Below are 71,934 nucleotides of genomic sequence, written 5' to 3'. Positions count from 1 at the left end.
AGATCATTAGAATTCAGCTACGACTCTATAACTCGTTGACTGGTTAACTAATATTGACTGCCGGTAGTCTATAGAGAGGCGTGTAGTCCACCGTGAATAATATCCTTATCAGTTTTACAATTTATGAAACGCACCTACCCTCGGCGCTGTGACCCAACACATTTTGGCTATTGCGACGAGCTAGGTGTTCTGGAGAGGTTGCTTCCCCTGCAAGCTTTTTCAAAGCCCATGCGCTTTGGCGCGATGTAGGAAAGTTAAGCAGGGTAATAGGAGTGAGGCAATCCGCGCCAAGTTTCACTCAGCATGTGAAAGTTTTTACTGTGGGAATCTCGACTAAAAGGTCCTGTGCTAAGAGCGCTGGAATTTCTTACTGGGATCAAAATACAGTATTAAACTGGAGAGCGGGAGCACTAATTTCATTCCACCTGTGGTGGCAAAATTCTTAGATTCGCCCCTGCCTTGTATTTCATTATTATTCAGTGTTCGAAATGCGTCAATGTCTACAAATGCGAGGCGTACGTTCCGTACGCCTGCCCGAACAGCGCCACTTTACGCCGGGCGTAGTAGAAAAAGACGCAGATATCTCCCCGTGTTTCGTGCTGGCTAGCTCCCGTGTTCTGATTTCACACCGCCAAGAAAAGAGCAGCTGTGGCAGCTGCAGTCAGAGAAACCGGAAGCTGCAGGAGCCGCGTTCTCCGGTTGCTGTACGCCAGCTACGCCGGTGCGTCCTGCTCGCGTCTCCTACACACACGAGTTCCGGCAAATGCGCGAGCACGTAGGCCTGCTATGCGTACGCCTTGAAACCGTCTTCGGAGTCGTTGCTTGAGGTGGAAAGGAAAGAAAACGACGTGCAATTTAGTGTGGTTAGGGTAAATGCGAATTAAGTGAGCTAGCACATCGGTTTGTGGTTTGGTTCGAATCTCGGTTTTAAAGGTCAAGCAAGATTCAGAAAAAGAACGGCGAAATCGACGAGTAGGGGTCTCAGAGCTAGCGCACTAAAACTGCCGGGGTAACTTATGCTCGGTCTTGAGGGTATGATCCGATGGCATTAATGGGTTAATGGCGATATATCTGGAATTGGTCATTCTAATTCGTCATACCACTACGGGCGCAGTGGTGCATCGGTTAAGCGGTGCGCCACTACTCTGATATATGACAAGTGCTGCCACCGGTGGGGCCACGTTCTTCTTTCCAAAGCGACCTATGGCGACCAATCATTAACGGAACTCTCACATTCCCCTGTAGGTAGTTTGATCACAATCGGGTGGGCAGCTTGTGACGTCACTACAGTCAAGTGACGGAGGTGGCCCTCCCAGTCAGCTAGAGGGACAGATGGGTCAACTTAGCCAGGCAGACAGTGGCGAAATCGGTGAGTGGGGGCTCTTAGTGCTTGCGTACTAAAAAAAAACGCTTTTTTAAAAAGAATGGGCCCGTCCGGGATTTGAACCCGGGACCCCTCGCACCCAAAGCGAGAATCATACCCCTAGACCAACGGGCCCCACGCGGTACGTAAGCACTCAAACTGCATATAATGGCGCACTTGCGTAAGAACTCTATATCCGGTATTGAGGCTTCTATTTGTTTTTATCACAGAGCAGCAATTCAATTCGTATCCACTAAGCCCTCTGTTGCTGCTCATTAATATTCTAGAGCCTTGGTTGTAGTTCCAGCGCACTACACTGTTCACCTGCGTTATACCGAGCGTGTGAGCGAATCCCGTCGCTAATTCTTCATCGAAAGCTGCAGTGGCTTAGCTCAAGGCAAGCACAAATTAGCCGCTAGAGCGTCAGCCATGTAGCGAATTAGCATCCCGCCTGTCGCATGGTCTAGCCTGTGGTAGCAGTGGTGTGGAGGAAAGCTTTTTGTTTCTCACTGCGCGATTCAAGTGTCAACGTACAGAGAGAGCCAGTTATGCGCCTTTCGTTTCCTCAAAATCAAGAGAATGTTTACACCCCGAATGATATGAGATGGTCTAGTTCCCAGTCTAGCCTTATTCGAAGTATATACCTGCTTCTAGAAGTCATTGAGGCCCTCGGCTTGATCTGAAGAAAGGAAAGACGAATAACTGGCTTGCTTGCCCGTGGACACTTCAACCGCGCCGTGAGTGAGTGAGTGAGTGGTGAGTGAGTGAGTGAGTGGGTGAGTGAGTGAGTGAGTGAGTGAGTGAGTGAGTGAGTGAGTGAGTGAGTGAGTGAGTGAGTGAGTGAGTGAGTGAGTGAAAAACATTATTGAACCCGAGCAATTCTCCCGGAAAAGGTGGGGCCGTCTTGCGAGCTCTGTCGATCAGTTTGAGCAGTTCTTGATGCTTCGAGCAAGACAGCGCAACATCGCATTGCTCCATTGTTAGTTTGTTTTTGGAGGTGGCTCTATTTTTTGAGAAGGCCATGCAACATGGTAAAGCGTACCCCTTCCCCATAAAGTCCTTAGTAGAGAGCAGTCGGTCGCCTGGAGACAACTGCAGACTAATACATACCCCAATCTGAGTCTACTGAGTAAGATCTATCCTTAACATGTGTGAGTAAATGCCCGCTATGCCTGGAACGCCTAACGCCGTGAGAGAAAAACATAAACCCCGACTACAAGCTCCTTTCCAGCTAGCGTTCGTGTTTCTCTTTTAAGGTGTGGGTGAGGTTTCGACCAGCAAAGTGAGCCTATCATGCTATATTATTTCCTCAAATCCAGAGGAGGCGCTATAACTCTTCAATGACCCTGTTCTAAACTGCGAAGAAGGCTAGAGTGTGAACTACGCTGGGTAGTTTGCTTCGCGCAAGCTGGCTGTGGACTGCGCCCGGGAGAATTTAAAGAGGCAGTCCATTATGCAGAACAACGATATAAACCAAGCGTGCGTCTCTCGTTGTGCACAGCGCTTTCTTGTTGCGTCCTGCTCTCCACCAGCACGTAACGCTAGGTCAGTTCCGGCAGCGGCATCCGAGTTATAAGGCGAAATGTGATCAAACTGATATGCTTCTGTTCTTGTTCGCAACCATGCTTTCTCTGCGGGTTACCTTAACCTTCCCGTGTGTTTATTCAAAACTAGACTTTTTGAGGCACAAAGAAGGGTTTTGCGGCGTAGTAATGCCAGTGCTGACGGACGTACGACTGAAAGAAAGGTTAATCGTGTTAACTAGTAAGCTAGTTGAATAATTCATAATAGCCATTTTTCTAATACTATAATTAGGGCCCGGGTTGATATTCGAGATTTGGCACAGCACAGATCTGATATAGAAGATCATGTGACACGCGCGCCACCGAGTGACGTGTACGGTAGTCGTTCCTAACATTTCTACACTGGCGCGTTTTTCAAATGCCGCATGAGATGGCCTAAATTTGTTGGGCCACAGCACCCAGGACAATTGCATTTTCGAAATTCTAAAAACTGATATGAGTATTACTAACGGCCAGCCACAAATCTCTAATTGCAACCAGGCGCCCAGATGTTACAGCCAAAAATTTAATTGTTTGAACCCGCCAATGTGGGTATTACTATGCCGCTAAACCATGTTTACGACTAAAAACGACCGTCATTAAAGATTATTTATTTATTTGTTATTTATTTAGTACATACTGAGGACCCTTGACTCCAAGCAGAGGGGCATTAGGAATACATGAAAAATATTAATGACCAAATCGTGAAAAAGCAAGAACAAAATTACAAAATTTTTTATCACACTATGTAGCTGTCAGTAATTCATCGTTCCAGTTCAGTACTTTGTAAGGAAAGAGAAAACTTAAGCATATCTGTTCGAGCGTAGTAGGCTGTCAGTGAATCGGGATGCTATGTCACGTGTGGCGTGTTATTGCTAGTGTGATATAAGGCGACTGGTTTATTTCAAGCATATAGTTAGAAAGCACGGATAGAAATTCAAGCCTCAGCTGTTTACGGCATGATTCAAGGGTAGGTATAGAATTTTTCGTGATGATTTTAGAGCGGTAGTCCAGTCTATTGAATCGATTAAATATAAACCTTAATGTCTTCCTTTATATTTATTTGTTTATTAAAATTACTCAGAGGCTCCTTTACATTGGAGCATTGTGTGAGTGGGGCAGTGCATAGAAGTTACAGAACAGCGCAAAAAAAAGTCAACGACAGAAGAGAAATGTTATACAATAGTTAGCAAGAGGCACTCAGTAGAATACAAATAAAGTAATACAATACAGAATAATTGCATAAGTTTCAAAATGTGGCAACGTGGAAATGGAACACGATTTGACAGTGAGGCTAAAAAGTGCACAAGATAGTTCACACTAAGCAGCAATAAAAGAGATTTTTCGCAAGAACACAGACAACTGAGACACTAGGCGAGGATTGCGGTTACTTTATCACGAAACGTAGCAGGATTTCTGGTATTAGTAGCATCGTCATGAAGGCTGTTCCAATAGTTTATGGCACGTGGGAGAGCAGACATGTTGAATGCTTTTGTATGACCAAAATACGCGTAAAGCTGCTGTGATTATGGAGGTGATGAGATGTGCGACATGGCCGTCTTTCGAGACGCTTAATATTTAGCATAGTGCAAGGATCCCTTGCAATGCATACATACTCTAGCTTCTGTCTAACAAATGAATAATTAAAGAGTAATTTTACATCAGGAGGGGCATTTTGGAGTTTGTGTCTGAGGAAGCAGAGTTCACGAAAAGCGGAAGAACAAATTGTACTGATATGCAGGTTCCCCGATCATGTACGAGCTAGGTAACACCCAAGTATTTGTAGTTCTTAGTTTCGGCAGTGGTGAAGAATCTTGTGCGCAGGAAAAATTAAGTGAGGTTTTCTACAATTCATACAGAGAAATACTGATTTCTGAGCGTTAATATGCATGCCCCATTCACCGCACCACGTAAGAATGCTGTTTAGATTTCTTTCTAGGACAATATGATCATTAGGACAAGTTACATCGCTATACAAAACACAGTCGTCAGCAAACAATGTGACTTGCACATTTTAGTGGCCAAGTGTGCGGTCCTTTTCACAGAAAGGTCGAAGAGCGCCACCATATTCAGCACCGGGCTTTAGAACTGCTAACATCTGCTTGTGAAACAGAAAGCTCCCACACACTATTCCTACATGCCAAAGGCAATCAGCCCGAGGGTTGTGGAGAGTTCCATGGAACTTCACCAAAGTTATGTCATGTAAGTTTAACGTCTTTAACATCTTGCCAACGAAGGTCACGTAACGGCACAGACACAAAGGCATCAAAACACCTGACACGCGTAAGGTGAGATCAACAGCTTACTTCATTTGGAAAAGACGTTTGTGTTTGGAAGTTGTACAGCTTTATCCGAGCCTTGGAAAGAAGGAGTAAACAAGTAGCGGTAATGTCCACGCTGTTGATTAAATAACAGAACAATACAGACGATAAGCCTAGCGACGAGTCAACTATATTTGCTGCAGCCGACCCAGGTTTTCAGTCCATACTAAGAACGGGTGGGTCAAGAACCGGCCACGAAGGAAATTGGCGCACTTTTTTCAATTACGAAGTAGTCCACGGCACTTCAACAAGTCCACATTACCAATGCCCAAAGAAAAATTTGAATAACCTCTGTGACGACCAGGAGAGCTCTCGGAGACGAAAAACACGGCCTATTAGACTGCATCACTAAACTTACAGTACAAGGAAACTCTAATAAACCAAGTGACTCACGTGCTGAGGGCGCTGCAGTCGAAACCGAACAAGGTCATAATCCTTTTATCAAACATTTAGGAGTATTACTTGCGCGGATACTAAAAAGAAAAATTCGAAAATGCTTGCGCGGATCAGCTAGTTGAACTCTTAGAAGAACTGTCTAATTTCAGCAGGGGAAGAGAGTATCCCGGCCAGATATGAGCATTCATGATTTTACATTCGCGTTACAAATACTGCACGTTATCAAGAGGGTCAGTAATAAGCAGAACAATCACAGCGTACCGGTGGTGGCAAATATGAAGGCTGCCTTTGGTATCCTCACTTGCGAAGCGTTAATTCCAGCAAGCGCATCCTAACAAAAGGAAACTCCCGTTCCAAAAGCTCTCCTCGGCTATCAGACCCTGAAAACACGATCTGGCGACAATGCTGTAACTTCACTGGAGCGGTAGTAATGAACGGTAGTGAGGGGTGGTTGCTGTGGTGACGCTGGTGGTAACGATTGATGAATAATTCTAAATTCTCTTGAGAGGTAAATCTTCACTGTACTGCCTCCCATTTGTTACTGCGTCAGAACAACCTAAATGCAATTAGCACCTTACAACTTACATCTTTTGTTAGTTATAAAACTGATCTGCACGGCGACAACTAGTAACCCTATAGATGGACACCATTATTAAAGAAAGCGGATGATTCTTCCATCGCAGATAATATTCTCCGAAAGAAACCAAAAAGTGTTTTTTTTTTTTTTGTGAAACCGCTGCGCTTTGTCTACTATGATCGAACTCGGAACCGTGGAGGCAGGAGTTGCTCTTGGATGCAAAAATCTTCCTGAACTTTGCTGAACAAACATCGAACATAGAGATTTAAAAATTAAGGGGCCCGTCCGGGATTTGAACCCGGGACCTCTCGCACCCAAAGCGAGAATCATACCCCTAGACCAACGGGCCACGTGCCTTGACGGTTTAGAAACACGTTCTTGCGTAAGATACACAGAATACCGGTTTAAAGATCTCGTTCGGTTTTATTCCGCACCACAGAGTCATCTTCGTATTCACGAAGCGTTCCGCTACAGCTAGCTAAAATTCCATAGGCATTGCCTTTGTTTTATAGGACTGTGGTATTCAGGTACCTTTTTTTTTTTTTCGAGGATTGCGCAACCGTTACATCGCACAAGGAATGCCATAAGGATGTGGAGAAAGCAAGGCACACAAGGACACTAATAGAAAGATATTTAAACTGCATGCGTAAGTAAGACGGAGAATACAGCGCGCCTCACTCAGAAGCGACAGAGACATTCGGAGTGAATGCCTGAGTACAACGGGCCCGACAATCTGTGAAAAGAAAACTTGGCCCTCCTCTTGGAGGGGCAAAGGTGCAAAGAGCGAAAGCGACTGTTCCTAAGGAGGGAAGTAACATTCCTGACTAAAACAAAATGTCGCTACTACAAAACTATATGTATTTCAATAGCTGGGGCCAAAAGTTCATTATGGATGCAAAAAGTAGTACGAAAGATGGCTGTTTGCTTGTTCGGGGGAGTCGACTCTATATTTCAGCGCCACTAGAAAAATAATCCGCCCTGTCGTTGCGCTCTACCGTAAGGATACAGAAGGCGCCGCTCGATCTGCGCCCATTGTTCGCGGCGTCTGGCAGAGGGAGGGTATTGGACATGATCAATGCCAAGTGAGGTAATCCGGGCCATGTCTCAGCATGTGACATTGTTGGACACGAGAACCTCGGCATAAAGCTCCTGTGCTATGAGTGGTTGAATTTCACAATTAGATGAAAATATTGCATCAAGAGGGAGATCAGGAGCGGTAAATTTCGGTTCGTCTATGCTGGCAAAATTACTTGATTCGGCCATTGTATGGATTCAATGATTCATCAGCGTTCGGAATACGTCAGGGCCCCCTAAACATGCCAGGCTTAGCTCCACGCGCCTATACCCACTCAGAGCACTCCGCGCGAGGCGCAGTATAGCATAGGGACAGACGCATCTCTAGTGGACTTTGTTGTTGGGCTAGATGATACTGTAAATTTAAGTTCATAGTTTTCCAGGTCTGCGATGTTTATGACCTTCTTTTCGCCCTTCTTCTTCCCTTCTTCTTCCCCTCTTTGGCCTTGCGGTGTAGCGCTGGGAAACTACGAACTTTTGACAAGCATCTCCATGTGCATAGTGCTGGACGCACTCCTTCTGGCGCTCATTTCACACCGCGAAGAAAAGAGCAGCTGTGGCAGCTGCAGTCAGCTCAAGGACTCGATAGGTATTTCGCAGCAGCCGCGTACTCTGATTGGTGAACCACAGCCACGACAGCGCTCGCGTATCCAGCAGCGCGCCCACAGACGAGCTCCGGCATAAGCGCGAGCGTGTAGGCTTTAGACGGGAATGCCTCGAAAGTATCCCTGGAATCGGCTAGAGGTGCAAAGAAAAAAAAAAGTAAACGGGCCCGTCCGGGATTTGAACCCGGGACCTCTCGCACCCAAAGCGAGAATCATACCCCTAGACCAACGGGCCGCACTCTTGAGGTGTGCATTCAACCCGCATACACAAAGCGCATTGACGTAAGAAATACAAGATCAGAATTGAGGCTTTTTTTTTGGTCTCATTACCAGGCCGCAACTCATTTCATATCATGAAAGCCCTCTGGTGCTGCCGATTAATAAATTAGAGACTTTGCATCAGTTCTAGCGCACTACACCATTGGTCTTCTTTACGCCCAGTGTGTCAGCGAAGCCCGCCACTAATTTTTAAATAGTCTCCATGAGGCAAAGAGATGGCTTTTGTGGCATAGTAAGAGCAGTGTTGACGGAGCTACGAAAAAAGATGAATCATGTTAACTGGCAAACTGGTTAACAAATTTTTTCAAGTTATCTTTTGAAGTGCTGCAATGAGTGCCCTGGTGCACAGAGGTGCTAGAGAAGGTCAAGTGACGCGTAAGCCCTGGAGTCACGTGTACAGGTGACAGTTCCTGAGCGCGCTACACCGACGCGTGCTTTTCGAATGGCGCACTAGAAGGTCTAAATTTGTTGAGCCACAGCTCCGAGGGCAGTCGCGCATTCGAAATTTTAAAAGCCGATAAGGGTATTACTAATGCCCATCCTTAAACCTCTGTACCAGTTGTGCCGGTACCGGTTGTTGTACCGGTTTTTTTTTGCGCATGCCTTAAAATTTTCTATATATTTGCTGGCTTTGCAGTAAATAAAATCAGACGAAGTTAGCGCACGTCCTGTGTCAGTCTTTCTTGTGTACGACTTGCTGTAGGGCTATTACCATTTCTGTCTCAAACAATGCGCCATCTAGCCTAAATTGACGTTCTTCTAAACCATAAACCTCTAGCACAGTTCAGTGTTTAGATTCCGCTAACTCTGTTTTGAAATGCCGATAAACAAATGTTTAGGCCATATAAAGCCTACCACTAAAAAATAGTGGCGGCTTCGCTTAAACACCTGCTGTAGAGTCATTTGACAGAGGGGTCGAAGAGTGCCACCATGTTCGGCATCGGGCTGTGGGGAGCTGCCGTCAACATCTTGTGGAACACGAAGCTCTCACACATTCTTCCCAGAGCCCAAAGATCCCTTGCCAGAGGGTCGTAGAAAGTTCTGTAAAACTTCCCGATATTTATGTGATGCAAAATGCTATTCACATATAGTAGACGAAGGACCCACAACGACATAACTGCAAAGGTAATAAAAAAATGATTTCCATCAGGTGAGATGAACACCATGCTTCATTTGGAAAAAAAGCAGTTGTTCGGACGTTGTGCGGCTTTATCCGAGCCATAGAAGGTAGGAGTAAACAAGTAGAGATAGCGAGCATGCTGTTCATTGGATAACAGGACAAAAAAAGAAGATGAACCTGGCTGCGGGCCAACCATATTTCCTCCAGCTGACCCAGGTTTTCAGCCCTACAACGAAGGCCCTGCTTAAGAACAAGCCACAAAGGGCATTGAAGCCCTTTTTACAATTACGAGGCAGTCCACTGCACTTCAGTCAGTCCGCATTAAGGATATGCCAAGAAAAGTTATGGTAGCTGACATAGCTGACATGACACCGCCGCATGGTCGCAAGTTGGGATCGCATTGGTAAACTCTACACCGAGACGAATCATCAAATATCTTACTGTCGTGTATGAGAGAGGGTGTGGTTGATGGTCCTTTGCGATCACAAAAATGAACAAGGGAGAGGAAAACCTCAGGTTGCTGGAGCCAACGTTTCGACAAGGGGACTTGTCTTCGTCTGGGCAAAGCGTTCATCATTGGCAGGGATTAAATAGGGCCTTCGCTCCGAGGAGGAAGGCCCCGGGGGTGGGGAAGGAAAGTGGTGTGAGAGGGGATGCGTGTCAGGAAGGGGAGGGAGGTGAACCTTGATTCGTTAAGCTGCAATAGTGGGAAAACTTATATCCGGGGGGTGTGTAATGAACAAAGGCTTTGAAGGGGCTGCGACGGGGGGAGGCGCTGTAGGACCTGAGGTAGGTCCTACAGCGCCTCCCCCCGTCGCAGCCCCTTCAAAGCCTTTTAGAGAGGTATGAAGTCAAAGACAGGTTTTTTTCCTCCTTCTTCTTCTTCCTCCTAAAACATGGCTTCGTCCACGTCTTCATCTTTTTCGAAGCTCATCTACGTCTTTACCTTTTCAGAAGCTCCAACACGAACGACATTCGAACTTCTCCACATTCCATTGTGCACGTACAGAAGCCCCACGGACGTGACCGACACCCAGTTTCCATGACTATAGAGGAGAAATTCATCGGTGCATTGAAATTAATCGCATGCTCAGGAATATTGGCGCTTCCATGCGCACCCGCGAAAGGAACGAGAAGGAGGAGAAAGAATCTCCGGAGGGTCAGCTGCTCGAGCTGCACGAGACATCGAACGGACGCCATCTTTTCTTTAGAACCATTCCTTCTCGGGGCATCGCGAATTTGTGGGCGTCCACCCAGTCCATCCTTACCTGTCCTCTGCTAAGCTCCTTTAAAGTGCCCGCGGGCTTCAGGTTCCCATGCAGAATGATCTTGGACACGAAGCTGACAGCTGCCGGGAGTGCTGTGGGACAAGCGCAGCCCATGCCATGCGCTCACATGGCCAGCCACCGGTCGCTCAGCTCGCCGCGCGGTTCGTGGCCTCGGGACCACGCAGCTCCAGCGCCATCCGAAGAGGAACCGCTGACGACTACCAGCACCGTCGCGGTCGAGGCCAAGGGGCGCTTAAGCTGCGAGAAAGGCCTGCGGCTGAGTACGCCCAGCTGGGCACAGCAAGCAGACGTCACCCCACCGACCTGCGAGCTCGTCAGTCTACTTCTAAGCCTTCTCTGGTGGGTTGCTTTGGTGCACTGGCTGGATTTTCCTGTAAGGTTCTTCTCCCAACTATGTATTCAAGGCAATCGATTAATACATGTTTTCGGAACGACCGGCTGCTGCTCAATTCGCACCTGTAGTAGCTGAGAATTTTCGGTATTGTAATGTCTGCGGATAGCGTTCATGGCCAACGTTTTATTTTCGCGACATGTGCTCGGAAGCAGCACCTTGCTGCCAGTAAGTTTTTCAGAAGGTAGCACGCAAAGGATAGTCGGCAGCTGGTGTTTAGTTGCGGAGGGCTGCTGGTGGCAGTGGCCGTCTCCTCATTTGAAAGAACAAGAGGTACTTCAACCGTAACTAAGCCGTGGACTTTGCATGGTTTTACAGCGAAAGCTGTAATAGGTTTGCTCAATCCAAGCACAAGATAGGAGGTACAAGGGCGCCGTGTAACGCATCAGCATCACACGCGTAATACGGTCCAGTCTGGGTAGCAGCACAAGAAGGAAGCATTTTTTCTGTTCGCACTGCGTGGTTCAAGGGACCACCTAGGAAGTGAGCCAGTCATGCGCCTTTCCTTTACTCAAAAGCAAAAGTGTTCAAAGTTCAAACCACGAAAACGATTAGGCAGCCTAGTTCCCAGTCTAGCTTTTTTCGCAGATTAGATACTCCTACAGATATTAGGCAAGGCATATTCCTGGCTCACTTTGCTGGTGGGCGCCTCAGCACCGCCGTGAGAGAAAAGCACGAACGCCAGCTAAAAACTTGTTTCCAGCTGGCGTTGGTGTTTTCTTCTTACAGCGCGGTTGAGGTGTACATTTGCAAAGTGAGTCAGTTATGCTCTTGCCCTTTCATCAAATCCGGCGGAGGGTCATGACCAATCTAGCATCGTGTTCTAAACTACACCAATCAGATTATACTGGGAACAAGATGTCTAATTAGCTTCGTGCAAGCGGGCGGTGCACTAAGGCGGGATGGAATTCTTGAAAGGGGCACTCCATGATGAAGAACAACGATATATTAATAAGGCATGCGTCTCTCGCGGTTCATACCGCCATCTATTGGCGCCCTGCACTCCAACAGGGCGCAGCGCCAGGTCATTGCCGCGTTTTAAAGCGAAATGTGATCAAACTGACCTGCTTGTGCTTGTGCTGTTGCTGAAGTATACCTTAACCTTCCCATATATATATATATATATATATAAGAAGGGGGTGAAGATCGGATGGATCCGGTAGAACATAAACGTAATTCGGTTGACACACGGTAGAAAAACAACAACTTTATTCTAACGTTTCGACCAGGGTCGACCAGAGTGACGAAGGCCAGACCCTGGTCGAAACGTTAGAATAAAGTTGTTGTTTTTCTACCGTGTGTCAACCGAATTACGTTTATATATATATATATATATATATATATATATATATATATATATATATATATATATTAGAAAACTGGACAGGTGTTTTTCGCCGCTTTTTTTTTCTTCAAAAGCAGTGTTGTCCGGTAAGTTCCATGGTGACCCATGTACGAGTGGTGATTATGGGCGAAAAAAATTCTCAGCATTTCCAAAATGAGTAATTAAGCAAAGAGAGGAAATTCCTTCCTCCTTGGGGCTCAAGATGTGCACTGTTGGTTATAGTTGGTTCGCTGGTCTTCTGTTGACCGTAACACATAGAAAATATTCCTTCAATATTGCCATATTAGATCTCGAGATTGTCAGTCTCTCTGTGGTAGTTGTGTGTGTGTGTGTGCGTACGTGTGTGTGTGTGTGTGTACGTGTGTGTGTGTGTACGTGTGTGTGTGTGCGTGTTTGTGTGTGTGTGTGTGTGTGTGTGTGTGTGTGTGTGTGTGTGTGTGTGTGTGTGTGTGTGTGTGTGCGTGCGTGCGCGCGCACGCGCCCGTACAAACTGGCTCGTTGCGTCTTTTCGTTTACGTGAGTATTGTTGTGCACGTCTTCTCGGGCGCAGGCAGCGACGCCGGTCGACAATTTGGCGGAGACTACTTGGGCGGCAGCGCCGACTGGCGTCGTCTTCACCATGACAGCTGAGCCGCTGAGCTTGGAGTGATCCTTGCCGAGGGACTGCTGCGGCTGCTGGCAGCCGCTGCCGTAAGTTGCGCCTCACAGACGCTGGCTTACTGCTCCTCGTTGCGGCGTTCCGCGTACAATCGTGCACAAAACTCGCCACCTGAAGCAAATGATAGCTGATGTGCTATGCATCTGCAGTGTCTATAGAGACGCGCCTGGCTTCGTGACAACACAATTAGGGAAGCGCTTCGCACTTCTACTTCTATGCAGGGCGGTCGCGAGCTGATAGCAAATAACCAAGCCACATGTCACAAGATGAAATCGTACACCTAAGGAAATGGTATACGTGCGGTATACATGACGACCAGGGTAAGCAGAGGCTGTAGATCCGGACCCCTTAGGAAAACAGGAGAATAACAATGGGCTTGAGTGGACACTCACAGACTATGAACAACAGCTTACCAGTGCCCCTCAAAAGCAGACCACAAGAGGAAAGAATTCAATGGCTGTATCTTGTCATTACTCAGCTATGGAAAATAGCATGGAGGCTAACGGAGAGTGCAGCCGGCTATGGAAAGGAACAAGATAGAAGAAATAGGTGGCAGAGAGAGCAGCGTGGCCAAAGGGACAGATGGATGTTAATGATACCCTAGATGAGATCAAGGGGAAGTAGGCATGGTAGGCAGCTAAAAATCCGACGTACTATAGAGTGACGGAGTGGATTCCAGGAGAAGAGGTACGTAGCTGGATGCGGCAGCGCCATGGGGACAGATCAGGTTAGGAACTTTGCGGCGCACAGTGGCTGTTGCTGGGATGATGGTACTGATGATGATGATGATGATTTCACTGCTTTCACTGATACATTGCGGGGCTTTGACTGATATATACCCGGTGTTTCAGGGAACACAATTATGATTTTGAGGTAATAATGAGTTTTTCAGGCCAGTTTTACCAGTGCTGGCGGACACCAGGAATCCTGTGAATCTGTTGAAGGAGTTTGCTGGTTAACTAATTTTTTAAAACTAACTTTTAACTATAAGAGTTAGGCGCACAGTTGCAATTAGCTATTTGTAGCGCTCGTTAGTAACAGCCATATCAGTTTTTATGATTTTTAAAATGTGATTACCTTTGGCGCTGTAGCTCGACAAAATTTGGCGTTTTTGATTATTTACGTGCACAGCAAAGGTTGCTTTGCCTGCATACTTTTCGAGAGCGCATGTATTTTGGAGCGATGTAGCCAGATTGTTTCGATCCACAGCGCCGAATATGATCTCGTGTTCGAAATTCTAAAAACTCTTAAGGCTATTAGTAACGACCGGCTACAAATCTTTACTTGCAATCAGTTGCATAGCTTTAATAGATAAAAAGTTATTTATCAGAAATTAGTTAACCAGTTCAGAACTAAGGACACCTCATCGTCCTTCCGGTGGCCGCCAACATTGGTAATACAATGCCACAAGTGGCACATGTTAACCCCAAAACTCCTATTTTTGAAACTTACTTAGTCTTCCCTGAAACACCTGGTATATGGACACAAACAAAAAGTAATTTTTGCTGACCGACCTCGCCTATTGCGTTCATTATACTTGGCACCATGGCGACATGGGCTTTAGAAAAGGTGACAGTTGAAACCAAACATTAGATGCCATGTGTTGGCAAAAACAAATGCCATGTGGGAAATTCGATGAAGTAAGGCATACAGACTACATGTGTTGGCAGTCCTATAAGCTTGTCTTCTGTTTGGCACAGGAGCAGCACATGTCCCAGTTCTTCTGGAGCGTTCGACTTAGTCTGTTGAACTGGAAAACAGTCGCAGCACGAAGCGAAAAGCTGTACAAAATCGAAACAGTTTCGCACAACTGTTTATTCCGCTTCAGGATCAGATGTTCGACCAGTGGCCCTTTATAATTGACGTCAGCTAAAGTGCGCACTCAACAGAAGGCATTGACCGGCAGTTCGCGCGAAGAAGCTGCGACTTGCGAACAAGGTCTAGCCATTTCTCCGCATCTCTTGTCGGATTACCCCTCGTCACCACTCCAAAGGGTAATACGCACACTTTATTAGGGTATGATCACTGCTGTCATGCTGGATTCGGACTGCCATGCATTTGGCGAGCAGATTGCTTATTTTCCTCAGAATTTCTTGTCGGATACCGATAGGGTAGAAACTTAGTCAGTTATAATAAAGCAAAAGGAGAAGTTAATATGAGACCTAAAACGAAAGGAAACGTAGTTGAACCCGTTTGCAAGGAAGACGAAGGGATCCTGTGAATTCATCGTTGAAGCCGTTGTTTCCTTACAGCCGTACGTGACCTCGGCCGCAGATATCGCGTGCTAACGTCCATATTTATCATTTTGCAGACAAAGGACAACACACATGGGGTTCAGTCTGCAGTTGATGTGTATTGACGTTGTTGTGGCCTGCTTGTTCGTCTGTCCTGTGAAACCATCCAAAACGGGTACTGGCAATAGAGTCGCCGCTGCTCGCCCTCTATTACCGCGGCCCTTATCAGCTTCAATATCTGTAAACGGGAGCTGAATAGGCCTCTCCCCGTCGTCTACGGCACTAATACTCCAGGACTCGTTTTGAAGGCGTTGAAACCTATGCGGGCCGCGGAAAAAACGCCCACTCGCTGTCTAGGCTAACATGTTCGGGGTGCTAATCCGTATTTGGAAGCGTCGGGGACGCTGTGTGCGCTCGTTTAACGCTGTCTTTTTGAAATAAGATTGATGGCATCAGGGAGAGGTGTCTTGCGAGTTTTTTACTGCGACTGCTTTAAGCCTCCCGTTGTGCAGAAAATCCCCGGAGAAGCAACTTGGGCGGCCAACCTCGGTCACGTGACATTGTGACGTAATTCAAACATGCCCACCGGCTTGTGAACAAACTGAACACCGCGGCAGGTGTAAGTTTAATTAATGATGTGTCGCGAGGCGTTGCCCAAGAGGAGCAATCTGGGTCGCACAAGCCGCACCTGCGGTAGCACCTGCCGTCGCGGGGCCATCGCTCAACTGCTGCACCACTGCGCCAGGAGTGGTACGAGGACTCCCAGGGATTTATGACTGTAAAGTGGAGAATGACCAATCTGCAGAGATGGGCGTTAACCCGCTAAAGGTACCCCGTCATACCCAAGTGTGCCCTCCAATTTTCCCGCCTACTTTAGCGCTGAGGCCGACACGGACCACGGTAAAAACGGACTAGTGGGTGGCCGTCTCAACGCGAGTACCCATTTTTTTTTAGGGCTTCTCCGCATCATTCAAACACACGCGGCTCACAACAGCACCACTACACCGCTTCAACGCATGACAGAACTCGGCAGAGAAACTGGCTGCAAGCATCGCCTGCTTCTCTCAACAGTTATTTAACGGGCGCGTAAAGTACCGGTCAAATTACGGCAACATGTAAAGAAGAAACCGTGTTCGAAACGTACAGAGGGCAAAACGCATGTCTAGAACACGTTCTGTGCGTGTTTCGGGCTGAACACACGATAACTAGCGATATCATTTGGTTAAAAATTGTCTGGATGTAAACATGTGCATTTAAACTCATAAAATTTAATCGTCCTTTTTTGCCTTCTTGGTCACAGCGGCTTTGGGAGGGGCGAAACACAGAGTTTGGTTGTTCTAGGCATGTGTTTTGCCCTCTGTACGAATAGGTTTCTTCCTTGTGTGCGCAGAGTGCAAAAGCAAAGACTGTGACTGCAGAAACCTCTTCATTTGTCGCATTATGGTGGAGTGTCACCGAAGGAGCAGGCGGCATTTGAGGGTGCGTCACTCTGAAAGGAACTGACCTCAGTGTCTCGATTAGTATGACGCTGCATGGACACAGCGTTCACTGGGAAATAATTTGCTGCGTTGCACTCGATTTCCTAGTGACCGCTTTTTGTCTTCCTGGTTGATTCGCTACCCTCATTCCCTCTTCTCTCGACTACGCAGGCTGCTACAGCTCATACTGGCGGGCATCCTGGGCCTGGTGCGAGAGCTCCGAGCAGCCACGGAGGGAGCGGGCGGATGTTAGAGATTTTATTTTTTTAAATATTTTTCGTTATTTATGAATTGGACACACTTAACAATAGTGTTATAATTTAATAAATGAAAAGAATGCAATAGCCGTCTCCTCATTCCTTTAGCATCCTAGAAGCGCTCTGTGAGCGTTTATCCATCGCTCTTCACTGAGGGGTTGTCCACTCTTAACAAGCGGGTAAAACTGGAGATAGAACGGCACCGAAAGTGCTTTCGGGAGCTATAACAAAGGCTGAGTCCGTACGACACACTGTGGAGAAAGCATTCAATGGAAGCGAGTTCAGAGGAGGGAGAGTGATTATACTGACAAATTAGGCCATGTAACCATAGGTGGTACGCTCTCGGCACCGCCGACTTTACGCTTAAACTTCCCTCAAAGGGAGGTCTGCCGTGACAACACGTTATCCCTCAGGAAGGTGGTGCGGCAGTTTTCGCTCAGGACGCTCTATGCTAACGGCACTGAATAGTCCTGGTTTGCAGTTGGCACTTGTGGAGCGAAAATAACTACATATGAGAAAAGTGGCTGTGCGTGTGAATGCGGCTGTGCTGGAATACCGCACCGCAATACATTGCGCGTCCTAATACGGTTACCTGAGGACAGCTGCTGAAATTGTGCAGGATTGCTGCAACAGTGGTTTGCAAAGCTCTCGAATTTAGGGGACAAGCAAAGCTGTCGTTGAGCCGTTCCAGTGCCACTTGAAATCCCAAATGCATATGTAAAGGCAGCATGTTGCCCACAATGTATGGGAAGTTATTGTCAGTGAAGTACGGCAATGCAATAAATGCAAGAGTGCTCAAAATAAAACCTGTGACTTGTGATGACGTGGGATATGTGGTAAATTGCGGGCAAAACCCAGCTGCCCTGCACTTTCACACAAACAGCCCAGGTCAGTGTGTACAATTCTGGTTGTTTTTTACCGCAACGGAAGCAATTTTCCTCCATTGCTTTTCGCCGCAGCGGTGGCTCAGTGGTTACGGCACTTGTCTGTTGACCCAAAAGACGAGACACGGGTTCGATGCCGGCCGCGGTGGTAGAATTTCGATGGAGGAGAAATTCTAGAGCCCCGTGTACTGTGCGTTGTCAGTGCACATTAACCCTTTCGGCCCTGGCGGTGTCAATTGACACCACAACACAAATATTCCGTTCACGCCTCAGTAACAGAAGAAAATACTACTAAATTTTAATAGAGTAGTTCCTTTGGGATCCCTGTTGCTATCGGCATCGCTGTTCACGCCCTTCAATGGAGCTGTGCGGTCTAAGGAAGAAGAAGCAGCAGCATGGGAGGCATGGAGTGAAGAAGCCGAGGTGTAGCAAATTTGTGGATTTGTATCTCACTAACCTTTTGTTCTTCTGCGCTCAGATTTTTTTATGTTGTGTGAAACGCCTATGCAAGCTGACATCCGCGTCTTAAATATTATTGAATGCGTAGACGCTGCGTTGGAACACATTTTTGACATGTGCGATTTTGACACCATCAGGGCTCAACGGTTGCCAGCGGTGGCCATTGAGTGATGATAGCTGACTTTTGTAGAAAAGAATCTGCTAGTATTTTAGCGGATGAACCTATACCAATGGCGTTTTTGGAATGCTCACATGAATGTTCATCGCAGAAAATGGACGAACGAATAAAATTATATTTTTGGAGAAATTTTCGCTATCATACAAGGTGAACATTCGGATCGAGCCTGGAAATGACCATGCGGATGTCGCGAACAGCAACCGGATTAAAGGAATAGCGAGAATTAATGCACGCCTGACCTAGCGCTTTTATTCCCTTTTTTTACCGCTCTCCTCCTGTGAGCATCGACTCTGAGCTGCAAGAAGCGACCGGGGTATTCACACTGCAACTCGCGCACCACCGCTCGTGCAGCAAGTGCGGCGCACCCTCGATGCTAGGATCAATGCAGAGTGTTTGGCTATGTTTTCTTGTGAAAGCGCATTTGGTGTGCTGATAAACAGCTTCTGCTTTCTCCCCGGCCGAGAGGTATCCTCAACTCATAACCCTATGGATGAGATGGAATTTATTGTCACCTGTAGGGAACAGCATTCGCTGAAGAGACAGACAGGACGAGATTTTCTTCCATTTTATGAATCCTTCTATAGCAAACAGCTGGTTTGAAAACAGATGCAAACCAGATGCATTATGTTTCCGCAAACTTAAGACATAGATGTGCAGAGCTCCGCGCTGGGCCTGATGGAAGCGCTTCATAAAGCTCGATAGAGGTGGGCGTTACAGATTAGAGGAAAGCCTTGATCGTGTCCCCCGTCGCCTTCCAGGAAGGCTAGGCAAGTTTTTAACATCTGTATTGTTATGTGACGCTCACAAGCTAGAAGACAAGCCTGTCAGCAAAAAAAAAAAAAAATGAGCTGATACAAAACAAAGGGTAAATAGGAGCGACCGGCGTCTTTTGTGGCAACTGCAAGATCCATGTATCCCTTACAAATTAAATAAAGCTCCACAAAGCAAAAAAAAAGAAATTTTTGCGTTCATTTCTGTCTTGTCGGTTGCGATTACCAAAACGGTCCCTTTCTCATTTTACACCCATTGAGCCCTGATGTGCGATTTTGACACCATATCTCTAAATCAGTTAATACTCGCACCACGAGCTTTAAATTTTTACTGCGTGGTTATGGGGCCTTAGGCATTGTAAAAACGCTGAGCAAAAAGATCTACGACCGAAATAAAAAATCCAGGGCCGAAAGGGTTAAAGGCCCCAGGTGATCGAAAATCCCGGAGCCCTTCACTACAGCGTCCCTTATAGACTGAGTCTCTTTGGGACGTTAAAACCCCACACACCACAAAAAAAGAAACATCTTCATTGCATTTTAAGCGGACTAAAATGTGAACGCTTCTTAAACTGCTTACGCCGGGTATATTAAGGGAAGTCAAACTACCCTGAAGTTAAAGAGCAGAAAAAGCTCAAATAGGTCAATGTGTAAGGCAATCGCAGCGCTCAATTTCTACTCCTGTAGTTTCCCGCACTCTAATAATAAAAGGTGTAAAAAGGGTGAATCTTCACGATTTATGCTATCTGAAGACGCAAAGACTAACAATGCACTCTACTAACACCCACGTGGAGGCCTTTAGTCTCTTTCAGAAAACTGACATTCTTGTTTTACTCTGTCAAAACCAGCTGTGTTCCCTCTGCGCGAAGACGCTGTACAGAAAAGTATGCAGCCCTCACCGCCCCCCCTCCCCCCCCCTCTCGAAGACCGCCCTGTCCCGAAAGCGGGGTGGTGGGGCGGGATTACTTCGAGGGCAATTGTTAAGAGCTACGCTGGCTTCGCCAAGCCAGAGCAGGTAGGCGTGAGTTATCTGTGGACACACGCTCTCCGCTGCATTGATCATTTTTATCCGCGCTGGCGAAACTGACCGCGCCTCCTCCCTTCTGCGAGGAACCAGAAGCTTTTCTTTCAAAAACACGTGCAGCGATGTTCTCCCCATGTCCGCCTGACCAGAGAGGAAGCTTGGCGGATGCACAGAACGTTACTGGAAAAAGGGGTATTGGCTGCGATCGGCCACGACAACCATCGCGCATGGAAATTGACTCTTGGCTGCTAACGATCAAAATAATCACTAATATTCGGTGCATGTGTTCTCATACTCGTGATTGGATATCGTTTAAAGAAGCAATAATTCAGCAAGGACAGACGGCATGATGGGTGCTGTGTTACTCCTTTCACGAGTCGCAACTCTGAACGAAATCAACAATTCAACGCTTCACTCCAACAAACATACCAGAGGCATGAAAATTATTTCGCTTATAATTCCGGGTTATGATTAACCTTTTATTAAAGCAGCAATAAAATGTTGAAAAGAAATTGTTTGGCTTCACAGCCAGCTTAAGCTCTATTCGTTAGCTCTGTTCTTCATTTTCTAATAGCGTACGATAAACACCAGGACGCTTAATTCCCCCGTCGTACAGTTCTGAATCACGTGGACTTCTTTTCGAGTAACCCCTCGTTGTGGCACGTGTCCCTGAGCAAATAAAACGACATAGTGTTACATGAAATCAGAACTACGCTCTCTGAGAAGACTCATGAGACACGAGCCAAATCGTACCTTCCACCCTTCAAGAATGCCCTCAACAATGCGTTGCTCGCTACAGTCGCTCGAGTCTTAATTGGAATATCTGCGATGCCAGACGAATAACAGAAAGGATTCAGGTTAACACGCATAGAAATTAATAAATCAAAACCGGACGAGCGACCGTGATTGTTGACGCAGTTATTTTTATTTTAACTTAACATATATTGTAAAGTAACGCAAATCCCCAATAAATTGCACTGTCATGTTTCTGCTCCATTTCAACAAAAACGAGACTATATGCAGACTGATAAATGCGTCATCTTTACCACTAATACTAACAACGCTGCAAAAACAAAAATGCAAGAAACTGGGGAAAGAATAATTCTACAGGTGAAATGCATTGCGAACGTGGACTGAACATTCCTTATATATATGCACTTTTTTGTTTAGAACACTTTTACTATGCATTTGTTCAGATTACAGAAAAATCCTCAACGCAGCGTAGAATACATTTCGACGTTTCCTTTCCAACACGTTTACGGATCCTTTCTCTCGGTACGAGACAGCGAAGCCCACACGAATCAGTTTTCGAGATAGCTGCATTTCCTGATCATGTTTTGTCGCATACAAGTGTTTCGCATAGAAGCAGTTCAATTTCTGCTTATTTTAAATTGATAAACAGTGAGCGAGGCGACCAACGCAATATATCAGTTACGAACCTCTCTTGCGGATGAAATTGTGCTGCACGCCTACAAGAGCAGAAATTAGCTTAACTCAGTGTACGTACACTTAACTCATAGGTTTTTGGTTGTTTCGCGTAGCTTTAATGGAGTCAAGTAGTATTGATAGGCAGAAATGGAGCAAGCCAGAATGCGGGCCGGCCAGGTTTGATCACGTGCGCCGGCGTGATAAAAATGATCTGAAGATTGTTCTTGATTTAAAGGGTCCCTGAAAAGGTGGCCATGTAGGCAAAGAGAAGTCGAAATACTGATAGACATTGAACGAGCCATCATCCTACCGCAAGAATTTTTTATGTACCTTGTGTGCAACCAGAGGTAATTTCTATTAAAAATGACCACCAGCTTTTTCCCTGTCAACTCGTACACCGGAGTGAACCATAAACCATAAAAAATAAAGATTACAAACCGGGACCATGCTCCGCCCACAAATACGCATTCGACGAGATCGGTTCGTTTACGTCAGGTTGACGCGCTCTTTCGCTCGCTCGCTTTTCCGCTGTCTGCTGTGTTCACCTGTGGCTTGCAACCATTGCTGCGGCTTCTCTCGAACTATGGACCCTTAGCTGATGGAATGCCTTTTGCGGATGAGTGCCGAAATGGGATTTCAGCCTTAAGGACACGCCGTTCAGAAATCCGGCTCTGAATCCTTACGACGACGGCAGCTCGCTCGGTTCTATCTTTCGGCAGGCAGTGCCGAAGGACAACATCTTGCCGGTCCCTGGCTTTGCAACCAACGACACAGCACTGCCGATCCATTTCGATTGCGCATGCGACGGAGGTCACGACAGAAATCAGTAGTGCGGTGACTCCTTTTCGCACCTCGATTCTCGATTCGATTCGACGGTGGCGCCGGCGGAGTGATACAGGTGGATGAGCAGACTACAACATTGTAAACCGGAAGTGCAGCACTAATTTCTGACGCCGAACACACAATCAGTCCCATTACCGTTGCACAAAATAACCGCGTAAACATGCACATAAACGACAACTCTAATTCCTGAAATGCGAAATGTTTCCGAAAAGAGTAACAATGCGAAGTATCTAGAGTTTTTAGTTTGTTGAATGCGTGATTTTGCTTTGGCACGGCGAACCAATGATGGCCCTACGCTGGTGACGTAACGAGTGCTAAAATGACATAATGACCGCTGATTCCCGCGGAAGTTCACCGCCGCTGGGCGCCGCGGGCCTCGGGAGCGGTAGTCTTTGAAAATGTATTGTAAATTATCTACTGGTTTTGATGTATTGTCCGCGGCATGAACGTTCAGTGGCCTATGCTCTATATAATGCAAGTATTTTTTTGCCAACCTCATACACCCCTTTCCGGGACCCTTTAAATGAACCCTGGGATACAGAAATGTGAAAAATATATCATATTTGTAGAGCACTGGTCAATACCGAGTTGCTGGTAAAAGTGACAACTGTGATACGAGCAAATTTGAAGTGATAACCGCCTCGCAGCTGCAGCTGGCCCGACGTTGCAGTCCGGCTCAGCTGGCATCCGCCAGCTTCGCTGCCGAAGGCGTCGCGCAGATTGACCATATCTTTAGTTTTTTTGTGAGATGATGCTGTTCACTGTAAAGCGATATCAAGAATGGCCTTTTATTACAGCGCAGGCTACTTCCGGAGCGCCGTCCGCTGCGACATCGATGCGAATCAGGCTATGGGCCTAGCGACGACCAGGGCAGCCTGGAGCAATTTGTCGCTCGGGGCGCGAGCGGGCGGCGCCGTAGCCGAAAGCTCGCTGCTTGCGCAGGCATGCTTTGTCGGTGCTCGAGTATAGCAGGAAGTCTTCCTAATAACAGAGCCATATTATCTTTTCTGGTGCGAACTTCAAGTACACCAAGCCAAGCAGCGTTCAGGCACTGCTGCACGGTGGCAACGCGTGACATCGGCTGTGGGCGGAGCTTGAGTCGAGCGGCGCATCGATGCTTGCCGCTCAGTGTGTCCCTGCTTGCAATGGGGCGGCAGTTTGCAAGCGGCGTGCGCGCCGGCTAAGTTCTGATACGTGTGTCTCCTGCTTTCGTTTGTGCATATCTTCGGCTTAGGGAAACATGAACAGTGCCGGAAACAATGTTGCTGCGATAACAGCAGATACAGTCGATAGCACCCGGGAAATCGTGGGCTGGGATTCACTGACAAGGTAGCCGGTGGCAACTTGGAGGGTCCTGGCACCGTAAAAGCGAAGGCCGGCAAGCAGTCGCAGCAGCCGCGGCACGGGGCAACGTTGTCCGTAAGTGTAGCGGTGCAACGGCAGCATAGAGAATAGTTCCAGCACGCAGGCTTCGAAAAGCGGTACCTCGCGAGAAACTCGTCGTTGAACAGCTCCATCGGGTACTGGCGATTCATCAGCACTCGCAGCTCCGGCTTCGCTCGATTTCTTCCATTAACTCCGTGAACTTGGTAAATCGGAAAAGCCGTCGTCGTACTCGGTTACCAGGTTGAATAGACGAAAGGAGCTGCTAAGGTAGGCTAGGGGCTACCTTTGCGAACGCGCCCTTTCCGAGGCCGAAAGGACGGCTAAAGGTGCAGTTAAAGGCTAAGGCTGGTTTCTGAAACTCGGAAAGGAGCCGCAAAGGTAAGTACCTCGAAGGGAAAGGTAAAGGCTGGTTTGTGAATTCGGAGGGCACGTCCTTTTCTTTCCTTTGCACTTCAAGCCTCGACTCCTGGGACAATGCCTAAGCGTTCGCGCATTTGCCGGAACTCGTGTGTGTAGGAGACGCGAGCGGGATGCACCAGGGTGGCTGGCGTGCACCAATCGGACAACACGGCCCCCGCAGCTTCCGGGCCGAGTCCTTGTATCTGATTTCAGCTGCCACAGCTGCTGAAATCGATTACAAATATTTAAATATATTTCTAGTTAATTTTAATTTAATGAATTACTTTTCTGGTCTAGTAAGCTGCATGTAGTGAATTACTTTTGAGCAGTAATTTTAAATCGTACCGCTACCCTCCCATGCTCTAAGGGTGTCTGGGAACTTCACGCTTAAAAGTGCGGGAAGTTGGGAATCTTTGTAGAAATTAATTTATTAACAGTGCAGCACTGTTTTTTGTGCCGCCAAAGATTTCGTCTCTCGTCTGCCGGGTCGGGCCCCTCAGCAGTAGCAGTAGCAGTGCGCGAAAAGCCTGGGCAAGCAGGAAGACTTAGTTCCACACGTGGGCGGATGGCGATGTGTGCACGGACATAAACGCCACCTTGTAATCGAGCAAGACGGAAAGCTGCGTGGCTTCTGGCGCATGCAGACATCCGATTCTACCGTTTTACACTTGTACCCAAGGCTGGAAAAGCTTTTCGTTATGCAAAAGATAGAGTAAAACTGAAGACAGGACGGGCGCTGACTACAAACTGTTTATTCTGAAGCAGCCCAACTCGTTATAAAGCCACAACACAGACCACGCGTCATTCTGGAAGCCAAGATATAGAGAGGGTTTATTGACAGGAAAGGCAGAGAGGTTGGCCGGAAAAATGAATATCTGGCCTGCTGCTCTACACTGGGGAACGGGAAGAGGAGAAAAAAGAGGGTCACGAAGGGGGTTGATGATGGCGGGAGGAGGCAGATGAAAAAACACAAGGCACACTTGCTAACATTACAAAAGCGAGTCAAGGCTCGTGTCGCTTAGAAAGCGTTGGAGCGCTCGCGTTGCCTGTAGAGTTTTCGAACTATCTGGCCAAGCGCCGAGGATCAAATCCACCGAGAGGGGCCTAAAACTAACGGCATTAAGGAACGGCGAGCCCCCTCCCCCTAGACGCAGTCGAAATTTCGGTGAGCGAGGAAGCAGGGAATTACCCATTGTATGACACGAGGGGAAGTGCGCTACCTTCACGCATATATACATGCTGCTAGGTGGTGCTAGAAGCATTCTTAACAAATGCGAATTATTTAACTCCGCTTTCGACACATACCACGCTCACATCACACTAATACAAGCCTAACCTCATCCTAACGTAACTACACGACAGTAAGATATTTGATGATTCGTCTCGGTGTAGAGTTTACCAATGCGATCCCAACTTGCGACCATGCGGCGGTGTCATGACAGCTATGTCAGCTACCATAACTTTTCTTGGCATATCCTTAATGCGGACCGACTGAAGTGCAGTGGACTGCCTCGTAATTGTAAAAAGGGCTTCAATGCCCTTTGTGGCTTGTTCTTAAGCAGGGCCTTCGTTGTAGGGCTGAAAACCTGGGTCAGCTGGAGGAAATATGGTTGGCCCGCAGCCAGGTTCATCTTCTTTTTTGTCCTGTTATCCAATGAACAGCTTGCTCGCTATCTCTACTTGTTTACTCCTACCTTCTATGGCTCGGATAAAGCCGCACAACGTCCGAACAACTGCTTTTTTTCCAAATGAAGCATGGTGTTCATCTCACCTGATGGAAATCATTTTTTTTATTACCTTTGCAGTTATGTCGTTATGGGTCCTTCGTCTACTATATGTGAATAGCATTTTGCATCACATAACTATCGGGAAGTTTTACAGAACTTTCTACGACCCTCTGGCAAGGGATCTTTGGGCTGTGGGAAGAATGTGTGAGAGCTTCGTGTTCCACAAGATGTTGACGGCTGCTCCCCACAGCCCGATGCCTAACATGGCGCCACTCTTCGACCCCTCTGTGAAATGACTCTACAGCGGGTGTTTAAGCGAAGCCGCCACTATTTTTTAGTGGTAGGCTTTATATGGCCTAAACATTTGTTTATCCGCATTTCAAAACAGAGTTACCGGAATCTAAACACTGAACTGTGCTAGAGGTTTATGGTTTAGAAGAACGTCAATTTGGGCTAGATGGCGCATTGTTTGAGACAGAAATGGTAATAGCGCTACAGCAAGACGTACACAAAAAAGACTGACACAGGACGTGCGCTAACTTAGTCTGATTTTATTTACTGCAAAGCCAGCAAATATATAGAAAATTTAAGGCATGCGCAAAAAAGAAAACCGCTACAACAACCGGTACCGGCACAACTGGTACAGAGGTTTATGGATGGGCATTAGTAATACCTTATCGGCTTTTAAAATTTCGAATGCGCGACTGCCCTCGGAGCTGTGGCTCAACAAATTTAGATCTTCTAGTGCGCCATTCGAAAAGCGCGCGTCGGTGTAGCGCGCTCAGGAACTGTCACCTGTACACGTGACTCCAGGGCTTGCGCGTCACTTGACCTTCTCTAGCACCTCTGTGCACCAGGGCACTCATTACAGTACTTCAAAAGATAACTTGAAAAAATTTGTTAACCAGTTTGCCAGTTAACATGATTCATCTTTTCTCGTAGCTCCGTCAACACTGCTGTTACTATGCCACAAAAGCCATCTCTTTGCCTCATAGAGACTATTTAAAAATTAGTGGCGGGCTTCGCTGACACACTGTTCGTAAAAAAGACCAATGGTGTAGTGCGCTAGAACTGATGCAAAGTCTCTAATTTATTAATCGGCAGCACCAGAGGGCTTTCATGATATGAAATGAGTTGCGGCCTGGTAATGAGACCAAAAAAAAAAGCCTCAATTCTGATCTTGTATTTCTTACGTCAATGCGCTTTGTGTATGCGGGTTGAATGCACACCTACAGAGTGCGGCCCGTTGGTCTAGGGGTATAATTCTCGCTTTGGGTGCGAGAGGTCCCGGGTTCAAATCCCGGACGGGCCCGTTTACTTCTTTTTTTCTTTGCACCTCTAGCCGATTCCAGGGATACTTTCGAGGAATTCCCGTCTAAAGCCTACACGCTCGCGCTTATGCCGGAGCTCGTCTGTGGGCGCGCTGCTGGATACGCGAGCGCTGTCGTGGCTGTGGTTCACCAATCAGAGTACGCGGCTGCTGCGAAATACCTATCGAGTCCTTGAGCTGACTGCAGCTGCCACAGCTGCTCTTTTCTTCGCGGTGTGAAATGAGCGCCAGAAGGAGTGCGTCCAGCACTATGCACATGGAGATGCTTGTCAAAAGTTCGTAGTTTTCCAGCGCTACTCCGCAAGGCCAAAGAAGGGAAGAAGAAGGGAAGAAGAAGGGCGAAAAGAAGGTCATAAACATCGCAGACCTGGAAAACTATGAACTTAAATTTACAGTATCATCTAGCCCAACAACAAAGTCCACTAGAGATGCGTCTCTCCCTATGCTATACTGCGCCTCGCGCGGAGTGCTCTGAGTGGGTATAGGCGCGTGGAGCTAAACCTGGCATGTTTAGGGGGCCCTGACGTATTCCGAACGCTGATGAATCATTGAATCCATACAATGGCAGAATCATGTAATTTTGCCAGCATAGACGAACCGAAATTTACCGCTTCTGATCTCCCTCTTGATGCAATATTTTCATCTAATTGTGAAATTCAACCACTCATAGCACAGGAGCTTTATGCCGAGGTTCTCGTGTCCATCAATGTCACATGCTGATACATGGCCCGGATTACCTCACTTGGCATTGATCATGTCCAATACCCTCCCTCTGTCAGACGCCGCGAACAATGGGCGCAGATCGAGCGGCGCCTTCTGTATCCTTACGGTAGAGCGCAACGACAGGGCGGATTATTTTTCTAGTGGCGCTGAAATATAGAGTCGACTCCCCCCAACAATCAAGCAGCCATCTTTCGTACTACTTTTTGCATCCATAATGAACTTTTGGCCCCAGCTATTGAAATACATATAGTTTTGTAGTAGCGACATTTTGTTTTAGTCAGGAATGTTACTTCCCTCCTTAGGAACAGTCGCTTTCGCTCTTTGCACCTTTGCCCCTCCAAGAGGAGGGCCACGTTTTCTTTTCACAGATTATCGGGCCCGTTGTACTCAGGCATTCACTCAGAATGTCTCTGTCGCTTCTGAGTGAGGCGCGCTGTATTCTCCGTCTTACTTACGCATGCAGTTTAAAATCTTTCTATTAGTGCCCTTGTGTGCCTTGCTTTCTCCACATCCTTATGGCATTCCTTCTGCGATGTAACGGTTGCGCAATCCTGAAAAAAAAAATAAAGGTACCTGAATACCACAGTCCTATAAAACAAAGGCAATGCCTATGGAATTTTAACTAGCTGTAGCGGAACGCTTCGTGAATACGAAGATGACTCTGTGGTGCGGAATAAAACCGAACGAGATCTTTAAACCGGTATTCTGTGTATCTTACGCAAGAACGTGTTTCTAAACCGCCAAGGCACGTGGCCCGTTGGTCTAGGGGTATGATTCTCGCTTTGGGTGCGAGAGGTCCCGGGTTCAAATCCCGGACGGGCCCATTAATTTTTAAATCTCCATGTTCGTTCAGCAAAGTTGAGGAAGATTTTTGCATCCAAGAGCGACTCCTGCCTCCACGGTTCCGAGTTCGATCATAGTAGACAAAGCGCAGCGGTTTCACACGCACAAAAAAAAACACTTTTTGGTTTCTTTCGGAGAATATTATCTGCGATGGAAGAATCATCCGCTTTCTTTAATAATGGTGTCCATCTATAGGGTTACTAGTTGTCGCCGGGCAGATCAGTTTAATAACTAACAAAAGATGTAAGTTGTAAGGTGCTAATTGCATTTAGGTTGTTCTGACGCAGTAACAAATGGGAGGCAGTATAGTGAAGATTTGCCTCTCAAGAGAATTTAGAATTATTCATCAATCGTTACCACCAGCGTCACCACAGCAACCACCCCTCACTACCGTTCATTACTACCGCTCCAGTGAAGTTACAGCATTGTCGCCAGATCATGTTTTCAGGGTCTGATAGCCTAGGAGAGCTTTTGGAACGGGAGTTTCCTTTTGTTAGGATGCGCTTGCTGGAATTAACGCTTCGCAAGTGAGGATACCAAAGGCAGCCTTCATATTTGCCACCACCGGTACGCTGAGATGGTGCTGCTTATTACTGACCCTCTTGATAATGTGCAGTATTTGTAACACGAATGTAAAATCATGAATGCTCATATCTGGCCGGGATACTCTCTTCCCCTGCTGAAATTAGACAGTTCTTCTAAGAGTTCAACTAGTTGATCCGCGCACGCATTTTCGAATTTTTCTTTTTAGTATCCGCGCAAGTAATACTCCTAAATGTTTGATAAAAGGATTATGACCTTGTTCGGTTTCGACTGCAGCGCCCTCAGCACGTGAGTCACTTGGTTTATTAGAGTTTCCTTGTACTGTAAGTTTAGTGATGCAGTCTAATAGGCCGTGTTTTTCGTCTCCGAGAGCTCTCCTGGTCGTCACAGAGGTTATTCAAATTTTTTTTGGGCATTGGTAATGTGGACTTGTTGAAGTGCCGTGGACTACTTCGTAATTGAAAAAAGTGCGCCAATTTCCTTCGTGGCCGGTTCTTGACCCACGCCTTCTTAGTATGGACTGAAAACCTGGGTCGGCTGCAGCAAATATAGTTGACTCGTCGCTAGGCTTATCGTCTGTATTGTTCTGTTATTTAATCAACAGCCTGGACATTACCGCTATTTGTTTACTCCTTCTTTCCAAGGTTCGGATAAAGCTGTACAACTTCCAAACACAAACGTCTTTTCCAAATGAAGTAAGCTGTTGATCTCACCTTACGCGTGTCAGGTGTTTTGATGCCTTTGTGTCTGTGCCGTTACGTGACCTTCGTTATCAAGATGTTAAAGACGTTAAACTTACATGACATAACTTTGGTGAAGTTCCATGGAACTCTCCACAACCCTCGGGCTGATTGCCTTTGGCATGTAGGAATAGTGTGTGGGAGCTTTCTGTTTCACAAGCAGAAGTTAGCAGTTCTAAAGCCCGGTGCTGAATATGGTGGCGCTCTTCGACCTTTCTGTGAAAAGGACCGCACACTTGGCCACTAAAATGTGCAAGTCACATTGTTTTCTGACGACTGTGTTTTGTATAGCGATGTAACTTGTCCTAATGATCATATTGTCCTAGAAAGAAATCTAAACAGCATTCTTACGTGGTGCGGTGAATGGGGCATGCATATTAACGCTCAGAAATCAGTATTTCTCTGTATGAATTGTAGAAAACCTCACTTAATTTTTCCTGCGCACAAGATTCTTCACCACTGCCGAAACTAAGAACTACAAATACTTGGGTGTTACCTAGCTCGTACATGATCGGGGAACCTGCATATCAGTACAATTTGTTCTTCCGCTTTTCGTGAACTCTGCTTCCTCAGACACAAACTCCAAAATGCCCCTCCTGATGTAAAATTACTCTTTAATTATTCATTTGTTAGACAGAAGCTAGAGTATGTATCCATTGCAAGGGATCCTTGCACTAAGCTAAATATTAAGCGTCTCGAAAGACGGCCATGTCGCACATCTCATCACCTCCATAATCATAGCAGCTTTACGCGTATTTTGGTCATACAAAAGCATTCAACATGTCTGCTCTCCCACGTGCCATAAACTATTGGAACAGCCTTCCTGACGATGCTACTAATACCAGAAATCCTGCTACGTTTCGTGATAAAGTAACCGCAATCCTCGCCTAGTGTCTCAGTTGTCTGTGTTCTTGCGAAAAATCTCTTTTATTGCTGCTTAGTGTGAACTATCTTGTGCACTTTTTAGGCTCACTGTCAAATCGTGTTCCATTTCCACGTTGCCACATTTTGAAACTTATGCAATTATTCTGTATTGTATTACTTTATTTGTATTCTACTCAGTGCCTCTTGCTAACTATTTTATAACATTTCTCTTGTGTCGTTGTCTTTTTTTTGCGCTGTTCTCTAACTTCTATGCACTGCCCCACTCACACAATGCTCCAATGTAAAGGAGCCTCTGAGTAATTTGAATAAACAAATAAATAGAAAGGTAGACATTAAGGTTTATATTTAATCGATTCAAAAGACTGGACTACCGCTCTAAAATCATCACGAAAAATTCTATACCTACCCTTGAATCATGCCGTAAACAGCTGAGGCTTGAATTTCTATCCGTGCTTTCTAACTATATGCTTGAAATAAACCAGTCGCCTTATATCACACTAGCAATAACACGCCACACGTGACATAGCATCCCGATTCACTGACAGTCTACTACGCTCGAACAGATATGCTTAAGTTTTCTCTTTCCTTACAAAGTACTGGACTGGAACGATGAATTACTGACAGCTACATAGTGTGATAAAAAAAATTGTGTAATTTGGTGCTTGCTTGTTCACGATTTGGTCATTAATATTTTTCATGTATTCCTAATGCCCCTCTGCTTGGAGCCAAGGGTCCTCAGTATGTACTAAATAAATAACAAATAAATAAATAATCTTTAATGACGGTCGTTTTTAGTCGTAAACATAGTTTATCGGCATAGTAATACCCACATTGGCGGATTCAAACAATTAAATTTTTGGCTGTAACATCTGGGCGCCTGGTTGCAATTAGAGATTTGTGGCTGGCCGTTAGTAATACTCATATCAGTTTTTAGAATTTCGAAAACGCAATGGTCCTGGGTGCTGTGGCCCAACAAATTTAGGCAATCTCATGCGGCATTTGAAAAACGCGCCAGTGTAGAAATGTTAGGAACGACTACCGGATACGTCACTCGGTGGCGCGCGTGTCACATGATCTTCTATATCAGATCTGTGCTGTGCCAAATCTCGAATATCAACGCGGGCCCTAATTATAGTATTAGAAAAATGGCTATTAGGAATTATTCAACTAGCTTACTAGTTAACACGATTAACCTTTCTTTCTGTCGTACGTCCGTCAGCACTGGCATTACTACGCCGCAAAACCCTTCTTTGTGCCTCAAAAAGTCTAGTTTTGAATAAAAACACGGGAAGGTTAAGGTAACCCGCAGAGAACGCATGGTTGCGAACAAGAAGAGAAGCATATCAGTTTGATCACATTTCGCCTTATAACTCGGATGCCGCTGCCGGAACTGACCTAGCGTCACGTGCTGGTGGAGAGAAGGACGCAACAAGAAAGAATTGTGCACAACGAGAGACGCACGCTTGGTTTATATCGTTGTTCTGCATAATGGACTGCCTCTTTAAATTCTCCCGGGCACAGACCAGAGCCAGCTTGCCCGAAGCAAACTACCCAGCGTAGTTCACACTCTAGCCTTCTTCGCAGTTTAGAACAGGGTCATTGAAGAGTTATAGCGCCTCCTCTGGATTTGAGGAAATAATATAGCATGATAGGCTCACTTTGCTGGTCGAAACCTCACTCACACCTTAAAAGAAAAACACGAACGCTAGCTGGAAAGGAGCTTGTAGTCGGGGTTTATGTTTTTCTCTCACGGCGTTAGGCGTTCCGGGCATAACGGGCATTTACTGACACATGTTAAGGATAGATCTTACTGAGTAGACTCAGATTGGGGTATGTATTAGTCTGCAGTTGTCTCTAGGCGACCGACTGCTCTCTACTAAGGACTTTATGGGGAAGGGGTACGCTTTATAGAGTCACCTCCAAAAACAAACCAACAATGGAGCAATGCGATGCTGCGCTGTCTTGCTCGAAGCATCAAGAACTGCTCAAACTGATCGACAGAGCTCGCAAGACGGCCCCACCTTTGCCGGGAGAATTACTCAGTGTCAATAATGTTTTTCACTCACTCACTCACTCACTCACTCACTCACTCACTCACTCACTCACTCACTCACTCACTCACTCACTCACTCACTCACTCACTCACTCACTCACTCACTCACTCACTCACTCACTCACTCACTCACTCACTCACTCACTCACTCACTCACGGCGCGGTTGAGGTGTCCACGGGCAAGCAAGCCAGTTATTCGTCTTTCCTTTCTTCAGATCAAGCCGAGGGCCTCAATGACTTCTAGAAACACGGTATATACTTCGAATAAGGCTAGACTGGGAACTAGACCATCTCATCTTATTCGGGGTGTAAACATTCTCTTGATTTTGAGGAAACGAAAGGCGCATAACTGGCTCTCTCTGTACGTGGGCACTTGAATCGCGCAGTGAGAAACAAAAAGCTTTCCTCCACACCACTGCTACCACAGGCTAGACCATGTGACAGGCGGGATGCTAATTCGCTACATGGCTGACGCTCTACCGGCTAATTTGTGCTTGCTTTGAGCTAAGCCACTGCAGCTTTCGATGAAGAATTAGCGACGGGCTTCCCTCACACGCTCGGTATAACGCAGGTGAACAGTGTAGTGCGCTGGAACTACAACCAAGGCTCTAGAATATTAATGAGCAGCAACAGAGGGCTTAGTGGATACGAATTGAATTGCTGCTCGGTGATAACAACAAATAGAAGCCTCAATACCGGATATAGTGTTCTTACGCAAGTGCGCCATTATATTCAGTTTGAGTGCATATGTACCGCGTGGGGCCCGTTGGTCTAGGGGTATGATTCTCGCTTTGGGTGCGAGAGGTCCCGGGTGCAAATGCCGGACGGGCCCATTCTTTTTAAGAAAGCGTTTTTTTTTAGTACGCAAGCACTAAGAGCCCCCACTCACCGATTTCGCGATTGTCTGCCTGGCTAAGTCGACCCATCTGTCCCCCTAGCTGACTGGGAGGGCCACCTCCGTCACTTGACTGTAGTGACATCACAAGCTGCCCACCCGATTGTGATCAAACTGCCTACCGTGGAATGTGAGAGTTCTGTTAATGATTGGTTGCCATAGGTCGCTTTGGAAAGAAGAACGTGGCCCCACCGGTGGCAGCACTTGTCATATATCAGAGTAGTGGCGCACCGCTTAACCGATGCACCACTGCGCCCGTAGTGGTATGACGAATTAGAATGACCAATTCCAGATATATGGTCATTAACCCATTAATCCCATCGGATCATACCCTCAAGACCGAGCATAAGTTACCCCGGCAGTTTTAGTGCGCTAGCTCTGAGACCCCTACTCGTCGATTTCGCCGTTATTTTTCTGAATCTTGCTTGATCTTTAAAACCGAGATTCGAACCAAACCACAAACCGATGTGCCAGCTCACTTAATTCGCATTTACCCTAACCACACTAAATTGCACGTCGTTTTCTTTCCTTTGCACCTCAAGCAACGACTCCGAAGACGGTTTCAAGGCGTACGCATAGCAGGCCTACGTGCTCGCGCATTTGCCGGAACTGGTGTGTGTAGGAGACGCGAGCAGGACGCACCGGCGTAGCTGGCGTACAGCAACCGGAGAACGCGGCTCCTGCAGCTTCCGGTTTCTCTGACTGCAGCTGCCCCAGCTGCTCTTTTCTTGGCGGTGTGAAATCAGAACACGGGAGCTAGCCAGCACGAAACACGGGGAGATATCTGCGTCTTTTTCTACTACGCCCGGCGTAAAGTGGCGCTGTTCGGGCAGGCGTACGGAACGTACGCCTCGCATTTGTAGACACTGACGCATTTCGAACACTGAATAATAATGAAATACAAGGCAGGGGCGCATCTAAGAATTTTGCCACCACAGGTAGAATGAAATTAGTGCTCCCGCTCTCCAGTTTAATACTGTATTTTGATCACAGTAAGAAATTTCAGCGCTCTTAGACAGGACCTTTTAGTCGAGATTCCCACAGTAAAAACTTTCACATGCTGAGTGAAACTTGGCGCGGATTGCCCCACTCCTATTACCCTGCTTAACTTTCCTACATCGCGCCAAAGCGCATGCGCTTTCAGAAAGCTTGCAGGGAAAGCAACCTCTCCAGAACACCTAGCTCGTCGCAATAGCCAAAATGTGTTGGGTCACAGCGCCGAGGGTAGGTGCGTTTCATAAATTGTAAAACTGATAAGGATATTACTCACGGTGGACTACACGCCTCTCTATAGACTACCAGCAGTCAATATTAGTTAACCAGTCAACGAGTTATAGAGTCGTAGCTGAATTCTAATGCTCTATACCACCGTCGATGCTATGGCTAAGAAAGCGCTATTCTAACTCAAAAAGACTATTTTGAAAAATTCAAGAACATCTTAGCTGAAACACTCCGTACTACAGAGTATTTTGGACGCAACGCCCGCGTAATTTTAACTAGCTGCAACGGAGGGCTTTTAGAATGTTAGGTCTTTTTTTTTCATTTTTACCCACAGCAATACAGGAATGGAATGAATTAACAGTCTGCTGTCATGGAACGTGATCCTATCACATTTAAAGATCAGTTACTGTCTTGCTTGGAACATTACAAAATTATCTTAATTTCTTTTCACACCATTAGTTATATGTACTTGAGCAACTCCTTTGTACTTCCACTGCTCTAGTTGATAGCATTCATAGTAACTGTTCTCATTTAATTCTACTGGCTTTTTTTTTCATTGCACTCATTGTGTATTTATCACTGTTAAATTAAATTTTTGTTCTGATTTATTTATGCTGACTTTATTTCATATATTGTTCCATGTGCGTCACCGCCATCCCCCCCCCCCCCCCCCCCTCCCGCCCTTTTGTAATACCCTGGAAGGGGTCTTTAAGGGTTCAATTCAATTCTTCTCGGCTGAAGAATAAAACTCAAAGAAATCGCAAAACCGGCTTTCTGGATATCTTACTCAAGTGCGTGCTTTGTAAGTTTTCTTGCACCGATATTTTGTTCTGATGAGCAGTGTTCCTTCCCTGCTTATGAACAGTCGCTTTGGCTCTTCACACGACTGTGCCACCAAGAGGATTGGTAAAGTTTTCTTTTGACAGATTGTAGGGGCTGCTGTTTTCAGGCATTCAGTCGGAATGTCTGTCTCTGCGGTGTGAGGCCGGCTGTATTCTACGCCTTACTTAAGCTTGCAGTTCAAACATATTTGTATTCGTACCCTTCTACGCCTTGCTTTGACCGCACCCTGGTGTATTGGTGTATTGGTGTACTGGTGTATTGGATGCGGTGTATTGGATGCAAAACCCTGAAAAAATAAAAAAAAATAAACAAAGGTACCTCAATAGAACAGTTCGATAAAGCAAAAGCAACGCCTATGGAATTTTAACTAGCTGTAGCGGAGGATGACTCTCTGGTGCACAATAAAACTGAACGAAATATTTAGACCAATATTCTCCACATCTTACGCAAGGACGTGCTTCTTACAGACGACGCGCGGGGCCCGTTGGTCTAGGGGTATGATTCTCGCTTTGGGTGCGAGAGGTCCCGGGTTCAAATCCCGGACGGGCCCATTTCTTTTTTTTTTTCAATGTGTGCCCCGTCATGCTGCTTAACGCCATACCTTTTCTGCTGAATCTCCCTCCCTGTTAGGGTGAAGTGATGCACCGTTGCGCAACTGCGGCAGGAGTAGCTGGCAGACATGGCACTATCAAATTCCTGTAATGTCATTACAGATATTTAAATATCCTTCCAGTTAATTCTAATTTAATGAATTACTTTTCTGGTCCACCAAGTTGCATGTAGTGAATTACTGTTGAGCAGTAATTTTAAAGCGAAAGTAATTAATCACTGTAGAAATTACTTTTATTAACAATGCAGAGCTGCTTTTAATGTCGGCAAAGATTTCGCCTCCCGTCTGCCGGGTCGGGCCCCTCAACAGCAGCAGCAGTGCGCGAAAAGCCTGGGCCAGCAAGAAGGCTGAGTTGCACACGTGGGCGATGTGCGCGCAGACGTAACCGCCACCTTGGGATGAAAACACAGAATGATACATGGCATATGGCGCATACCGACACCAGATTTTACCATTTTCTAGTTATAAGTAAGGACAGAAAAGCTTCTCGTCATGAAAAATATAGACTTGCTATAAAATGCATCATTCGTACGGCTATTCAGCATGGCGAATTGGGCACACTATCTTCAAGGCAGGGAAAAAATTTCGACGTCGATATTGAAGCTGAGCTCCTACTGTGATAAACTGACAAGTCTGAATGGTTGTGGGAGGTGCGCCCACTGAGCTTTTTGTGAATGTGAAAAGTAAAAAAGTTTTGGTTAGTTTATTAGGGTTTAAAGCCCCGAACCGACTCAGGCTGAGGGAAGCCGTAGTGAAGGGCTCCGGAAATTTCGACCACTGGGGGTTCTTTAACGTGCACTGATATCGCACAATACACGGGCCTCTAGATTTTCGCCTCCATCGAAATTCAACCACTGGGGTCGGGATCGAACCCGCGTCTTTCAGGTCAGCAGCCGAGCGCCGTAACCACCGAGCCACCGCGGCGGCTTCAACACTCTGGTGAATAATATGTCTTTTATTGTGTTTTATACTTTGGGAATCGCCGTCTATAGGAAGTGCTGCAAGTGCGCATAGATGCTAATATCAGAACATAGGACGCCAGACAGTCGCCTCCGTAAGAAAGTTTGTAAAGCACAGATCAATCAGCATGTTTAATTGTGTTGTTACCCTAGTGGCTTAGGGAATTAAATTTTCACAACCAATTGAAAGCATAAATTCCAGAAGTTGCCATTTGGGTTGTTCAGCTAAAATCAGGTCAACATAAAAATTCGCGACAACTACACGCCATTTTTTCACATTTGCAAAAACCAGTACTCTTTCAAGAAAGGTAAGAAAATTATGAATAATGCCATAGGCAGGGCGCTGAAATGCAGTACGACACACAGTCGCAACAGTTTCAAATTTACTGCTCACAGATGTGAAATCTTGCAAACATTCACACGGATAATGTTGTGCGCGTAGGCGCGTGGAGCACACGCTTCGCATGCTTAGGGAGCCCTGACGTATTCCGAGCACTGACGACTCATTTCCTCCATATAAGGGCTGAATCAGGGAATTTTTCAAGCACAGACAACGTGAATTGAGCGCGCCCCCTCTCCCTCTCGATGCTATATTTTCATCCAATTGTGAATTTCAAGCGGTCTTAGCAGAGGAGCTTAGCACAGGAGCCTCACTTGGGATTACTCATTCCCATCACCCACAGTCCGGTGGACGCGGCGAGCAATGGGCGCAGATCGCGCGGCGCCTTCTGTATCCTTTTATCAGAGCGCAGCATTTTAGACCCACAGCAACGAGAGTGCAGATAATTCTTCTAGTAGCGCCGAAAATATAGCGTCGATTCGCCGGAACGTGCGAGTAGCCGTCTTTCGCATCTACACTGAACTTTTCACGTCCGGTGTTGAAATAACTGGTTTTCTAGCACCGACAGTTTGTTCTCATGAGCTGTGTTCCTTTTCTCCTCATGAATAGTCGCTTTTGCTCTTCAGACGACGGTGCCACCAAGAGGATTGGTCATGTTTTCTTTTGACAGATTGTCGGGCATGTTGTTTCCAGGCATTCAGTCGGAATGTCTGTCTTTTCGGAGTGAGGCCGGCTCTATTCTACGCCTTATTTAAGCGTGCAGTTTAAATATCTTTGTATTCGTGCCCTTCTACGCCTTGCTTTCCGGCCGCAGCGGTTGAATTCATATGGAGGCGAAATTCTAGATGCCCGTGTACTGTGCGATGTCAGTGCACGTTAAAGAACCCCAGGTGGTCGAAATTTCCGGAGCCCATCATTACGGCGTCTCTCATAGCGTGAGTCGCTTTGGGACGTTAAACCCCATAAACCAAAGCAAACCAAGCCTTGCTTTGTCCGCACCCTTATGGTATTCCTTGTGCAGTGTAACGGATGCAGAACCCCGAAAAAAAATAAAAAAATAAACAAAGGCACCTCAATAGAACCGTTCGATAATACAAAGGCAACGCGTATGGAATTTTAGCTAGCTGTAGCGAAGGATGACTCTCTGGTGCACAATAAAACAACGAAATGTTGAGACTAGTATCCTCCATATCTTACGCAAGGACGTTTTTCTGAAACGACATTTCTCATTAACGGTTGGTCTGGGGTATGATTCTCGCTTAGGGTGCGAGTGGTCCTGGGTTCAAATCCCGGACGGGCCCGTTTTTTGTTATTTTTGAATCTGTGCCGCGTCATGTTGCTTAACGCAGGACCTTTTTTGCGGCAGCCCTCTCTCTTTTAGGGTGACCTGAGGCACCGTTGCCCTCCCTTGCGCAACTGCGGCAGGAGTAACTGGCAGACATGGCAGTATTAAGTTCCTGTAATGCAGTTACAGAAATTTAAATCTATTTCTCGTTAATTTTAACCTAATGAATTAATTTTATAGTCCAGTAATTAAGTAGCATGTGATGAATTGCTATGCAGCATTAATTTGAAAGTCAAAGCAATTAATTACTGTGTAAGTTATTTTTGTTAAAAATGCACCACTGCTTTAAAGTAGCAATAATTTGATTTCACATTTGCGGGGTCGGGTACTTCCGCAGGTTTGGTTTATGGAGGTTTAAAGTACCAACGCGACTAAGGCTATGAGGGACGCAGTAGTGAAGGGCTCCGTAAATATCGACCACCTGGGGTTCTTCAATGTGCACTGATATAGCTCAGTACACCGGCCTCTGGAATCTCGCCTCCATCGAAATTCCACCGCCGCAGCCGGGATCGAACCCGCGCCTTTTGGGTCAGCAGCCGTGCGCCATAACCACTGTGCCACCGCGGCAGCTAATTGTAGCGATATTAAGCATGAAATGCTTTTAGCTCCCGTTGTCGGCAATGTGGTGACGTCACGCCGAGACCGAGAGCCATCATCCGGGCACTGAAATCCACTCATCCGGGCACTGAAATCCTCTCATCCGGGCACTGAATTCCACTCATCCGGGCTCTGAAACGAGAACATCCGGGCACCGTACGAGACTTATCGAGATTCAACGAGACTCTCTAAGCCCTCCTACGGGACCGGCATACAAGCGCCAGTTGCTCTCCAAACGAGTCACAAAAAATAACTGCTGCCAGTGTCTTCTCAATGTTTATCAAGATATCAGTCGAGCTGTGCATTTGATAATGCACGGAATTATAATTTCCGATTTCTAATAACACGTGCAAAAATTTTAGCTCCCGTTGTCGGCAGTGTGGTGACGTCACGCCGAGACCGACAGCCAACATCCGGGCACTGAATTCCACTCATCCGGGCACTGAAACGAGACCATCCGGGCACCGTACGAGATTTAACGAGTTTTAACGAGACTCTCTAAGCCCTCCTACAGGAGCGGCATACAAGCGCCGGGAGCTTCACGCCGAACGGGTGGTGGCGTTCCTCCCTTCCTGTACCATGTGGTTCGGGTGTTCACCGAGATGACAGAGATTTACTGCGCCATTTCCTTTCCTCAAAAAGCGTTGCGTTCAAGGGGCAAGGCATCACGCCGAACGGGTGGTGGCGTTCCTCCCTTCCTGTACTGTGCGGTTCGGGTGTCCACCGAGATGATAGAGAATTACTACATAATGTCCTTTCCTCAAAAAGCGTCGCGTTCGAAGGGCAAGGCGTCGCGCCGAACTGGTGGTTGCGTGGACTGCCTGGCAGCCTAAAGGCGAAGCTTAAACGTCATTAATTAGCAGTTAGTTACTATTTAGTAATTATTCAGTAATTACTCACTAATTAGTAATTTGTCATTACCTTGTCATCAATTATGTGTGACGTAATTAAGTGGTGACGTCACCAGTGTCACATAGACAAAGAAGCGCGGAAAACGCTTTCGCCTCTTCGCACTTTACACAGTTTCGAACGCGCTGCATATACATTCTTCTCAGGCCTGCGTCTCGTCGTGTCCGCGTACACTTGTGTTATGCCCGTAAACATTTCATGCTTACTCTACTCTCGGTTACGGGAGAGGCAGAGATTTTTTTAATCTGGTGAGCAGTGTGTGCGCCTTTCTTCTGTGTGGAAAGACTCTACGTGCTTCCAACACCAGCGATGATGTTTTAATGTGATAGCGTTAAGGGCCCCGTGTCCCAGGAAAGCCGCTGTCGTCGTCGGCGGCGTTGGCCGTGAGCGGAAAATCCCAGAAGCATTAATAAATAGAACCGCGGAGGAAAACGGTCCAGTTGGGGAATCGAACCAGGACCTCCGGAGTGCGAGACGAGCACGCTAACCACTCCGCAACGCCAGTTCGATAGTTAGGAATGAACAAAGGCGCGTCTAGTGAATACTATGTTGTCTTAGAAGGGTGCTTTAGAGACATGTACTGTCGTCTCCATTTCCTTTCCTTAAAGGGACTATGCAACGAATTAAAAGTCGCTTGTAAATGTTTTCAGCGCTTATAAATGATGCTAAGAAGCATTCGCACCAAGTATGAGTCTTCGGAACTGAGCCGGCAATTCATTATTATTTTTAAAAATATGTTTTTTTTTTAAATTCGCATGCCGATTGGCGTCTTCGTGGCGACCAATTTTGAAACTAAAATCGTGAAAATAGGCGTCACTAGCCCCGTGACGTCGGCAGGCCACCACACGCTGTCATTCTTTGGAGCCACGGCACCCACGATGTCACGGGCACACTTCCCGAAGGTGTGAAAATCGTCTGCTCGTGCCGCCGCGCGACCCTCTTTGGCAAGCGTGAGCCAGGGCATTGCCTTCGCGCATATGGTTTCAATTTTCCTCTGCCGTCTCTTTCTGTCGGGGAGTTCGGGAGCCACTCACAGTACCTTGGCCGCAGTGACAAGCAAAGAAATCCGACGCGCACCGCAATCCAGAAAGGCAAAGAGAGACCAGAGAGACGCTGCCGACGCTGCTGCTGGGGTGCTGGGTGCGAAAACCGGAAGTCGCAAACCGAATGTCAGCGAATGACATATCCATGGGCGGGGCCCGGTCCCGGAACTGTTATCTTCATTTTTTTTCCTGGTGCAACGCGTGTATGAGTTGAGGGAAGAGAGTAGGAGCGTAATTTTAATCGTCTGTAACTTCGTTGTTATTGATGCCAGCTCAAAAGTTCTTTCGCAGGGGAGACGAGTGATGGAAGGCTGCTATTCCATAACTTCTTTTCATATATTGTAGTTTGTGTATGTATCGGTGTCCTTTTCCCATTTGTCATCAACACAGCAGTGCATAACTTTCAAATGCATTTGTTCAGCTTTAATTGTTTTTTTTTAGTTTCAAACTACATCTCCGTGTAGCAATCCGTTCAATCGTAAATATTATAAATTATTTCTATAGTGTGCTCGTATGCGACCTGCCACCGTTGTATGTATGTGTTTATTAAGGCGAAAGCCTTTAATGTCTCATCGTTGTAAGCAGCAGTTGTCGACAGAGAATGTCACGCTTTTCAGTTGGTCTAAACGGTCGTGACGTCACAGTGCGCCAATTTCAAACGGGGCCAATCGTACTTTGGCTAGTAACCATGCAACCAATTGAAGGGAACATATAGCGATGCTCCAAGTGGGACTGAGCTTAGTTAATTGCTTAATTACCCAATTAGTCTAATTAACTCCTCTAGTCTGGCCATATAAATAAATAAAACCTAGTAAGAAATTGGTCGAGCTCGGGAATGGAACCCCGGTCTTCGGAGTGCGAGACGAGCATGCTATCCACTCCGCCATGCCAGCTCGACGGTTTGGAATGAACAAAGGCACGTCTAGTGAATACGGTGTCTTCGCTCACTGCCATCCTCCTCCCTTCCCTTCCGGCGAGGTTTAGGTGTCCACCGAGATATGAGAGAGAAATACATTTCCTTTCCTCAAAAACCAATTTACCGACGAGCGAGGCGTAGAACCGAATGGGCGATGGCGTTATATGGACTCCCTGGCAACGTTTCAAGACCCTCTCGCGTTCCACTCTTAGAGGCGAAGCTTAGCATCTTAACCACACATCAGTGACCACACTTTAGGTAAAAAAAAGTGCACCCCCCCCCCCCCCCCCTTGAATTTTGACGGGTGTCCACCGAGATATGTGAGACAGTTACTGCGTAATTTTCTTTCTTCAAATACAATTTTCATTTTCTTCATTACGGGCCATCTTCGTCTTTCTTCTTTCACTCCCACTTCCTCCGTTCCTCTACGGTGCGGTTCAGGTGTCCACCGAGATGACAGGGATTTACTGCGCCATTTCCTTTCCTCAAAAACCGTTGCGTTGAAACGGCAAGGCCTCGCGCCGAACGGGTGGTGGCTTTCCGTGGACTCCCTGGCAGCGCTACAACACGCTGTCGCGTTCCACTCCTCAAGGCGAAGCTTAAGCTTAAGCTTAATTAGCAGTTAATTAGTATTCAGGCATTAATCAGTAATTAACCATTAATTAGTGATTTGTCATCACTTAGTAATTAGTACTCAATTACATGTGACGCCACCAGTGCCACAGAAGCACTGAAAGTGGTGCGGAAAACGCTTTCGCCTCTACGCACTGTAGACAGTCAAAGTGCCCCCTGAATTTTTTTATTTATTATTTTGCAATGGCTCTTAGATGAGCCACAGGCATTTTCAAGCTATTTTCTTTAGCTTTTGGCCTGTGGCTCATTCTAAAAACTGTATGCACATTTGTGAAATAAAGTTTGGATTCAATCTCCCTCTGCTTTACGTAATCTCAATTAATTTATGGCATAGTCCCTTTAAACCAATTTTCATTTCATTTTCCTTAAGTCTCTTACGGCGCGGTTCGGGTGTCGACCAAAATATGAGAGAGAGAAAGAGAGAGGGGCACGCTTAATTTCATTAAAACCAGTTTTCATTTCACTTCAGAGAGTAGGAGCGTAATTTTAATCGTCCATAACTTCGTTGTTATTGATGCCAGCTCAAAAGTTCTTTCGCAGGGGTGACGAGTGATGGAATGCTTATCGCCCGTCCGCTTTACGTAATCTCAATTAATTTATTGCATACTCCCTTTAAAACCAATTTTCATTTCATTTTCCTTAAGTCTCTTACGGCACGGTTTGGGTGTCCACCTAGATATGAGAAACAGGCGTCGTTTCCTTTCCTTCGGGCAAGGCGTCGAGCCGAACGGGTGATGGCGTTCCGTGGGCTCCTTGGCAACGCTGCAACACGCGGTCGCGTCCCACACTTAAAACGAAGCTTAAGCGTCCTCCAATTTTTGATTTCATAGATTTGCCGGACTGTTGTTTTGAGGCATGGACTCACAAAGTCTGTTGTCGTTCCTGAGTGAGTGAGTGAGTGAGTGAGTGAGTGAGTGAGTGAGTGAGTGAGTGAGTGAGTGAGTGAGTGAGAGGGTGAGTGAGTGAGTGAGAGGGTGAGTTAGTGAAAAACTTTACTGTGGCAAAGGGGTTCTGGTGAAGGTGGGGCCCTCGGTCCAGGGCCAGTGGCCTTTGACATTCAGGCTTCGAGCAGGACAGCGCAGCCAGGCACTGCTCCGGTGTTGCCGTCTTGTTTATTGGCGCTGCCTGTGTTTTTTGACAGGCTTATGCAACGAAGTAAAGCGATGGGTGTTCCTCGCATGGCGTGCATCTGTTGTCAGGAGTGAGGTACGGTGTATTCTCCGCCTTGTGCATGCCAAATGGAATATCTTCGTATCTGTGCCCCCTTTATACGCCTCGCCTTGACCACATCGTTATAGTGTTGCGACGCCTGACGCTGGGCCCAAGTCGAGGGTAGCGAAGACCAGCGAGCCGACGAGGAACCTCGGTGGCGAGGAGCTCTTGTAGGCGAATTAGAATTTATTTACATCTTTACAGATAGAAATTTCAGAGAATCCCCCCCCCCCGTACGAGGCGGAAGCCCCGAGTTTTAAGCCTTGTAATGCCCCTAGGTCCTGTTGAAGACGGAGGGGTCCTGGAGTGACTGATTTGTTCAGCCCTGCACGTCCCGGCTCCGAAGGACGGGGTTGAACTCCGATATCGAGGAAACTGTACAGGTTTATTTTACAAATTTACAGTCGAGATGGGAATACTGCGGTCACAAAACAACATCCCGTTAAATAGGGTTCAGATTCCCCAGATCCCAGACTGGGGAACAAAGTTCGGAGATCGATGACTAAACAGGTGGGCCGATGTGGACACTGGTGGTACCACCCACGGCACGGTTCGATGCTGGGGTCGCGCTCTCTCGCAGCTCGGTCGATGGAAAGGGATAGAGGCTGAGTCATCAAGTACCGCTGTATTACGTTGATCACTGCGGCAAGTCTTCTGTGCGTTGCCTTCGGAGAAGAAGTTTCCAGCAGTCTCCCAGCAGGTGAACGAACGTCCACGAACTCCCCCACCGGACGTCCGAAGCACGAGACCTCGGTCGAGGACGCAGCCGTCTTTCAATTCGCAGCCTCAGCTCGACCTTGTGTATCATCACCCCGTCCGGTGACCCAAGGACAGACTCGGCCACTCTGCCGCTGCCGCCGTCGTCTATGCTTCCGCCGCTGCTCCCGGAGGCGCCAGGCCTTGCCGTATCTTTTGCTTCGCGATGTGTCACGTCCGGTACTAATTCTTCCCAGGCCCGTGTTCGCCAAACTTAACAGTCCCTAGGAAGGGAATTTGTTGTCCTTGGGCATGCACCAATCGATGAGCACAAATTGCCATTCTTTACACACGGCACCATAAAAGCCCACCCTCGAATTTCTGCACGTTAGCCACAGCACGTAGGCACACACACCACCAGACTTCCGCAGGCAACCGCTGTTTCTCACTCTGCGAAATAGGAAGATCGTGTTCTCGGCGTGTCCGTTCGTCCTATCTTCTCAGCGACGTGTACGTTTCTCCAACCGGCGGGTTACGGTAAACTGACCCCCGCGCGGAGTCAGCGTTGCTTGCGTCACGCGCACGCCGTCGCACCTTGGCGAGGTCGCCGTTGTAGGGTAGCCTTGTGTAGCTTCTGCCTCATCCGGATACTTGATACGATGCGAACTGGAGCTCCGTGTACGGTCACGCGCTACGGCAACCCTCGTCGACGCGTGCTCGTTGCCAGGCCATGGTTGCTATCCGTCCTTAAGCTCTCCACGGTATACTTGGCATCAATGAGACGCACCGGAGCCTTCGCAGACAGTTCAGACATAACAACAGCAATCCTTGTGTGATGTAACTGTTCAATTGTGAAAATACAAATATAGAGGTTACCTGAACAGTATAGTGCGATAAAACAGACGCAACGCCTACCGAATTTTAACTAGCTTTAGGGACTTTAGGGTCTGGAATAAAACCGAAAATAACATAAAACCGGATTTCTAGATGTCTTGCTCATGTACGCGTTTGTGCGTTGCCGCTTCACGTGGCCCGTTGGTCTAGGGGTATGATTCTCGCTTTGGGTGCGAGAGGTCCCGGGTTCAAATCCCGGACGGGCCCTCTCTTTTTTTAATCCTATTTTCCACAGTATTCAAGGCATAGCATGCAGATGTCGTTTCGCAAATAAGAGCTATGCTTGCTTCGATGGATTCCGAGTGATTGATCAATCATAGTAACCAGCGCGGTGCCGTTTAGCATGTTTCTGCTGCCCCGCCGAAGTCATGGAGAGAGAGAGTAAAACGTTTATTTCATAATGTGGTTGGATAAGCCCTCATTCCAGGAGCCCACATACCTTCGCCGCTGCTCTTGCCTGGTTCACCAGCGAAATCTGGTCTTCCGAATGTGAGCTGGACACCGACGCCTCCCAGTCCTCACTTGTTCGGTTATTGCTTCTTTGCATAGTTGGGTTTTTTCTGGCATGCTCATACTGTACGGTATAAGTCAGCTACTTCACCGCAGAAGGCGCAACGCTGATCCTACGAATTTGGAAACATACAGCTGAATTTGACAGGGTTTATATAAGTATCCGCTGAGCAAAACACAACGTGAATGAATAAATGTGGAAGAACTACCTAAATGACGCATTAAAACAAAGAGCTCATTAACTTAGATAAAGCTGAGTAAAGTGACGCAGGCAGTTGGCCAAAATGGGATAATGATCCACCTAAGTCAACAAACTAAAAAAAAACATAAATTCACGTTGCGAACGCTAGCAATAAATAAATATGCTGCAGGCGCTAAATGGGCAATCATTATAATAACAAATTAGATTATTAATCAAACCGATAAAAAGTAGACCCTATGACACTGACAGGGCCACAGAGACGGCTAATTTGCTCATTTGCCCTGGGACACTGCAAAACTGAAAGTCTTCTTTCTGATGAGTGGTTTGACGTTTCGGTTTGAATTTCGAAAATTCAGCCGGCTTTTTTCGGTGTTTATATAAAAAAAGCATCGGTTTCTTTCAGCGAGTATCATTTCCTACGATTATCGTGTTCCTTCTGAGATATGTGAGGCATTCCTGTGCGCTCAAACCTTATCTACAGATTACGTCTTTTTTTGTTATCACCAGCAGTTAGTTGCTGTTCACTGCTGACGAATGCGGGGCCGTATTTTGTGCTACTTCATTTGGTCACTGAGTTGCCCTGGATTGCAGGTAAGCAAAAGTGTACACACCATAAGAACTGTGACGGAACTGCTAGCCAGCGACATCTGATGGCGCTTTCCTTTATGCGCCCCACCTTACCCCGCTGTCCTGCTCGCGCACTCATTTCGTGCGACATGGGGATTATGGTGCAAAAATCGCAAGGGACCACTGTTTATTTTCGCGCACTACAAGCAGACTGAGTGATCGAATTAGCTCATGTTACCCGTTTCATCAATCGATCTCTATTCTGAGCCGCTGTGGCGGCGAAGCTGTTACATATGTGAGGAACAAAACAGCTCAAAGTTTTTACCTTGTTATCAAGTGCACGATTTGCGCAATAGGTTCGGTATTTTGTCGGAAGTAACACGCGCCTTCCACACTACCCCCCGAATCCTTATCAATAGGGACGGTTTGGTTTATGATTTATGGGGTTTTACCTTCCAAAGCAACGCAGGCTATGAGGGACGCCGTAGTGAAGGGTTCAGGAAATTTCGACCGACCACTAGGGGTTCTTCAACGTGTACAGACATCGCACCGTACACTGGCCTCTTGAATTTTGCCTCCATCGAAATTCGACCTCCGCGGCCGGGATCGAACCAGCGTCTTTCGCGTCAGCAGCCGAGCGCCTAAACCACCTAGCCATCATGGCGGCTTAAACACTGTGGTGAATAATATGTCTTTTATTGAGTTTTATACTTTGGGAATCGGTGTATATATTGGGTGCTGCAAACGTGGATAGATGGTCGCTAATCTCAGAACACAGAACGCCAGACAGTTACCTCCGTAAGAATGTTTGTAGAGCGCAGACCAATCAGCGTGTTTTATTGCGTTGTTACTCTAGTGGCTTGGGGAATTAAACTTTCACAAAGAATTGAAAGCATAACTTCTAGAAGTTGCCATTATTTTGTTTATTCACCTGAAAACAGGTGGACATAAAAATCGGCGACACTACATGCCATTTTTTCACATTTGCAAAAACCAGCACTCTTTTAACGAAGGTAAGAAACTTAGGAAAAATGCCACAGGCAGGGCGCTGAAGTGCAGTACTACACACAATCGCAACTGTTTCAAAATTACAGCTCACACATGGGAAATCTGCCAAACATTTATACGAATGATGTCGTGCGCGTAGGCGCGTGGAACATACGCTTCGCATGTTTAGGGGGCCCTGACGTATTCCGCCCACTGACGACTGATTTATATAAGGGCCGAATCAAGAAATTTTTCAAGCACATACAATGTCAATTTAGCGCAGCCCCTCTCCCTCTCGGAGCTATATTTTCATCTCATTGTGAATTTCAAGCGCTCTTAGCATAGGAGCCTCATTTGGCGTTGCTTATTCCCATTACCATCCCTCCGCTGGACGACGCGAACAATGGGCGCAGATCGCGCGGCGCCTTCTGTATCCTTTTATTAGAGCTCAGAATTTTAAACGGTAGAAACGAAAGTGCAGATAATTTTTCTAGTACAGCCGAAAATTTAGCGTCGATTTGCCGGAACATGCCAATCGCTGTACTTCGCGTTACTTTTTGCATCCAAACTGCGCTTTTCATATCAGTTATTGAGATAACTAGTTTTCTTGAACCGACATTTTGTTCTGATGAGCAATCTTCCTTCCCTCCTTATGAACAGCCGCTTTTACTCTTCACACGACTGTGCCACCAAGAGGAGGGGTCATGTTTTCTTTTGACAGATTGTCGGGCCTGTTGTTTTCAGGCATTCACTCAGAAGGTCTCTGTCTCTTCTGATTCAGGCGCGCTGTATTCTCCGGCTTACTTACGAATACAGTTTAAATATCTTTGTATTTGTGCCCTAGTACTCCTTGCTTTGTCCACATCCTTATGACATTCCTTGCGCGGTGTAATGGTTGCGCCATCCTGAAAAAAAAAAAAAAAGGAACCTGAATACCACAGTCCTATAAAACAGAGACAACGCCTATTAAATTTTAACTAGCTGTAGCGGAACGCTTCCTAAATATGAAGATGACTCTCGGGTGCGGAATAAAACCGAACGAGATCTTTAAACGGGTATTCTGTTTATCTTACGCAAGGACGTGTTTCTAAACCGGCGTACCATGTGGCCCGTTGGACTAGTGGTAAGATTCTCGCTCTTAGTGCGAGAGGTCCCGGGTTCTAATCCCGGACGGGCGCGTTACTTTTTAAATCTATGTTCGTTCTGCAAAGTTCAGAGAGGTTTTTGCATTCAAGAGCGACTCCTGCCTCCACGGCTCCGATTTCGATCATAGTTGACAAAGCGCAGCGGTTTCACAGAATTTTACCGCCCTTGGCGAAGTCAGATTACTGCGCGCCATCAGCACTTTGGTAATAATACTAATCGTATTGAAAATCGCACACCCTGCTTTTTAAGCACGTATTCGCAGACATAAATGTAACTGAATAACAGCTCTGAAACGGTTACCGAAGTGAAACAATCAAAGAAAAATTGCGATTAACGTAGTTAGATATAGAAAAATTGAGCGGGCACTTTGCAAACGTGGGATATTAACGGATATGAAGCAACAAAATAAACAGAGCAAAAGTGCAGGAGCCGAATGATGGCAGTAAAGGAAAATGACGAAGAGGTTAAAAGCGCAGTCATTATAATAGCAAATTAGAGAATTCAGCAAACCATAAAAACAAGCTCCGGTTATAGTTACGGTGCCTCAGGGCCGGCTAATTTGCCTTCAAACATTGTAAAACTGAAGGTATTTTATTCAGGGGTTCGATATTGGTTTTCGATTTGGTGAAAATGCCAGAGATTTTTCAGGTCTTTATAGAAAAAAAAACATTTTTTTTGTTTCTTTCCGAGAATATTATCTTCGATGGAAGAATCGTCGACTTTTTATATAACGGAGTCTGTCTATGGGGTTACAAGTTGTCGCCGTGCAGATCAGTTTTATCACTAACCTAAGATGCAAGTTGTAAGCTGCTAATTGCATTTAGGTTGTTCTGACGCAGTAATGAAGGGGTTCTAGTAGAGTGAAGACTTGTGTTTCAAGAGAATTTAGAATTATTCATCCGTCATTATCGTTGCCAATAGCGTCACCACAACAGCCAATCATCAATACAGTTCATTACAACCGCTCCTGTGAAGTTACAATTCTGTCGCCAGACCGTGTTTTCAGGGTCTGATAGCCTAGGAAAACTTTTGAAACGGCAGCTTTCTTTGTCAGGATCCGCTTGCTGGAATTAATGATTCGTAGGTGAGGATATCAAAGGCAGCCTTCATATTCGCCACGACTGGTATGTTGAGATGGTGCTGTTTATTACTAACCCTCTTGATAATGTGCAGTATTTGTAACACGAATGTAAAATCATGAATGCTTATATCTGGCCGGAATTTACTCTTCCCCTGCCAAAGTTAGACAGTTCTTCTAAGAGTTCAACTAGACTTTCCGCGTGCGAATTTTCGAAATTTTATTTTTAGCATCCGCGCAAGTAATACAAATGTTCGTTAAAAGGATTAGGACCTTGCTCGATTTCGACTGCAGCGCCCTCAGCACGTGAGACACTTGGTTTATTATAGTTTCCTTGTACCGTAATTTTAGTGATACAGTCTTACACCCGTGTTTTTCGTCTCCGAGTACTCTCCTGGTCATCACACGGGTTATTCTAGCTTTTCTCTGCGCATTGTAATGCGGACTTGTTGAAGTGCAGTGGACTACTTCGTAATTGAGAAAAGTGCGCCAATTTCCTTTGTGGCGGGTTATTGATCCAGGCGTTCTTAGTATAGTCTCAGAACCTGGGATGGCTGCAGAAAATATAGTTGACTCGTGGTTAGGCTTATCGTCTGCATTGTTCTGTTATTTAATCAACAGCGTGGACATTACCGCTACTTATTTACTCCTACTTTCCAAGGTTGGCATAAAGCTGTACAACTTCCTAACACCAATGTCTTTTCCAAATGAAGTAGGCTGTGATCTGACCTTGCGCGTGTCAGGTGTTTAGATACCTGTGTGTATCTGCCGTTACGTGTCCTTCGTTGACAAGATGTTAAAGACATTAAACTTACATGACATAACTTTGGTTGAATTCCATTGAACTCTGCACAACCCTCGGGCTGATGGCCTTTTGGATGTAGGAATAGTGTGTGGGAGCTTTCTGTTTCACAAGCAGATGTTCGCAGTCCTAAAGCCCAATGCAGAAGCATATAAGGTCCTGCCTGTCACGCTCTTGTGAGCCATGCTTTTCCGGTGTACGAATGCTGTCAAAAAGCAAAGATAGAAAAGCTAGGGAACTAACCGAAGCTTTTTTATTGCAAAAAAATGAAGCATGTGCGTCAGCGACACATCCATATCTTTGCACAAGGCTGAGAGTAATTTTTTCACCCGTTCGCTATCATATCAACTTTACAGATGACAGCATTCCTTGCATGTAAGACGGCATATATTTATGCATGTTTTCTTCGAATAAATCAATTGTGAGTGGCGCTTCGTCCCGTCTTTCTGCCTTGTGTTCTGTCTTTTTTCGCGCCTGTAACCAAAGATGAACAGTTACCAACTTGCCCAGCAACACGTTCTTTTAATCCACCGGGTTGCATCCATGCGTGCCTTTTCCATAGAGATGCTGATGCTGCGCCAGTCACGTGGCAATGGTTACGCCCACCTCACCACGTTTTGCGACGCGTCGCCTCTGTTGGCCGGAGGGAACAATGCTATCCATAGCTCTCTTCGAAATAAGACCCGCCTCGGCAACTACGCCGAGGGAGCTCTCGTAAGTTGTTCACCTAGTTTGCTTGCAAAGGGCTACTCCTGGGAAGTCATTCCTGATTTATCTCTTTCCGAACACAGATTTATTACATACTCTTTTCTTTCCCAACCGTTGTCGCCGTTCAAGCGGCTCACCAGAGCCAGTTCCAGCCGCTTAATTGCCCAGTTAACTTCGCTGCCTTGGTTCAAATCTTTTTACAATTATCAGTTTCATTCGGCGTGTGCTCTTGATCATGTCCTCTGAAAATTTAACGCCACCTTTATGTCACTTTACAAGAAAAACTTGCGTTTGGTTAAACCACATTTTCCCGAGGGTTCCATTTGGTGGACGGCTGATTTGAGCATGGAGAGGTCCCGTGTGCGCGCTCTTTGTCGCCGTTTTCAACGCATTTCAGACCCACAGCTGAGAATTCTTCACCGTTCAATTTATTATAAAGCTCTTGCTATGTATCGCTCTAACATCAGAACCACACATGATAGTTATATAAAAGAGATCTGCTCCACAGCTACACGTAAATATCTCTTTGGTAAGCCTTATAAACATGCTTTTGGCAAGCTCAGGTGCCCTTCCATTATCCCTCCTGTGCGGTACGCTGATGGCACATATACCGAAACGCTTCCTGACGCTATACAGTTGCTCCTTCGTACTCACGTCGCTACAGATGATTCTTCCCGTGATCTCCCTTTTCATACTCATGTTCAGGACATTACTGCGCAGCCTTACAATAACTCAGTCCAAGATTTACCGTTCACTGCTGCGGAGATCGAAGCTGTCATCAGTTCATTAGATTTGTCGTCTTCTCCAGGGCCTGATCTTATCTCTCCCCGTTTTGTTGTCGCCTTGTTTAACGCTCATCCCTTGTTTTTCGTCTCCCTCTTTAATTCTGTCTTGCACTTGGGTTACTTTCCGCAGACATGGAGAATTGGCAGAGTTACTTTTATTCCCAAACCAAATAGACCAAAGCACCTTCCAAATTCTTACCGACCGATCTGTATTAATTCGTCTTTCGGTAAGGTGCTCGAGCGTTTACTATATGGTCGGCTGTATTACTTCCGGCGCCAAAATAAATTACTTCATAAAAATCAGTATGGTTTCACGCATGGTCGCAGTTCTGTTCAGGCTCTATATCATTTGCGGGAGTTCCTACATAGTTATAAACAACAAAAAATTCCTGTGGTTCTAATTTCTCTGCATTTCAGAGGAGCATTTGATAGTGTTTGGCACCCTCTGGTTTTACATTTTTTACGAAAACATCGTTGCCCTCGAAATCTTTATTCCCTTCTGGAGTCTTTCCTTCATAACCGCCATTTGACCTATCAATCTCCTTCTTGTACTCTTTCTGTGCCTTCTTCCCTCGGCAGTCCGCAGGGTTCACCACTTTCGCCACTGCTTCGGAACATTTTGCTGTATGATCTCCTAAACCTTCCTGTGCCCTCACCTATCCACATTCAGGCATATGCAGATGACACCATTGTCCTCATCCCTGGCAAAACTAGCCGCGAGTTGTCAACGCTGGGCTCAAATGTTTTAACTTTAATCCAAAACTGGTGTACCGCGTCCCGCGTTCAGTTAAACCCAGAAAAGTGTTCTTATGTCTTGTTTTTTAATGGAGCTCCGGCGTTACACAAGCGTAAGCCGACTATTCGACTAGACACTTACAGTCTGAAGTGTGAACCGAGTATTAAATTATTGGGGTGTTGTCTTTGACTCTTACTTAAGCTTTATTCCCCATGTTAATTATTTGCAAACGAAAATTTTTGCATCTACCACCAAGCTCCTTAATTGGTTCCATTTCCATTTTCGTGTTTTTCCTTGTCATATGCGTCAAATTTATCATCAGGTTATTCTCCCTACAATTACCTATGCCGCCCCAGCTTGGTGGTTTCATTGCCCCCTTTCTCGGCTAAGCGATCGTGTTTTATCGCTTCAACGAATTCCCCGTCTGGCTCTTACTTGTGCCTATCATACTACGCGAACCGCTGCTCTTCATGTTCTTGCAAACGTTCTTCCTCTGCCTATCTATCTGGACCGGTTATGCGCAGAGTTTATGCTTTTCACGTTACGTCAATCCGTAGTGTACGGCAATACTTTTTATGATCCCTCTCACATTCAACCTTTATTTGATCCCTGGTCAGACCATCCGTCATTAAAATTTAAATTTTCTTTTGTTCAACTTAGTTCTCAAGAAGCTGTATTCTTTTCTTGTCAACGTGCCCTGCATATTTACACTGATGGGTCTTTCACTCCTCGCTCAGCTGGTGCAGCATTTGTCGTTCTTAGCTCAACACAAAATATTGTCCATGTACTTACATCGTCTCTCTTTAGAACCACCCTCTAGCGCCTATGCCGCGTAGCTTGTAGCCTTTCATTCTGCTGTTGTTTATGCTATTCACAACCCTCCCTCTACGCCTCTTCATTTTTACACTGATTCTCTATCTCTGCTTTCTGCGCTGTCTTCAGTTACTTCTTACAATCCGACTATTATTGCAATTAAGAAAGATCTCTATCGTTTAACTTCTTTAGCTCCATTTCTTTTATTTCATATCCGGGGTCATTCTGGAATTTTTGGAAACGAGTTAGCCGACCAAGCTGCTGGTAGTGCCGGCCAGTTTGAAAGTTTACATATTTCTACCCTTTCACGCCGTTGCGTTCGTTCCCGTTTGCATCATTCTTCACTTCTTTTATGGATCATTTTTTGGCGCGAGAATAATGGTGGCACTGAACTATTCAACTGGATCCCTGATGCACTTAACATTCCCCTTATGCGTCTACCCAGGAATCCTCTAATAACTTTACTTACTGGGCATGGTAGATTTCCGTTCTATTTTAAAAGATTTGGCCTGTCTCCGTCTTCAACTTGTTCCTGTGGATTGTTATGTGAAAATATCCGTCATTACTTCCGGGACTGTTCCGTTACTGCTTCTTTAGTTTCTCGTTTAAAATCTCTTTGCTCATCGGACATCACACCATCTGTTTACCCCTCCCTTCTCCGAAACCCTGCTGCTTGTGTTCTTCTCCTTCAAATGGTTCACCTCATAAGTAGTACAATTCCAAATTATTCACGCTGATTTCTCTTTTTCCTCTAATCTCTCTTCCCCAAGCTTTGCGCGGCGGAGCGCCCCGTGCTCCTTTATTGAGCATAGGTCGCTTTGTCGTGGCGTGACTGTGACTGTGACTGCGTCCTTGACTGTGTGACTGCAACTCTGTCTTGACTGCGTGACTGTGACTGTGTCGTTGACTGAGTGACTGTGACTTCGTTTTTTTTTTCTTTTGTCTTGATTATGTTTTTATTTTTCTGATTTTTATTTTGTGGCCGGCGCTCAGTGCTTTCTTTGACTGTTACGGTGACAATGACTTTGCAGTGACTTGGGTTTTCTCTTATTTATTCCGCGGACTGCACGCTGTGCTTTGGCTATCTGCCTGCGTCTAACTTATTATGACGAGACTTTTGTTTTCTTTTCTTATGAGTTTTTTTAATGCATTGTTTTTCGCTTAATTTTTTTTTCTCTTCTTCTTTGCAACATTTAGTTATTTTTCTTTTTTTTTAAATTGGCGTTAAGCCTGGCAAAGCATTGCTGGTCCAGGCATCCTCTCTCTTTCTTTTATGTTCTTTACCTCTTTTTTGAGAGGACCAATAAAAGGGTAAAAGGGGAAACATCGTTTCTTTCAGTCATATCTCTAGGTGCGTGCATCGACGTCTTTCTTGAGGCAAAACTTCATCATCAGAATCACAGTACGAAGACACACACAGAGACGAACGCTGCATTCACAACTTGTTTATTGTAAAAGGGCATGCTGATATAAGCGCGGCGTCCCACATATATGCGCAGCATACACTAAGTTAAACACAGAAAGACATGTTCTAGAAGCAAAACTAGAGCGGACAACAAACAAGGTACGAAAGAGCGTACCTTGCGGCAGCGAAACGGTCGCATTCCGACCTGTACATCGCGTTTGAAGCATAACTTTCACAGCCATTGGCACTTTTCCTTATGTGGCATGCTTCCAGCAGTTCATGTGCGGTTCGGTCTTTACTGTATCTTTTATCCTGTGAACTGAAAGAAACAATTCGGAGCTGATATGTATAATCGCAACGAATTGCAATTAATTTCTTTTGTTTATCACCATGCTGCTGCTCCTTTTACGTACCGAGGTACGAGGAGAGGGGAGCAAAAAGTGCAATGAACAAGAACGGGAGGAAACAACATAACTGCGCACTACATAGTTGCAGTGATATTCTACCCATATATCGCATACGGAAAGGAAATCTTAATGCAGTTAATGAGCGGGGATGACGCTGGTTACGCCCATCTCAACGCGTTTTGCAACGCGTCGCCTCGTTTTTCCGGTAAGTTGTTTCCTTTTGTCTGCAGAGATAATTTTGGTGTTTCTTCAGCTAAGAACATTGTTAGCAAGTCGGTTGGTTGGTTTATGGGGTTTAACGTCCCAAAGCGACTAAGGCTATGACAGTCGCCGTAGTGGAGGGCTCCGGAAATTTCGACCACCTGGGGCTCTTTAACGTGCACTGACAGCGCACAGTACACGGGCCTCTAGAATTTCTCCTCCAAAGAAATTCAACCGCCGCGGCCGGGATCGAACCCGCGTCTTTCGGGTCAGCAGCTGAGCACCATAACCACTGAGCCAGCAAGTGGTTTCTTATGCTTCGTGAACGCAATTTGCGCGTGAAGCATAGAAAATTAGCTGTAGCGCACATTTACCGCGCAACCACCCGTTCGTTCTTGCGCCGTCTTTTCAGGACGAGGTTTTCAATTGTTTTTCATGGTGTCAAGGAATTGATCAAAAATCGTGGTAATCGCTTTTTATCAAGGATGCAAGCGTACTGTTGTGATACTATGATGCATTCAGTATGTTGAGTTTGGATTTCTGAACAGCATTTTCGTCAAGGCTGATGTACAGGAATTGCGCGCAGACCGTAAGAGTCTCTTTTTTTTCCTTCTTACTGGTGTCCAGCCGTTGACAACTCCTTTAGTGTTATTTTCACGAGTGTTGTTTTAGAGGAAAAACACGAAGCGCGTACGCGTAATTTTTTATTTTGTTCGAAACATATTGCATGAGCTTCACCAAACCTTATTTCTTGTTGCTCATTGTAATATGGTGCATTTTATAAGCAGTGTGATTCAGTATTCTTTCAGTGCAATTAACAATGTAAACAGGAAAAAAATAAATGCTTTCATGAAACCACTGCCTCCAATTGCGTGCAACTGAGAAAAGCGGAAAACCGACCCATTAATGGCAAAAAATTGCAATAACAACAGCTCTGATCACATTATTTCAATATTCATAAACTAATTCAGCCGTGCTTAGGTCCTTCGAGAAGTTGGCGGTATTTCCAGTAAAAAGGTTCCGATCCGCGACATTATTACGTCTGTATGCACGGCATGCATCGAATGACATATTAAATCCATTGCGCAGCACTGTAGACGATGTAGTCGAACATTTTAAAAACCAAAGGTAAATTAGAACCGAAACCATTGCTATCGAATCCGAAACAGAGCTAAAGCACGCGTCTAAAATCTCGTAGGATGAAATCAGCGGTCTCACGAGCCGCTCCGGGCACTGGCGGCAGTGCAGCAGATCGGCCGCAGGGACCTTACGGGAGCGTCCGCTCTTTACCAATATCTTTCTCGATGCGCATTCTTCTACTTTTCCTACTAATTCTTTCTCTTGTTCTTTCTCCAAGCTCGCCTATAAAATTGGAGTTTTGTGGTACTGTAGAAAACGACTCAGCCCCTCGAAACGGTAACCAGGGACATGAAAGCATCTCCGCCTTCCATGACTTTCCCCTCTGCCTTACCAGAGCTCCCATTGAAAACTCTGCATTCTGTTGGACTGTTCATCTCCGTCCTGATCATTCTGGGAACCAAGCATGATTCCCATCCTAACCTATTCACCTTGCATTGTGCCCGGTCAGAAACCCGCGGACGTGACGGACTCAAAGGCTTTGCGATTGTAGACGTGAAATGCATTGCGGCCCTGGAATTAATCGCGTCCTCAGAACTTCCAAGTATTGCCGACATCTCTCCCTGTGCACGCGCCGAAAGATCGGAAAGGAAGAGAAAAAAGAAACTCCCGTGGTCTTCGTTCTTCTCGCGCCTTCTGCTCGAGCGGCGCGAGACATCGAATGGACGCCATCTTTTCTTGAGAACCAGTCTTTCAAGGTGCACCGGCAAGCAATGTGCGTCCACCCAGCCCGTCCCTACCCGTCAGCTGTTCAGCTCCACAAGAGTGGTTCCGGACTCCACCGTGCAATGGCGAGTGATCTGGGACAAGGAGCTCACTGCTGCCGTGGGAGCTGCCGTAACGTCACAGCCCTTTCCATGCGGCCATCTAGGCGGCCACTGGTCGCGGAGCGGGCCAAGCGCTTCGTCGCCTCGGTCCGACGCCTCAGCTGTACTATCGGAGCAGGAGCCGTTGGCGCCTACAACCAGCTGCGCGGTCAAGGCGAGGAGGCGCTGGAGCTCGTAGAAGCGCCAGTGCAGATATGCACTCAGCCGGTCGCAGCCTTCAGCCGTCCCCACAGCTACGTACTCGGTGAGTTTGCTCCTAACTTTCCTCAGTAGCTTTAGTGCACTTGATGCATTTTCCTGTCAGCTGATTCTCCGAGTCCTGCGCGTGTTCAGATGGTTCAGGCTGTCATTATGCAGGACCCACAAGCAGCAGTTAAGAAGTAGCCAGATGGTATTCCGTAGCGAGAAGCATTACGGGGCAACGCACAGTTATGTTTTCACGCCTAAGGCTCGGAACCGGCTCCTCGCTACTCGTAAGCTATTTAAGGACATTCTGAGACGGGTATAGCATGTCTTGCATTAAGAGGAAAAGCTAGCAGCTTGCTGGTTGGCCTGATGACGGCTTGCTGATTGCAGCTGCCACCCCGGATTTAAAAAAAAGAAGGCACTTCACCCGTAACACGTGGAAAAAAAAAATAAATACCGGGTGTTTACCCCTGCGGTAATGTGAACTTCAGTGACAGCTGGGCTGAAGGAAAACGCAGATATAGTTTAATAATGCAGGGCAGAGGTGCCTTTTTCGAGCTTGTTCGAGTAGCCGGGTGCAGTCATCAGTCGTGTGGCGTGGTGGTGGAGTTGGGGAGCTGTGTAGGGCGGAGGGTAGCGGTGCGTCGGCACGACATGCATGGTCACGAATTATTCCTATAGAAGAGGGGTGTCCTACAGATACTGTGAAGGAGAGAGAAATTGGGGCTGAGGAGGGAAGGGGAGGCCGCAGCTGTCTACTGTTGTGTTCGGAACAATCCGTGATCAGCATTCTGCCCAATCAGTGTGGTACATTGCGATGAGGGATATACCTGTCGTCAGCTCATGCTCGTTTGACAAGAACGACGCCGCATGAACGAAGCCATGGCCCTCACAGCTGGTACGGAAAGAAAAAAATTGATTTGAAACTGCCGAGTTTGAAATGGCGATTCTAAAACCTAGACGGCATGAAAAATGATGACATGCGCTCGCAATTCGCCACTCCAGATCATTTTTCGCCAACTAGCGGATTGAGCGAAAAACCGCCGAATGAAGTCCTATTTGATGAAACGCGCTACTTTATCGGTGCAAAACGGTGTTGCAGTTGTCCATGCTTCCAGCTGTCGTTGTGCCAAGGCAAAAAAAAAACGAATAAGTAAACTTTGACGTTGTTTTTATTCTTGCGATTTTGTGTGCCTTCTCGCCGGAAAGTCCTCACAATGCAAACTTGTTGCAACTCTTAAGAAACAAGGGGCTGCTCCCCGGAGAGCGGCAAAGATAAAAACCCTGAGCACAAGAAAAAATTTGGTTGCAGCCGTGGTCATTTTCTGGCCATGGCTACCCTAATTCCTTTCCGGTGGTCAGGTGGGCGAAATTTCCGGAGCCCTTCACTGCGGCGTCTCTCATAACCGCAGTTTCTTTATGACGTTAAACACCTATAAACCATAAACCACACACTTACCTTTCAAGCACTAATTTACTTTTGCATAGTGCTGTGATCTTGGTTTCGTTTTGTAGACCTAGTGTCATTGATAAATGAAGTTGTCATGGGGCACAGTGCATTATCTCTAGCTGCTTTTACGGTGCTCGAATTGATGCTTGTCCTCTATGAGTAATAAACCATGAGGCTTACATTTCAGTGCGTTCGAGCTGCGACGCTGCCTTGTTGAGTGCAGCCAGACGTCACAGCGACGGCACACGTAGAAGAATGCCTATGTAATTGAGGATTAGTAGATATTGAACACTACATGCGAACTTGTCCACCCCCTCCCCCCCTTGCCCGCAAGCTTCTCTTAAGGCGCAAGCCTTACTTGCCCCATTGAGACCAAACCCGCCTCTTTGTGCATGCGCGCGCGCGTGTGTGTTCATGACTGATTTGGAACGGCTGCTCGGGAAGAGAAACCTGGATCGCGCAAACCCAACGGCGGCAGCACCTGCCATGGCAGGGCAGTTGCGAACCGCTTAACTGCTCCACCACTGCGTCAGGAGGGCTATGAGGACTCCCAGGGATCTATCAATGTGAAGTTCAGAATAACCTCACGGAGACGGTCGGCGCATCCGAATGCAACCTGATGCGGCAGCTCTTGGGGAGCAGGCGCGGGCCGTAATAGGGCTTCGACGCCCCGACACGAAGTTAGCGCGTAGATAAGGAGTGCGGCGAAATCGCGGCGGCGGCTAAACAGAGCAATCCTGAGGTAGGAGTGCCAGCTGCGTGGCATTGGTTTATATCACACCCCTGCCCTCGGTGACTGCGTCCAAGAAGTGAGCGGGCGGGCTTATGCCTTCTCACACGTAGCCGTATTTGAATTTTCTAAGTCTATTTGCCACCGCTTTTAAAAGGCGCTTTTGTTTGGAACCAGCGAAAAGAACACCTCAAGGTGCCGACGCATTATGTTTCGGTGCTGTCTGCCCCTCTGGACCTCTTCGGACTCGCGCAGTTCGGAGCTTTTGTTCATCGGACACAAATGGCGAATCTGTGTGCAAATGTAGATGGTCCCTGTAAATCAGTTCGTGCGCGAAACTACTCCTGAATAAGTTGTCAGAATAAAATTATGCGGACGATTTGTTCCACTGAGTACGTTGTGACTGAAAGACGACTTTTCTAGGCACTTCCAGGAGACGACAAAGAGTGGCGCAGAATTCTCGGAGTCAAAGCATTCTTTAGGGTACTGGAACTTTATAGCCAGCCAGCCACTTCACCGTTCTCGAGCCATTATTTTATGCTGGTTTAGAGCGGCAACCACAGAGAAATACATTCTTGTAGGAATCAAACGGTTCAGAAGAGCCGGCAGTCAACATTTATCTTTTCCTTGTCAGTTTGGTGTAGGAATTAAAGCCACTTGCCCATAGGAGGGAGTAAGTTCTTCCCAGAGATGCTCGCACCACTAATGGTGCAGCCAACAGACCATGTGTAGTGGTCACTGCACATCGGGCTCCCCGAAAAGGAATTTTAACTTGGCAAGGATCTGTTGCTGGCCGTACTGCTCACAGGGCGAAAATTTTAGCATGCTTATTGGTGTAGTTGCTTAGTCCTGCTAGAATGAATTTTCGACACAGCTCCGAGAGTTCACGCCACAAGGTATAAGATATTGAAACACGGCACTATGCAAAAGTTACTCCGCAGACTCATAAAAGACTGACATCTCTCTGTTGCGCAGTTGTGCGAGACGAGACATTTTTTGCGTAATTGCTTTTTAGGCTGTGTTGCCTCGTTGGGGGGGCGGTGGTGTGGTATTATAAATACCTGCACAATTAAGAATGGAGTAGAAATTTTCTTCCGTATTTGTGAAAGTTAAACAAAAATTTTCAGAGATGAGCTAATGAACTAAACCAATTGTGCACATTACTTATTATAGAATTGAATTGTGGTCAAGAATCGGACAACGCATTTGCTGTCTACTTTTATTCTTTTGCTGAGATAGCAGCTCTGCTTACTTACCATGTCAATAAAAGGATTCGTGCGGTCAGGGCTTAGCTCTAAATCTTATTTGAAATTGGCCTAGCTCTAAACTGGTATTGGTCTTGTGAGAGCAAATAAGATACCAAAGTTAAGGACAGATAAAAGTGCTCTAAATTCGCTAACATTCCGTGTGAGCTTTCTTTTCCTTCCTCCTAAACTCCACCCCATCGACCAACAGTCTTCATAGTTCCCAATTTTCGTGTACGCTTTTATTGCCCTGGCAGAAAACTATGTTGGAAGATGTGATTAAGAAGTTTGCGGGGACGATATCGCCGCGGCTTCCACAGGACAGCGGTAATTGGAGAGTTATGGGAGAGGTGTTTGTCGAGCAGTGGCCATAGCCAGGCTGATGATGGTGGTAATTATGACCCATCACTGATGAGGACCAACTTTTGATGCACGAATGTTTTTTGCTTGTGCGTTTACGTAGCAAAATTCAGCGTGCCTTTTTGTTTATCTGAATATTATTGCGCATGTATTTTCGGGTGCAGCCAACAGCGCAGTACTGGAAGCCGCTTCCATCGGAGCAAGGCATCTGGCTTGCGCTCCATGCATCGCCAGCGGTGTGGTGGACAGCCGGGCAGCACCTGGATTGCCATTGCCTTCGTCCTGACGGCCGAGCTGCTCGAGCTTGTAGGCCGTCCGGCCGCGGCGCTGCTGCTGCTCCTCCCGGTTTCTCCTGTAAGTGGCGTCTCCCTAACGCCGCCACACTCCTCCTTGTTCGGCGTCCCGCATCGTCACGGGAAAAACCCCCTAGGTGGTGCCACGTGAGCCATGCAGACACGCCTAGTTTCAGAATGACACGGGAGAGGGAGTGCGCCGTACTTCCATGCAAAGCTCTCGCGACTTATTGCCAAATAACTGTGCTGTATGTCAGGGTATCTGTTGAATGTAGATTTTATGCACTGGTATACAGGAGGTTTACCAATGGACCAGGGCATGTAGTGACTGCAGATGCGGACCATGAGAGCGAAACAGGAGACAAAATGTGCTCGTGGTTCATTTTGAAATACTCAAACGTATTGAATAGCAGTTTTGAGTTTCCCTCAAGAACTACTGTTGCAAGGTTACATCTTGGCAGTAATGGCCCGTGTTGCGGAAACATAGAGGCTAACGAAAAAGCTTGAAGTTAAGCTCAGGAAAGCTCAGTATGCACATGCATGCACGCGCGCGTTACGTCGGAGTATAAACGTGAGTTCAGCGCGGGAACACAGGGCAAGTAAAGAACGAGTGGACGAGCACTGAAAGATGATGGCGACGATGGGCAGGTGGGAGGGTGGTGGTTTCTGTGTAACAGCCTTTATGTCAGACGTTTAACAGATCATGCCTGAAAGGGACGAGAGGCGTCGCAGGGTCAAGTCCCGGGAGGCAAGCTACATGGGCTACGGTGGGGGTGGGGGGAAAAGAGCAGTTGAAGCCTGTGTGGGACTGTGAAAGGCAGTGTTGTATATTTGCATACGTGTGATAGAAGGTTGAAGCACTGAGGTGTGTAAGTGTACCCATGAAAAGAAAGTTTGGCTGGTGTATGAAGCAGAATAAATTTTATTTCGCGAAGCGTGCGAGTTTCACAAGTTTTAGTGGGCTTTTAAGATTTGGTTGCGGGCACCGTCGGAGGGCTCATCCATGTGGTCTCCGGCGCCAGACATGCAGTATCGCTTGGAAGCCAGCCGGTTGCCAGGGATGCCCATGTGAGCAGGAATTCATCGAAGAGTCACCGGTCGTGGGCTCAGTGCTCTGAGTGGGGTATCTAAGGCCGACTCTGTAGGGAAGGGGAGGGCTCTTTCGTCAAAAGCACGCACGCTAAGGTCTGAATTTAAATACGTATGCTGGGGCGGAGGTAATTGTGGTTTGATGGCATCTGCGATTCCTTGAACTTTTGGGTGATAGTGGTGGTTGGGGAGCTGTACGGGCGGGTTGAGTGAGTGCGGGCTGTTGAGAGAGAAGAGTGGAGGACGATGGATGCTGCGGATCCCCCGGTTTTCGTGATGCAGCCATCTGTGTAGGCCACCGCCCCATTGTCCAAAGGTGACTTGTGTTTTACGCATAGGCCTGGCGGCGGCCTGCAAGTGTGTGTGCGGACTTGCTGCGTGGAATGAATGCTAGGCGAATGTTAGGGGGGTGCGGTGCCTACGAATGTTAGGGGAGACTGCGCTGCGTCTAGGAAGGAGATGGGTGCGTAGGGGGTCTGGGATAGTATCCACCGCCCAGCTGGTGAGCTGTACAGGCGGATGATTTTTCGCTCTCGGTGTAGGCTGAGGAGGGAGAATAGACCGCCTCGTGCCTGCTAAAATATTACGGCACTGCCTGCTATCAATAGGAAACAAAACTCGTAAATCACGTGTAATGGCACACTCGAAGCATGGATGATTTCTGGTTACTCGAGAATAGCAATAACCTTCTGGAAATAAGCATTCAAAGAAAAAAATGGGTTTAGGAGATTTTCTTCTTTATTATAGGAAGCATTTATTGGAAATAAATGGGTCGCTATAGCGTCGTCGGTTCCAATTTGCTTCAGCGCGGCTGCGCGAAAGACCACCTGCGCTCTTTTGTGCCGCTAGTTTGTGCGAGGAAAATTTTTACTCCCGCCTGTTTGTGCCCATTGGGCACTATGAAGCGAACGTTGATGTGCGTGAAGCGTTCTTAAAGAAAACGCTTTTACGCTACACCATCGAGAAAAAAATTTACTTTAGAATCTTCACCAAGCTTATAGCTGCAGAACTGCGTCCACGTTGCTGCTGAATATGCATTCATTCATGTCTTCTAGCAAAGTGCTGCATAGGCGGGATATCTAGGAAGAAATAAAAAGTTATATGAAGACTAAAAACCTGCGAACACCGTCCTCCTAACCACCGCAGTACCCGCCGTAACGATTTGCGTTGTTCAACTTCCTCACAGGAATTCGCTGTTTCTACTAAAAATACAGGAAGGCGCACACAGACGCCTGCGGTCGTCCTCCATAGTTGCTGCGCCCAGTTCTTTAGTAGCGGTTTTGTGATGGTATATTCCATTCCCAAACACTATTGCATTTGACCCTGCTCGTCGGTCTCCCTAGACACTGGCTGTTGACACCAACTTTTTGAGCTATTTCGGGTGGGGCTTATCTTGAGTTCATTCGGGCTGCCGTCCGCATACAGGCGTAAGAAGTTAAGTGTAATCGATTAAGGAATGGACGGTGCATTAAAGTTCGAGGATCACCTGGCAGTTAAAAGCATTTTATTTTTCTGATTCTGGCTCGAAGCTGCATAGAAGGCCTCGCCATGCGGCTCGACTCCTTGTCCCGCTTTGCACAAAGCATGCTCTAATACCCCGCGGCTACCCCTTAACATCGGGAGTAATCTTGTCTTACAATGTGGCAGGTTATTGCACGATATCTTAGGTAATGAAAGGTACAACATTCGTGCAAAAATAGAAAATGACTGATCTCGAAGTGCCCCTTCTCTCTTATGGTGCTGTCATTTAAGCGGCAAATATCTCATGCATTGGGCGAACGCGCCTCTATGTTGCGAAATCTACGCCCACTGAATACGTCAGCCCTGGGGTGCAGAGGAGTATTGATAAAGCGACATTCGAGGCAAACTGATGTTGACCTTTATCGACAAATTAAAGTACTATTATATAAAGCGGCTGAAATTGGTGAAAGCGGACCTTTTATCAGCAACAAATATTAACAAAAATGGCAGGTGGCGCCACCCTCCGCTGTTTTAGCAAGGAAAGTGCGATGCTTTGCGACATATATTTACGCGCGCACCTTCCATTCACATCAAGAGGGTGGTGTCTTCTGCGTTGACGTCATGAGTTTGAATCGAAGGGTGGCGAAATGTTTAGGCCCAATTTTCTTGGCAACAGAGGCGTGTTTTGCTGCTGAACGAAGATCAAAATTTTGTGGCCAGAAAGGGCCACAAAATCGGTTGTTACTAAGAACAGAAATGGCATGCACGCGTGTTCAGTTTCCTTTTCAAGTACGATGCGCTCATACAAGGTCTATTAAATATGCTAGGAGTGCACACCAACGGGGCCACAGGAAGTGGAATTTATACAAGGTTGAAAACATTTACCAGCGTCGCGTCCACTTTTTGAAGAGCTGACTCCCTCTCGTTTTACGTGTTTGCAAGCATAAGTAACATCTACATGCAAAGGAGCAAACGTGCATGCACAGCGGCATACTCTTGTTCCATGTGGGCATGAAATGCAATATCGAAGGCTGTGACTGGCGATAGCTCTTCAGCTGTCGCATTACGATTGAGTGTCACTGAAGAAGCAGCCGGCATTTCTGAGGTTTCCTCGCATTGTCAGGAATTATCTAAGAGTCCTTCGATTTGAGTAAGAACGCGCGGGCCCCAGCGTTCACTGGCGAGGAATTCGGTGCTTTGAGCATGATTTCCTAGTGCCTGCTGTCTTTGGCTCCCGTAATTCGCCCCGCTCGTTGATTTTTCTTGCCTACGCAGACCCCTGGACCTGAAGATTCTGCACATCCTGGGCTTTTTCGAGTGGTCCTCAGAGCCATGGAGAACAACGGAAGGAGTTTTAATTTATTTTATAATATTAGTTCGAAATCATTTATTCAGATACATTTTCAGTTGTATTTTTATGTATTAAATGAGAAGAACCCACTAGTGGTCTCTTAATTCTTTTTAAGATCCTGCAAGCGCTGTGCGAGCGCTTACGCACCCTTGTCTCTAGGAATTGTTTACTTGTAATAAGCCGGTAAAACTGGAGTTGAACGCCGTTAAAAATACTTCCATTCTGCAAAAGTGGATACCAGCATGATGGACAAAGAATTCAATGTAACGAGGGGTTGTTAATGACCAAGTACAGCCATCATTCGCCCAGATTCACCGCAGTGCCCCGCTTGTCAAGTGGCAGTTAAAAGCACTTTTTTTTTTATTCTGGCGGGAAGCTGCAGAGAATGCCTCGCCATATGGCTCGACTTCATGTCGCGCTGTGCACAAAGCATGCTCTAGTATCGCGTGGCTACCGCATAATATCCGGAGTAATCTTGTCGTGCACTGTGACATTGTCATGCTGGTACGACAGCTCCCACTTGACGCGAAGCCGAACGCCTTTTGGAGATGCCCCGAGATAACATGCTCTCGCTCAGCAAGGTACTGCGGAGCGACAGGTTACGTGTTGAGGTTACGCTAAAGGCCGGGCAAAGTATCCCGGAAACAGTTCATTATTTCTGTTACTGTCCTAAGAGTTGTGTGGTAACCCTTTCAAATAGCCAGCTGCCAAAATTGGGCGGTTGCGTTAGGCTACGATAAAGCAAGGATCCTCACGACGCACGAAATCTCAGATTCGGGTGTGGACATCGCATCACGGTGGCGAGTCGTGCGTCGAGAACAATCTGACGGCGGTCTCCTGCGTTTCAAGAAGTGAAACAATTCAGTCCGAAAGCAAGGATGTTTTCCTTTCATCATCTTTTATTTGCTTTTGCGAAAGTGCATTTGCGAGCCCATCTCGTTGGCGCTTTTCCATTCTGCTGCTGGGGTTGCGGCGTGTGGTACTTGTCTCGCTGTTCGAGAGATCCTAAGAAGCTGCGGCGGGGAGGGCTGCGAGGACAGGAGTGTAGAGAATTTTCTGGTCTTTCCTTTCCTTCTCCTCCTATCGTTTTCTTTAACATGGTTAAACATATATGGCATCGACTTGGAGTATTACCGCACCCGCTGATTAAAACCGCACATTCATATGACTGCAACCAGCCTCCTTAGCCGCCATAAAACTACAACAGGGTACAACAGACTCCTTAGCCGCCATAAAATTACGGAAAATAGTGACAAAGGCACGGTGTGTAACGCAGGAAATCCTTGCACACAATAAGAACAGAAATATACACATCCAGATACACTGTACACAAGACGATGCTGAGAACGCTGATCAGAGAACAGCTAATAATGTATAACTAGGAGCAATCATTTTTGTATTACTAATTAGTTTGCTGCACTGTACAGTTTTTTTTCTTAAATTTTTATAACCACTCCCCTCTATAATGCCTCTGGCCCTGAGGGTACACGAAATAAATAAATAAACTTTACACACCAAGGTCAAACCGCTAATGCATCCCCAACCAGGCTTCCTATTCGACGCCCGCTCCGCTCTCCCCATGCTACCATCCTCTTTAAGGAAAAATTAACGTGCCCTGATTCTCCCATGCACGTTTCCCCTTCCTCATAGCCTAATGAAATCTCCTTAACGCACTTACAGTGTAATGCTCGATACTTTTGAGTGCCACCTCTGCACGTGTTTCATTGTTGAACCCTTGTCTGCAAATCAGTGTTCCCGTTTTCCTCCTCTTGATATAGCGTGATGGCCACAGTGTACCTGTGATTGTACCCTCTTTCATTTTGTAATGCTCTTTTAACAATTATTTTGCCTTCTTCACTGTTATATTCCAAATGTTCCTATTGTTTGTGATTTCGTTTTTTTGCTCCCCCCTCATATGTAATGCCCCGCCTAGGGGTCCTTAAGGGAAAATAAATGATGATGATGATGATGATGATGATGATGATGATGATGATGATGAGGTGTCACTGAGATGGATAAGGGGGATAGGGGTCCTTACCCCGTCTGTCACGGGCCGATGGGGCTCTGAAGACGACGTAGGACCCACCACTTGCCCGAGGTGTTCTACACCGGCTGCTCAGGTGGATGATCGCCACCTGCAGTCGACTTGTGCGGCGACAAGGGCTTCAAGGACACGTATTTTACAGGAAGTGGGGCTAAACGCGACAAGGGAGGAGGATTTCTCCAAGTGGCTGACTGACAACATTAAGGGCACGAGACATCTCCGGTTCCTGCATGAAAACAGCAAACCTGATTTCCTTTAATTAGTGTGCAGCGAACCCAAATTTTGCCTTTATAGCAAGTGTGCGAAATGAACAGACAAGTAGACCCAATACGTGCAATGCAGACTTGTCGCATCACATCGTATCTTTTTTTTTGTGAGGATACTGGAGAATTCTTAATAACGATTCCGATTAATTCTGCGTCATGTTCGGCTTTATTTCACCATCAAGTTTTTCTTCAAGTTCTCCTCGGTTTCCAGACATTTTTACTTTAGTCAATAAATCAATCAGGTTGATTTCAGATCAGAGATGTGAGGAATGGCGACAAAAAGCCTAGGTGTAGGCTTGATGGTCCCCGCCACCTACAGTTCTTTGAATGAGTACAGGACCCAAAAATTGCACAACATTGCAGCACCACTACATGATATGCCTATCAACACGTTCATAAGACAAAAGGAACATGTCATTTACCATTACACATTTTATAAGCACTAATGGGGACATGACCATGAAGCGTTCAAATCAAGAGGAAGGAATCCTGTTTAATGAAGTGTTCAAATGAAGAGGAAGGCATCCTGTTTGATCAAGTGTTCAAATCAAGAGGAAGGCATCCTGTTTGCTTCTCTGGGATTGCACAATAGCTTGTAGGGGTGAGTGAATATTCGGAAATTTACGATACCGAATGAAATATCGTGCTATTAACTTATTTGAACGAGTCCAAAAGTGGACGTTCCAAATTATTGGAAACTAATTGATTAGGTACTCAAGTTTCCGAGTACTTTTAAAATAATTTCCGCAAAGTTTGAATAAGGCTTGCACTATTTTTATTAAACTACTGTTTTAAAAACGGGGGCCATAAACGCCCCGTACCATTATGCCGCGATCGGTATTCGTGGATTGGAGGGTTCAGCGCCACGGTGCGGTCATTTCGCGTAGCGGTGTTCATAGTCCTCATAATAGAGTTAACGTCGCAGCAAAGCCAAAGCAGTTTCGGCAAACCTGGCCTTTAGGCCTGACCTCGGAGGTCATGCCTCAGAGCTATCTTCCGTCTCATGTATGGAGATGTCACGCCAGTTTATTCTCTTCCGTTTTTAACAGAAAAAGGTACTCTTCCTATGCACTGAGCTTGACAATTATACACTTACTACACTCACTTGGTGTTGCGAGTTCCTAATGGAAACCAGAGTTGCGTCGTTTAACTGACATAGCAATAACTTGTTAAGCAGCTCTTCGCTGCCGCGCATGATTTCTGACTGAATTTTTGGACAAGCAGCGAAGATTTCTAAACATGTTCTATTCGTATTGAATGTGGTTCTGTCAGTATTCGATTCGCGTTTCAGGTAAACGTTTCGCATTCGATTTGGTCGCAATGCTAAACTATTTCTATTGGATTTAGTTTGGAAAAAGTACCATTAGCACACCCCTAGCATTAAGATAACCGAATGGCATGGCGTTCTTGTTTTTTGCAAACAGCCTATGGACATTAGCCGGCACAAAGAATAGGGAAACCATACTTAATCACTAGGCAATGATCAATAAAACCACGAAGCTCTTGTAATCTTGTCCAGGTAATTGATGAAAGCGATCAGGACCACTAATAAAGTTTCATCCTCGGCTAAGATGTGGCCATTCTTTTCCAGGCTAACTTCCACTGCTTGTCTCCTTTTTCGAGCCACTGTGATGTCCATCAGGTTCTTCAGTGACGGCCACCAATGTTCACTTATGTAAACACTGCGTATTTCGCATCTATATCGCTATTTATGATGCTTTCTTTTCTGGGTTTTTCAAGTTAGGCCCCTTGTTTTGATCTTTTCTGAAACTCTTTTACTTTGTTCTTGCATGCGAAATTTTTAGTGGGCACTTGGTGGCACGCTCCAATGCGATGAGATGCTGCGGACACATTCATAGCGTCACCAATCTTCTCAATAATATCCAGAGGATTTCCCTTCCCGGATTCTGGCAGCCCCGTGATTTCTAGGTGTCGGTGGCCAAAATACTCATTCAAGCTATTCAGCCTTAGTTCATAATTAGAGGCCAGTTCCTTTGCGCGTCTGGGTCAAAAAGCAGAGCGACCTTTTCCGCCTTTAATCATTTGCTTTCCTCAAGTAGGCCAGCGCCTTCCATAACCGTGTCATCATTGCGATTGCTACAGTAGTGTATACTTAGGACACTTGTCGGAGCTGCTCCCGCAGATCGCATTCAAGGGCGCTATGCATTGCCGCAATCTAGCTCTGTCCTGAATTCATTTCCAGTTGTTCACGCAACCTTTCAAATTCACCTGGCATGGTTCAACAGCTAACGACGAACAAAGAGAAAAACAAAGACACACTTGGCGCTGAAAGGATTGACAATGTATAAAGAATGCGTGCAAACCTACAAAGTAGCATGAAAAAACAGTCTTTGAGCGATGGCGTTTTTGTTGCCGCTGTCGCTTTCAAGAGAATATATCCCCGGTCGCCGTCCGATTCTCGTGCACTGGGTTCGATCCCGACCGCGGCGGTTGAATTTCTTTGGAGGAGAAATTCTAGAGGCCCGTGTACTGTGCGATGTCAGTGCACGTTAAAGAACCCCAGGTGGTCGAAATTTCTGCAACCCTCCACTACGGCGTCTCTCATAGCCTCAGTCGCTTTGAAACGTTAAACCCCATAAACCAACCAACCGATTCTCGTGCACTTAACCCTTGCGGCAGTTCGCTTAATATCATGCACGGGGGAGGGAGGGGGGGGGGGGGGCAGTTGCGTCGATGGCAGCGAAACTCACCAGGTCACAAGAGGTGGTGATAACGCTACTCATACTATAACGCAGCAGTTTCAATGTGGGAAGGTGGGGAGGGCGGGCAGGTTAAGGTGTTCACCGAGATGTGTGAGACAGATACTGCGGATTTCCTTTCTTCAAAATCCAATTTACAAATTTTACCCTCTGCT

General features: G+C 46.5%; 7 non-coding genes across 7 annotated transcripts; 4 read left to right on the top strand and 3 right to left on the bottom strand.

The window, feature by feature from the left end:
• Positions 1–1,426: 1,426 nt before the first annotated feature.
• TRNAP-UGG (transfer RNA proline (anticodon UGG)) lies at positions 1,427–1,498 on the bottom strand. Its single transcript has one exon. It is a non-coding gene; the product is annotated as a tRNA-Pro (tRNA).
• A 4,998-nt stretch (positions 1,499–6,496) lies between these two features.
• Positions 6,497–6,568, bottom strand: TRNAP-UGG (transfer RNA proline (anticodon UGG)). Its single transcript has one exon. It is a non-coding gene; the product is annotated as a tRNA-Pro (tRNA).
• A 1,493-nt stretch (positions 6,569–8,061) lies between these two features.
• Positions 8,062–8,133, bottom strand: TRNAP-UGG (transfer RNA proline (anticodon UGG)). Its single transcript has one exon. It is a non-coding gene; the product is annotated as a tRNA-Pro (tRNA).
• Positions 8,134–27,284: 19,151 nt separating this feature from the next.
• On the top strand, positions 27,285–27,356 carry TRNAP-UGG (transfer RNA proline (anticodon UGG)). The gene has a single exon. It is a non-coding gene; the product is annotated as a tRNA-Pro (tRNA).
• A 1,492-nt stretch (positions 27,357–28,848) lies between these two features.
• TRNAP-UGG (transfer RNA proline (anticodon UGG)) lies at positions 28,849–28,920 on the top strand. Its single transcript has one exon. It is a non-coding gene; the product is annotated as a tRNA-Pro (tRNA).
• A 7,678-nt stretch (positions 28,921–36,598) lies between these two features.
• On the top strand, positions 36,599–36,670 carry TRNAP-UGG (transfer RNA proline (anticodon UGG)). The gene has a single exon. It is a non-coding gene; the product is annotated as a tRNA-Pro (tRNA).
• A 9,739-nt stretch (positions 36,671–46,409) lies between these two features.
• On the top strand, positions 46,410–46,481 carry TRNAP-UGG (transfer RNA proline (anticodon UGG)). Its single transcript has one exon. It is a non-coding gene; the product is annotated as a tRNA-Pro (tRNA).
• Positions 46,482–71,934: the final 25,453 nt, after the last annotated feature.

This window comes from Amblyomma mixtum, chromosome 3 (genome assembly GCF_055824585.1).
Source record: "Amblyomma mixtum isolate Tamu chromosome 3, ASM5582458v1, whole genome shotgun sequence".
Taxonomy (NCBI): domain Eukaryota; kingdom Metazoa; phylum Arthropoda; class Arachnida; order Ixodida; family Ixodidae; genus Amblyomma; species Amblyomma mixtum.
Note: the sequence above shows the minus strand (reverse complement) of the source record. Positions and strands in the feature narration are given on the sequence as shown.